Below are 71651 nucleotides of genomic sequence, written 5' to 3'. Positions count from 1 at the left end.
ACTAAAGAGATTCATAGCTTTGCAGAGACAGAGATACATTTTCTTCTAGCATGGGAAGAATCCAGATTTACAAGTCTTCGGTGATGTGACATTTCTGGTTGGGGAGAAGTTACTGCAGATCGTTATTAGCCATTTTAGTAAGTCCTCCTGGCCTCTTCACAGCTCTAGCCTGACTCTGGCCAGGTCTGTGGTAACATAAAGCTGTGGCTTTACTAAGGATAGTAACTAGTAATGAAATAATTTTACACTCTTTAGCGCTTAGGTCAAATAGTTTTTAGGGGCATGCATGAAGCAAGATGTAGTACTGTACAGATTCATCAGCTCTCACTTCCCATGACTTTTAAAATGCATTCTTGGCTTTGTCTTCGTAATTAATGTTTCCATCCCCACTTCTGTCTCGGAAACCTTGGTACTGGCCTATATGACGACTTATTTTTTCTATACAAATCTCATAGTTCAATTCTCACAACAGGCTAAATATTTCGCTTAAGGTAATTACCTGACTTCAAAGGAACTTTCATAGAAAAGTAATAATATCAAAAAGAGTCTATATGCTATAAATAGGGTATAAAATTCCACATTAAAGATGTGTGTATATTACAGGAACCTTTAGAGCAGTGTGAAATATAATTAGGGCCTTCTACTGAGGCATAAAATTCTCAGTAATACGTGCTAATCTTATTTGCTTGGAATGAGGTGGGAATATACCTATCAAGACATCTTTTGAAATATTTGAATTCTTTACATCTGAGTTCCCAGTCATACTTGTCTGACTTGATATTTTCTTCCTCGTCATTTTTCCATCCTGCAAGGTTTATTTGTGAATAAGCTTTCTCCTCTAGACAGGCAAAATCAGAAGCGTGAACTTTCAGTAGGACAATTAGGATTTTAGTGACATGTAAAACACTTTTTAAGAAAAGAGGAAGAGGAAGTAAAATAGATAAGTTCACGTATGATTAAGCTATGTGCTCTTCACAGGGTGTGTTGATTGCCTGAGAGGTCACGTTATAATTGAAGGCAAGTCAGGTCCTTGAAGTAGTGCCATTACTGTTAAGGCCTGTTGTCTGCAGTGTTTCATTCTTCCTACAAATAGAAGTCTGTTGGAAAAGAATATTTTTAATTAACATACAGCTTTTCTGAGGAAAACATGTTCTATTTATGTCCTCGTTTCCCTCTTCTTTCCCCACCCCACAACTAAAGTATTTGTCCAGAGTATATCTGCAGAAATAATGCTTTAATGGAAAGTATTGATTTGGTGCATAAGGGTTAGTATGTTTACCTCATGCATATTGCAGGAATGGTCTGTTCCCAGTGCTGGCCGTGCAAGCAGCTTGAGAATAAGGCAAAGTACTCCTTTTGTCCGGAATGGGAACATTTCTGGTCTTTGATCTCTGGAATTTAAAGCGGTGCTTTTTGCTTGGAAGGTATCGTTACTATTAACATTGTACAGATGGACAAACTGAGACAGAGAGGGCCAGTGACTCATCCAGCAAATGACTGATGTAGCGAGGAAGGGACAGAGCTGGCCTGTCCCTTCAGTTTCCTGCTGGAGCGATTCCTGCCGTGTCCGATTCAGCTGACTGAATGGAAGACGGTTTGGAGCAGCCGCTGCTTTGGGTATGGTTATGTACGAAGCCTTACAAAACGTAGTAACTTGGCAGAATATTGCTTTTGTAAACTTGCTGTTGTTTCAGTGGCAGAGAGAGAAATGGAGTTTGGGAGGAGCTTGTACGTACATGACAATTAAAACCAGAAGTTTACACCTGTCTTGTGATTTATTACAGGACTTGTAGTAACCTAGAGCAAAACCAAGTTACTGGAATTACTGTTTTACATTAGTTCCCAGTTCATTTTCATCTTTATATTGCCGTGCAGGCTTTTGCTGTTCAGGTAGGGTGTAAAAGGTTCTGAAAGGTTTCTCAAGCTGTGCTTGCCACAGCCAGTTGCCATTGATAGTCATCTTTGCATCTCACTGCTAAAATAAAATCAAATAAAGTCAAAATACACACACTGTTTTCCTAATGATATGTTCTGTGTAGGTAGTAGTCCCAGGTGTCAGTAGTGGTACATGCAGGTGATGGGGAGAGTGGCCTCGCTCCAGTGGCATCTCTGTTATGACATGGCAAAGCTCTGTGAAATACTCTTCTGTTGAAAAAAGGATTTGCAATCTAATGGTCTGCCATGTTGACCCTAAAAATTTCTGGAAATCCGGAAGCTGCCAGGAGGAGACGGGGCTGATTTCCTCCCAGCATGCTTGCAGACAGGGCAGTGACCTCTGGGGACCTGCGTTTGCAGGGCTCCCCAGGATCTTACCTGGGCACCTCACCTGGGGGGCTGCATCAGAGCAGGAGGGCTCACAAGCTTGGGGGTCTGCGGCATTTCCAGGGCACCCCAGAAGCGTTGAAGGCTAGCCAAGGGAGGTGATTATGGAAACCCGGCTTCTCCATGCTCTGCCTTCCCTGAAGTCAAGAAAGCCAATTTATTTTGAAAACTCCAAACGGGACCCCTGTCATGAACACCTGTGTTTCCAGAAACCTTCTCCTAGTACCACCAAAGATACAGTTTTTAAAATTTGTGATGACTCGAAGAAGGGGGGTGGTAGTGTTTGTTTTGGGGGGATTTTTTTAAAGATTTTTTTTAATAGAAACTTGGATTCTGGAACTGACTGGAACTGGACTGAATTTTTAGATAAGGAAAGTGTATCCACGCTTATTATGTGGTGCCACGAGATACTATTTTCAGGTTGCCCCTTATTCCAATTGACTAGACATACGAATTTAATACAGGACCGTTATTTTAACTACAAAAACTTTTCCCTAAATCTGGTGCCAGCAAACTTAAGATGCAAATAAATTGGTTTTATTATTTAACTGAAGGAAAGAAGGATGATTAGGACCGTTCAGGACATGCATGTTTTCAAGTTCCTCTTACATTTTTTTCTTCTGACTTAACAAAATCAGGAAAAAAAAAGTAATAGGTTGATATCATACAGACATAATAAATTAGGTCCCATAGCTGTTTTAATTTAGATGGGTTCTTCTATCTCTGCATCACCGTTGCATTGTTTACTCGGGCAAGAAGACACAGTAATAAACAAACACAAAGACTTAGGGCTAGTGACCGCCTGCGTATCACTTAGCAACATCAATATTTTTGTGCACAAATAAAGGTCTCCTGCACAGTGCTGGCTGCAAGTATGTGTGCGTGCGTGTGTGTGCGCGCATGTGTGCCTCTGTACCGCTGACCTTGTACGCAGAGGGATCAGTTTGTCAGTGATTGGTCACTCCTTAATTTGGATGTCTAGACATTTCAGTCCGCGCGAGCAAAAAGACAGACATCTAGAGACGTGAGAAGAGATTCTAAGGGACACCAGGACCTTAAAATAATTCCCCGGCAAACTGCAAATGTATTTTGTTCATTTTAAAAATATAGGCTGTTAAGTGATTGAATGGAACACATGACTGAAGGCTTTATTTTTCATTATCACTATTAATTAATATGCTTCTTGGATGTTTTCATGGCTGTGATATAAATAGGTGAAGCTTCCTTAAAGGTTATCTGCAAGTGTGAGAGTGTTAATATAATGACTGGGCTGCTGGCTTTGTGGGAATGTGTTTTCTTCATTTGCTGAGAACCAGAATCTTTAGAAAATAAATGCACTGTGTTTAAATTAACTACCAAATCTTAATTTATAATGTTAAAACTATAGTCAGGAATGTCATCTCACAGAACGTCCAGATGAATAGAAAATTATTGTCCACCATCTGCGTTTTATTCAAAACCTCTCTGTGTGCAAGCGAATGTGTTTATACCCACACGTAAGAAGGGCTCTGTTCTGCCAAATGCTGCGAGCCCTCAATTCCCACTGATGCCGTTGGGCATCTCAGTGTTTCCAGGGCATTAGCCCTATGTTTGCAAAACAGTGGCATGCACATACATTTACAATGGCCCAAATTTTTAGCTGCCCTTTAAATATATGTGCAAATGGGGCAAATGATCACCCAGTTATCATTTGCGTGGATGGTTGTGTTCGGGATACTGGGTATTTGTATCATGAGTTAGAATTTACTTTTTGGGAAAAATGTTTACATTGAGGAAGCCGTATCTATTACCTTAGGAATATTATTCTGTAATAATAAGATCTGGAATGTGACAGAGCTTGAAGGAGCTATTAATATCCTTTGGAGATCTATTTTAGTTTTCTTTGGTTTTAATCCTTTCAGTCATAAATCCCAGAAAACAGCAACTGGTGCTTGAAGAGCAACCAGCATTCAGAAGCAGGCACTCTGCAGTACTGCAGCAACAAATTCTTTTGAAAACAGTGTGGAAATAGTTTGATTTCGGTACAGGTATACTCTGGCCAGTATCAGAGTATTCCCATGTGGGAACAGCTGTAGCAGCATCACAGAAACTTGCATACCAGTATAGATGTGTCTGTATTACAAGCTGTGCTGGTATAAACTATTTGGGTAAGAATCACACCTATAACTGAGTCAAGTGTACTTGCACAGAAACAACAGACCAAATTTTAGAGCTAGTTTTTACTGGGTGGATTCCCAGTATAGTGTTAGCAGAGTGGTTACCCAGCTGTAGCTGTATTGATGAGACACCCCCCCACACACACCCAAATCTGTGAGAGCAATTACAGCAGCATAAAAGTCAATTTATTTTCAGATAAGCATTTGCTTTCATTCTGGGAGGAAACTGCACATCTAGAATAGCTTCAGATCATCTCTCTTCCAAGATTGCCCTGATCCTTTCAATTTTTCCTTTTCTTGCCTTTCCTAGTGTTTGACTCAAATACTTCTACAAAACTACATTACCTCCTGAAGTCTGTATCAGATGAAGAGTTGCCTTCCCTACGCAAAGATCCCTAGATTTGTTGTGGATGTGGTGGCAGAGTAAGAACCTACACAGACACGTGATGGCAAAGCACTAACACTGACAAGGCTCTTGATGTTATCTGTCCCCTCTGGTAAACCTGTCCCATTTTTAGAGGCAGGCCACAATTACTGTATATTCCTTCCCCTCTCCCTTCAACAAAGTTTGTCTCTATGCAGATATTAAAATACATGAAAATACATCCCCTCTCCCTTCAACAAAGTTTGTCTCTATGCAGGTATTAAAATACATTCAGACCCCAAACCTAGTCTAAGTTGCACTGTTGATGGAGCTTCTCCTGGAGCATCACAAGGGCATGGAAAAACAGGGAAGAAAGTGTGTTTTTTAGAAAAGACTCTTAAAACACTCTCACAGAGCAGACTGTACTTTAAAAATTGGTAACCACGTGAAATGAACAGCAGTGGGGTTCTCTGTAACTGGCTTGCCCTTTTTTATGTACTAGCATGTTAAAATGTTTTATTTGCAGTATTGCCTGCTAGTTCTTGTGATTTTATTGCATATTCTACAGTTTTCTGCAAGTTTCCACTCTGAGGTTCTAGTGATTATCTGAGAATCTCAGCTTTAATCGTAATGCATAGTGACGCGGAAATTAACACAAAAAACCGCCCTCAGTCACACATTATGGAAAGGGAAGGTGATACCTGTTTTAAACAAAACTGATTCCTCCCACGCTCGTTCTCTTATCGATTTCATGCCCACTCTCATAACCCCCACGCTCTTAAGCTCTGAGAGATGTGTGCCCTAGAAGTGATCAGGCCAGGATCAGTTGTGTGCACCTGGAGGACAAGGGACATCATCACCCACCAAGTTCTCACCACATCACTTGACTTCTGCATTTGCGATGCCCCGTTTCTGGGGTAGATCTTCTCTGTCTTTTGGGAGTCAAGCACGTTATTATGGTGTGTCCCTTCGCTTCCAAATCTTGCTTACGTCAGCCTAGGTGAATCTTAGTTTGCTGCCTGCTTCCTGGGTTTCCCCGCTGTGGGTGTCTTCATGGCTACAGTCACCTTCCCTGTTGGGAGAACAGGAAGAGGAATGGATGGTGCAACCTCGCTGCCATCCTCCTTCTGTCACAGCACAGGTCTTCTGCTAATCCACGCCGTGGGCTTCCTAGGGCACAGGCTTCCTGGTCCTGATGCAAACACTACATTCCTCAGTGCTTACCTGTTTGATTGCTGTCAGTCGTGTCCATGGTTATCAAAATGTTTTGGGTTTTTTTTCGTAACTTTGCCTTTCCTGGTGCTTTCACCCACAGACGCTTCTGCTCATACATTCTTCAGACCAATCTTAAGATTTCTGCTACAAATGCTATAGAAACAGCAAAACCAAGATTCTAGTGGGAAGTATTTTAAACTGTGACTTAAAGAAGTATGAATTAAAGTATCAGTTGAAAAATAAATTGTATCTAATGGTTTTGTAATGTCGTGATTTTATATCTGACTGTCATTTGGGTTTGGCATATCCATAATTTGGGTTGCCAGTATTACGGCTAAAACGGGCCAACTAGGACATTTTAAAACATTACATTTTCTTGTAGTCTGAACATATTTTCACAAACAGTCCAGCCATGGCTAAGGGTCTCTGTAGGCCCAACACAATTCAGATGCTGCTACTTTTGGGACAATCTGAGCTCACTGGCCCTGAAAACAATATACGAAGATTACTCATTTATTGGCCATATTGACAAAAGTCAGCGGTTGCTGCCTTGTGCAGTCACTTTGCTCCCATTCCTGTGCTGTTGCCTGTGCTTTGCTGGCGCTCAAAACTTGCTTATCATTTTTCTGATCCAGTTTGCTGTGTGTCTTCTCAAAGGTTTCTACCGCTACAGCAGAATGAGTATGGCAAGACAGGGAATACCTAGAAGCTGTTCATCAGTCTGTCCTGGGATTTTCTTATATATGTCCCTGGGTGCGTTACATCAAGAAAGCAGTACCGAATACGTACCCAGCACCCGTAATGCAGTATCCTAATATTCATAAGCTTCCATTAAGGTCACTTGGTTTTGAATCTTTGGAGGCATATTGCTAGGAATTATCGTGTCCTCTGAGATGCTAGTGCTGAAACATGAACTGATGGAAATTTGAACAAATTGTATTTTTTGAATGCTGTCCATGGTTTTATGTACAATTTGACTAGACATATTATTTAGCTCGGTTAACCTGGGCGTGTAACCGAGCTGTTTTATAACTGGTCAGCTTTTAACATTTGTACGTTCCCGTTTGTTAAAATTAAATTTTATGCTAGCAGACACTTAACTCTTGCATGCATTTAGTAAATATATATGTGTTCTCATATCAGGTCCTTTGACAGGGTATTATCTAAATGAGCTCCACAGAATTGTTTTAATTCCAATTCCTTTTTTTTTTTTTTTTTCTTCTTGTCTGTAGTGTTCCCAGCAGTGCAGTAGCCAGGATTTGATTTCTGTCAGAAATGATACTGCTTCAGTCTCGTCTCTCTAAGTCTCCACAGGGAGGTTAGAGGGTGGTTATCCTCCGGCTGGTCTGGACCTGGTCCAGCATTCAATGAGAATGCAAATCCCCTTGAAAGCAGATACCTTCTCTGCAGTGATAGTGCCTTTATGCTGCATGTGCTTTAGGAAGCTTATGATAAGTTTACATTTGCATCGAAATACTGTTATTTTTTAAAAGTACCCAATCTTCTGCTCTTCTGAAAGCTTAGTAAATGTTCCCAATTCTCTCCTTTTTCCTTTTTAACAAGAAAAAAAAAAAAATTAGTAAATGTAACGTGACTCAGGGCCTCGCCACAGCAGATTGTTACTGCTTTGTCGGAACACAAGTTTGATCGTCAAGGCTTTTGCTGTAGTTCAGCACATTAATTTTTCCAAGGAGGGGATACCGCATCTTCCTTGTTTTCTAAAGTAGGGTGCAGCAGCATGAGCTTAAGCGAGCTGGGCTGTCTCGCGCATCCTCGCCGTCCAGGTACAGAGGCTTTGGCCAGGAGGCCTGATTTGAACGGGCGAAGCAGCCTTCAGAGCGGATGCAGCGCTGAATTTCAGGAGCGAAGCTGGAAAGCCCAAAGCCACTTTCGCGGCCCAAGCTGCCTACCGCCTCCGCTCGCGAGAGGGCCGGCGAGCCGTGCCTGCCACGCAGGGCCAGCGCCTGTGGGAGGGAGCACGGCCCGTGGGGCAACACACGCCAGCTCGGGGGGCGGCAGGGGCTGCTCTGCGGCCGGCATGGCGCGGCGGGAAGCCGGCTCCCGGGCTCTGCCTCTTGCTCTGCCTCAGAAGCTGCACCCGCTGCCTGCTGAGGAGGGCTGGGACTGGCAGGCCGGGCGGCAGGGCCGTGCTGGAGAGGCGCACGCTGGCTGCGTTTCTGGTAGCGGGGGGCCAAGCTCCCTAATTTGCAACGTCCCTGCGCGCGCTAGAACGCCTTTTTCCCTTTCAGTAGCAAAGCAAATTGACCTTAAAGCGGCTGTAAATCAGCTACTCTTCCCCCGATTCAAGTTTTATCTTGCTGGGGCCTTTCAAAAATAACCGTTCGCTGCAGGCCTGCCAACGGATTTATGGCTGCGCGTTTGAAGAGCCCAGCTATTTCCGTGCGCGGCGGCCAGCGCGGCTCGCTGACATCATGAGGCGGCTATAAAAACCCGGGGCATCACACCTCCCCGCGCACCAGCCCCTCTGTTGATCGCACTGTTGTCACTCCCTTAACAACCGTCGCCACGTCGCGCCTTCGCGTCCTGCCGCCCGTCGCCCCCCCGCCCCGGCTCCCCGAGGCCGGCTGTCATGTTTCCAGAAAAAGCCAGCCGCGGCGGGGGCCGGGCCGGGGCCGGGGCCGGGGCCGGGGCCGCGCCCGCCCTGGCGGCCCTTGGCCGGCAGGTGTCCCCGGCGCCGGGGGGCGGCCGCCCCGCTCCCCACGGGCGGGTTTAAGGCCGGGCCCGCCGACCCTGGGGCTTCCCCCCCTGAGGGGAGACCGCCGACCGCCGGCGGCTGCTGCGCGGCCCGCCGCCTCCATCCCTCCCTCCCGCCGGCTGCGCTCGCAAGGGCCGCCTGATAAAGCCGGGAAGAAATAAAGTTGTTTTCTGGGTTCGGGGAAGGAGGTGGGGGCTGAACCATTATGTTTATGGCGATAAACATAGGTCAGGTTGGCTGGGGCTCTGAGCGACCTGCTCTAGTTAAAGCTGTCCCTGCTCACTGCAGGGGGGTTGGGCTGGATGGCCTCTAAAGGTCCCTTCCAACCCAAAGCCCTATACAAAGAAGATGTGGACAGGCTGGAGAAGGTCCAGAGAAGGGCCACAAAGATGATCAAAGGACTGGGAAGCCTGCCATATGAGGAAAGGCTGAGACAACTGGGTGGTTCAGTCTTGGGAAAAGAAGGCTTAGGGGAGACTTTATCACCTTATTCCAGTATTTAAAGGGTGGCTACAAAGAAGACGGAGACTCCCTTTTTACAAGGAGTCACATGGAAAAGACAAGGGGTAATGGGTACAAGTTACTCCTGGGGAGATTCTGATTGGACACAAGAGGAAAGTTCTTCACAATGAGAGAAGTTAGCCATTGGAATAATCTCCCCAGGGAAGTGGTGGATTCCCCAACACTGGACACTTTTAAGATTTGGCTGGACAGGGTGCTGGGCCATCTTGTCTAGACCGTGCTTTTGCCAAGAAAGGTTGGACCAGGTGATCCTTGAGGTCCCTTCCAACCTGGTATTCTATGATTCTATGATAAATGAAGTCCCTTAATGGTTTAATACAGTAATTAATAATTTTATTAAAACGTAGGTATTTCATAACTAAACGTGTTGATTAGTCCCTTTCTCTGTCCCCCCTCCCCCCCCCCCATATCGAAGCCTTCCAACCAGCTCTTCAAAGCTGCCTAAATGTACAGACACCCCCCCCAACCCCCACCCCCATAACTTGAGGAGAAAAAGTAGAGAAGGTCCCCAGGCAGTTGAGCCTGCGGCGAGGATCCCATTTCACCAACCATTTTCCGTGAGCAGGAGACCGACATCCTGTAATCCAAACAGGGGACGCTCAAGAGGAGTGGGCAGCCATCACCTATGTGAAGTGCTGGTGGTATCTATCCTAGCTTGCCAGATTTGCTTCCCTGTTCCTCGTCTGCCAGCACTGCGTTTCACCATTTCTGTCCCTGCTCAGCGAGGGATGTTCCTGCTCACCAGGTTGCCCACGGCACCTTCTCATCCCTCCCAAGAGCTGAGCCTCCTCGTGCAGGAGTCCTCCAGGACCTGCCTTCCCCCTTCTCTTGGTGGTGCCCCAGGTTGCTCCTCTCCAGCCAACAACCACCTCTGCAGCTCCTGCCAACATACACCGGCCTGAGCTGAGCTGGTGGGACGAATGGTGCATTCATAGACTCATAGAATCGTTTAGGTTGGAAAAGACCTTTAAGATCATCCAGTCCAACCATTAACCTACACTACCAAGTCCACACTAAACCAATCAAGGGTAGACTAGACTGAACCATGTCCCAAAGTGCCACATCTACCCGTTTTTTGAACACTTCCAGGGATGGGGACTCCACCACCTCTCTGGGCAGCCTGTTCCAATATTTGACCACCCTTTCCGTAAAGAAATTTTTCCTAATATCCAACCTAAACCTCCCCTGGCACAGCTCGAGCCATTCCTTGTCTTTTATCCCAGTGGCTATTTTCTTCTTGATAAACCCTTCCTAGCTGCAGAACAGATCCTTACCTTCATTGAGACATGCCTCCGTTAGGAAAATAGGCTGTGTTTTAAAATGGGACTGCTAGTATATTAAAATTAGCCAGATTTTTAGGGTTTTCTTCTTTTAATCTTTTTGTGTAGGCAGAGTACCTCATATTTTAATGTTGCGAGCTGTTCTTTCCCTGATCCATTGTTTGGTTTTGGAGGACCTTGACTTTTGTAACTGTGCAGAAGATGTCATCTCAGTGACCGTCAGCTCAGCTCTAAAGTCGTCTATGGCCTAGTTTTCAGAGATGATGAGGATCCACTGTTTCCTGAGTAGTCAACAGGAAACAGAGTGATGAGCATCTTTGAAAAGCAGCCTCATACCATAGAAAAATTGTTATTTTTAAAAAAAAAAGACATGTACATGTGCGAATGCTGGACTGATAGGGTTCATGGCTCTTCTGAGTGTGCCTTGAGCTAGCCAAGAGGCTCAAAAGGTTAGAGCCAGCATAAAAGTCAGTTATACAGAGTCAATGGCATCCCTGCGAGAATTTTACTGGCACTTACTGTGAAGGGGCACTTGTTTGAGTTCCAGGAGAGATTTAGGTTATGGCTTTTAAATTTTAGTTGTTATTAAAAACTAGAACAATATTTTAAGCCTCTTTTTTTCTTTTTTAACAGGAGGGGGAGGGTTTCAACAACTCTTCTTATGGTGTGTATTGATATAACCTCCAGAGAGGTTACTCAGGTTAGATTTTTGAACAAGACAGATCTGTAGGTATGTCATTACGTATTCAAGAAATGCGAAGGCTCAACATTTCTGGATGCTGAGAACTTCTGAAAATGTGGCCTGCTGTATGAAATTATTGTGCGTCATTTAAAAACAAAAAAAAAAAAAGAGATGGCAGTCCAGGTATCTGAGAAGATACTATGGCGTTCTGCATGGCTTGGGGGAAAGGACAGACGAGGAGTGAGTGTTGTATATTGAAGGCAAGGAATGCATCGTGCTTATGGCTTCTCCAGAAGTCAGGCTTTTACAACCATATAGACATGGGCTCAGGTTTTCTTCTTGGCTTTGCCACTTGCCTTCAGCTGGTGCTCAGGACAGTGGGTTCATCTCACTGTGCCTGTTTCTCTGTTTACCCTTTGCCTTTTACATCCACCGAAACATTAATTAGTTACAGTCGCATGATGTGCGTGGGCTGCATGTGGCACCACAGGGACTCGTGGGTGCCATGCTGATATGTGCAGCGGCACTAGTGTGGGGGTTTCCTTACTTTGATGACACTGAATTGGAAAAACTTTTTCAGCTTTGCATGTAGCTGTGTGGGTTCTGTATATGTAGACAGTTATTGTAATAATCACCTTATCTCACAGCTGAAGGACTGCATCAGAAAACTGTTAAGAGGGCTGAGTTATTGGCGATACTGGCACCAGAAATTTTCTGTTGGTTTGCAGTTCTTCAGTCTGAAAACTTAGCAAGTTTCCGTTCTGCTTGATCAGATTTACATCCAAGATGTTTTCACTGTTATTCAGAAGTAATTTTCAGGGGAGAAATCATTCTATCCTTTCCTTTCCCCTTCTCATTTCTGAGGGTGCTGATTTGTTAATGATTCAAGATGATGGGTGATGCCTCTAATATTGAGATGATGGCGCACTTACCAGAAGCTGAACGGGTTCATACTGAGGGACCATGTAACATGGAGAAACTAAGACTGCAAAGCCAGCTCATGTGAAGAATTATTTTTAGGACATAAGAATAAGAAGTTCTTGTACAGAATTTTTTCTACAATTGTCCATAAAGTGCTTTTACAGAGAAGTAACTATCGTGGCCTATCTCATGGCCAGTGGAAAATGGAGGTATGAAGATTGGACTGATTTGTGACAGAGGTACAGAGGAGAATGGAAGAGACTGGATTCCTTCCAAGCCCCTGCAGATTTTCTATCTGTTGCCATACTGTTTGGATCGTGTGGCTTCCCACCTAATGTTTTTGTCCCTGGTAAGCTTTGAGTTGGAACTGGTGATGGCTTGTCATGCCCTAGTGTCACTAGCATGTTTGTTTAAGGGGAGGGAACCCACAAAAATGAATGAAGAAATGTTATCTTGAGCCTTTCTTAAATGTCAGTATTCATTCTTAATTGAGCTTGCTTTAACTTGCCTTAGTTCTTCTTTTGTGTGGTGAAAACAGTATTTAAGTATATTGAATTTTGTGCTGTTTGCTGTAGAGATACACATTAACACATGGTGAGGAGTAAATGTAAGTATACTGTGCCGTTCTGTCTCCCATAACTAATATTATTATCTAGTTTCCACCTTAATCTCTGTTCCTTCCAATTTCTTTGCTTTCAGTTATAGGGAACTCGAAATGTCCATGTCATCCAGCCTGTATTGTAACCAAAAAACCCAGTTTGCCCAATGAGCTGGTAGTATTGGTAATGTTCTTCAATACCAGGGTCAAAAAGACTCAAGCACAAAACTTGGGGGTGGTTTCTTTTTGTGCAGTACATGCTATTTAGATTAGTGCAAAGATTCTGGAAATCTTTCTTTCTTAATTTTGTTAATATACTTGCTTTCGGTGTAATCTCATCTTGCATCCATCTGAAGCACAATACTGACTAATCTTTTCATTTGCTTAACCTGTTTACTAAACCCCAAGTTTCCCAGAGCGCCAAGGATAACACATGAAGGTGACTCAGGTACAGTTTAAGAATATAGAGCAGCCTGGAATAAAGGGCTCAAGGATAGCAAGTAGGAGTTATTTACAGCAATTTAAGCTAATCTGTCTAACTGTGTTTGGAAGCGGAACAAGAGAGCCCTCACATGAGGGGGCAGTGATATTCAGGATGGGAGCAGTGAGTGAGCTCTGCAAGAAGAGATCTAATACGCCTTTCCTCTGGTGGCCTTCCTTTTGAAGCAGATGTCATTAAAATACAAAACACCGACCACGTGAAATTCCCTGAAAGCTTTCACATAGTTTTACACATCATAAAGAGGCAAGGCCTTGCACCTATACTCTTTCTTTGTAGACGATATTAATCTTTTTTTTAATAGCTTTAGATTGCCGCTCGAGATTTATGGTGTTCCAATAATCACATACCTGTATTTTAAGTTATTTACAGTGTCTCAAAATTGGCTTTTGGGGATGAGAATGCTCTTCTCATATCCAGAAATAAATTACTTCTGGAAAGGGAGGTAAACATCTACTTGTGTTTTAATCCATTGAGATTAAATAGTACGTCTTTCCCCTGCAGAATTTTTTTTTTCAATGATTTTTTTGAGCTCAGAATCACTCAGAAACTTAGTTCTCTGAACAACGGGGACCGTGAAGCTTTGGCATTTGTAAAAGATACGGTTTTGAAATAATAAAAACATGGGGTTTTAAAAGACTTTTACTCAGTTATAATTACTGTTCATTTTCCTAGTTTCAGAAACCTCCTGCTTCGTCTCCCATTGCTGCTTTTGTACATATGGATGATTTTATAATGCAGGGTGAAGGCATTAGCAATGTTTATGTACTTTCACATTTTTGTTAGTCTTTTAATTATCATCAGTTTCTCTAATCAGACTGTGCCATTAACATTTATCCTATTCCATGCTTAATGGGAATCAGAGTTGAGGCTCATGTGCAACAACTGTGTTGTTCATTGTTCCTGGTTCTGTATCTGCACGTGTCCTTATTTTCTTTGTAACAGACAACATTAAATTTTTCTGGAAAAATATTAAGAAGGTGAGAGAGAGTCCATGACAAAATGATCAAGGTGCAGCCCACGCAGCTGAATCTCTTGATGAGAACGCCTTTCTTCGAGCAGACACATAGTGTCTATCACAAGTACTATCAGCGCTTGGACGACTCATGTAAATGTTGCATTTCTTTCAAAAACAGTAATACAGCACTGAAAAGTGAACATTTTCAGCTTCGTTTAATTATCAGTAATTGTCTTCTTTCTTTGAATGACTTGGCTTCGGTAGCCCAACAGTACCTTTTCTGTCCCCTTAGAATTTTCTCTACCGTGAGCTGTGGCCTTACAAATGGTTTGAACTTGTGGAAGTGGCAGGGGCAACTTTCGGAAGCATGTAGCTGCCAAGTTTCCTGTGATGTGATCTTAAAATAGACCAGACTGGGAAAAGAGGGGAGGACTGTCACCAAGTGCCGCTCTGCATGTCAGGACTGTTTTTACTTGATCTATATCGGCTGGTGAAGTCCTTTGTGAGCAGAAGAAAGAACCTCACCCCCACCCATTTCCTCTTTTCAGGCTATTTTGAGCTTGCTGTGAAGTTCTCAGTGTACTTTCTCAGCCAGAGCAGCATTGTGAGCTCCTTCTGGTAAATCACAGTTTCGGGTTGGGGGGGGTGGGGAGGACTTGTAAGGGGAAGACAGGAATTTGTCTTTAAACAAGTAGGGTTTTTTTTCCCTTTGTGTGTGCATGAGTGTGTGCAAGAAAATATTCACTATCCCACTAAATGTCATGGGAGTTTCCAGTGCAATTTTTTTGACCAAGTTTACCTAGATAGCTTTCACTTATGCTAGTAGGCGGTATTGACATTTTCTCTTTTCTGTTTTAAGGAGTCATTAAATTTAACGAAGAGCTAGTCCCAGGAAGAGGCATCAGGATCTTAAGGAATTTGTGCAATATGCAAGCTGAGTATTCTTACTAGTGCACGGTTGAAAAATGCCACTGCCTAAACATACATCACTGGTCTATTTCTGTACTGAGGCGATAGCCTAATTCTTTTTTTTTCCCCTGAAATTTCTACCAGAATAACTCAGTTGTTTTCACTGAGATTTTCGTTTACTCCAGCCACTGTGGGAGAAATCAGAATTGGAGTCCAATTTTCCATGTGGACGTAAAGAGTTCTCCTCTCCTTAGTTGTGTCCATATTCCCAGAAAAACATCTAGAGCAGAAAAAAAATCTCTGAAAGAAGATGTCAAAGTGTGGGAGAATACATGCTCACATTTCTCTGCATAGAAAAATCAGGATGGTATGAAACATAAACATGTAAAAGGAGAAAAAGAGACTGGGGGGAGGGTTTGAAGGGTTTTATCACATGTTTGGTTGGGACTTTTTGCTGGTTTTTGCAGAAATGCAGAGTCCTGCAGTTCCTCAAGTCCTCAAGACTGTTACTACTTCAACCTACTGAAGGCTGAGCAGTTTAGAGGAGGAAGGATTTGCACTCACTGCAAAATTTTCTCTGTGATGTTGTGAACACTAGCGTAATCCTAGGGAAGGTTTGGTTGAAGGCTAAACGTAAGCATTTTCCAGAGAACCCATGAAAAAAGTCTTCTGTGGGAATGGAAAAAAGGACTGATTTGATTTTTTTCTGATCTCATTAAGTTTAAAATTCAAGAACAAACCAGGAGATGATTATTCGGATCTTCCTGCATCATAATAAGTTATCATAACAAAAAAAAAAGAGAGACTCGTATTTACTGTCTGAAAATTCTTTGAAGCTTGTCTTTGGGAACAGTGCTCCTTGTGCAGTCACGGTGAGGTCAATTGACAGCTCCTGACTCCTCAGCATGGACTGATACGTTATTTTTTTGTGTTGTAAGTACATCAGCCTTCTGGGTGTGTGAATATCCCAAACAGGTACTTCTGCTACCATTTTAAAAGGGAACGGGTATTGTCCAGAAGAATCAGTTGTCTTTGTTTTGCCCCCAAATTATAGTTTCACCATTGAGAAATAGTCTCAATGCCTCAGATGTCTTTTATGCTTGAGTTAGGCCTGAAGTCCTTGGGGGAGAGTTGAGAAGGAAAGGATTTGGTAATTTTAAATTTCTACATGACTTGTTCTTGGGTTTGTTTGGTCTGTATTAAAATCCTAAGTAAAGTCCATGCTTTACTGTTAACACATGAGATTGTTTTCAGGTGTAGAAACTTGGAGTCAGTCCTGATAGCACTGTGTTCTCCTGGTACTTTTATCTTGTCCCATCTTTTCCCTGAGCTGAGGCACCCTGTCTGCAACATCTTATTATTTTCATGGGAGTGGCAGTTCCTTAAGCTCTCTTGCTGGTTCTTCCATCACCTGATGGGCTAGTGCAGTGCCGATTGCTATTATTTTTCTCAGAAATACATCCTTGAGTCTCACTCACTCGTCTGTGCACCGAAACCAAAGTACATTTTCTTCAGTCATTGCTACCTTTCTCATAAAGGGCCAGGGTACCGACTTCCTAATTTTTTCCCTAAAATTCATAAAGCTTCAGCAAGAGCCCAGAAGGCTGGGAGGAGTGGGCAGAACAGTCCAGCCTAGGTTTCCAAGCCTGACTTCCCCAACGTAACTTGTAGTTTTCCTCTTTGGCTGGCAGGACTAGACCTGGAGTCAAATGTATTATATTTGTCTCAAAACTTGCTGCACTGTTGTTGAGGGGGAGGTTTGTTAGTTTGTTTAACTCCTTGCCACTGAAAATCTCTTCTGCAACCTCCTTCCCCTCACTTCTGGCATCAAAAAATTTAAATAAATGGCATTTTAATTTTGGTATGGTGATAAAATTCGTTAGAGGCCAATCCAGAGACCTTCGTGGGTGTGTTTTGGGGAGCCCAAGCTCAAATTTGGGTAAAAAAAATCATGTGAAATAGCTCCTTGTGAGAATTTCTTTGTAGGCAGCTTGTTTTATGACGGCAGGTCATGGAGAAGGGTGGCTGTCAGGGCTGGGTATGCAGGGGGAAACGCTTGGGGTTCCTTTCTGGGGCTGGGGGAAGCATTTCTGCCCTGGTGAGCCCAGCACCGACAGCCCAGCCCATCTCATCTCATGCTTCTTTATGAGGAAGGTTATTGTAAGCGGCCAAAGCGTAGAGGGTTATAAATTCTGGGATGCATCGACGTCTTAGTCGGTGCCAGTCCACGAGCAGGAACTTTTCTCAGCCAGGCATGGTTCCAGGTGGCCGGGGACAAGACAGGGCTGCATATTTACAGTGCCGGCAGCCTGCTGCTAGAGATTGCTACCACTGCGCAATAGCCCTCGTTTGTAGTAGCTGGGTCGTGACATTGGCATGAGGTACTTTGTGCAGCTGGGCCACACCAGTGCCAGATATGAGTCCCATGGTACGAGCTGATCCAGCTGCACTGAAAGTCGCATTCTTTTCTCTGTCTTTTTTTTTTTAAATCAACAATGCAAAGTGAGGGTTACAGCTAATACGCTCTTGCACCCACGTGCATAAAATACGTAGACATTAAGCAAACACAATTCTCTTCTTTCTTTCCTTTTCTTTAGGCATTGTAAGGGTTTCTTCTTAAACATCTGCAGTTGTCCAAGCTGCATATCTTGCTCTCCTAAAGGCAGAAAGTGTGGTTTAAAAAAAAAAAAAGTGCGTGCGTGTATCTGCATATATATAAATAAAATATATCCCTGTTTTCTGCTTAGGGAAGAGCAGTTTTGAGTATTGAAATAATGCAAGCTGAACATTTTTGTAATGAGCATCATTTTATTTGAGTTAGAAATACTGAAATGGTGCACATCACATAGGTCAGCAACTAAAGTCCAATTACATACTTATCTGTAAACTGTCCAATTGCGAAGGGGCAGCAGTCAGCTTTTCTTTCCCAATCTAGAGTGTCTCATAGGTATATATTTACAATTCCTACACCAGCTTCATAAGCATAAAATGAGATCCAAGTCTCTTAGTTGCCTTGAGGGTTTTCTAGATTGGGAACGGACTTTGTTTCCCAAGTTTGTCTCTAATCCAATAAAGAGGTTTAAAGCATTACTATAAAAGAATAGATATAAAAATATAATTAATGAATATTGGATAATGCTAACAAACAAGCGAAGAAACATTTTCTTTTAATCTTCAGTGATGGCAGGCTGAATCAGGATTTAGCTCAGAGCAAATTGCCATTCTAAAGCATTCAAAAATAATTTGCCAAGACAAAAAAAAAAAAAAAAAAAGCTTAAAATACTGATGTTAAGAAAAATCAACAAATGACATCAAACTAAGAAAAACTTCCAGTTCTTTTTATTTGTTTACTGGCTTTTTATTTCCTCTTGGGAAATTCTGAAGCCAGATTTTCAGGCTATGCTCTGCAATTATGGGAACCCGGAAAGATTAGTTTTTAAATGAAAGCCAAGTTTCTCAAGATGAAACACGACTCCAGGAACTGGGACTTTAAGAAAAAGAGCAAATGCCGCAGTATTTGAGATGGCTGTGTTGACTTTTGACTTTCCCACAGGCCAGAAGAGCCATGGTCCTTGACAAACAAAGATGATGGTGCATGGCTCCCACTAAGATCCGGTTGCGAATGGCCTGATGTTGGCAGTTGTAGGTGCAAAATGCTGCATGTTATCCGTCCCTGGCAGAGCGGTGACAAAGAACTTTGAGGGGCAGCACGTAATAAGGGCGAGAAGGCATGAGAGGCCAGGCGTTGCAGGCTGGGCTCCGTCGTTCCAGTTTGTCCCTGTTTTTTAACTAGTAGAGCATGGAGCGATGTGAGAAACGAAGGGTGGAGCTGAGTACTTGCATGAGTAACATCTGCAGGACTGGGCCTGATCCTCTTCCCACTGAAATCAATAGGCATCTCGCCAGCCCCAGCACTGGGACCAGGATCTGTGCCAGCAAAGAAAAGGGAAACCGATTAGGCTCTTTCTATGGCCTGCTCAAGGAGAAAGTATTTAAAAAAAAAAAAAAAAAAACCCAAAAAGAAACCAAAACACAAAACACAAATAGGTGAAAATAAGTACTACTATTAAAAAAGATGCTTTTGCTAATACCCGTAGGGACATGTTTTGTAAGCAATGTCTTTAGTTCTGCCAGTCTTCCTTCAGATGTGCAGGAAGCTTGGCACGTGGTTGGAGGAGTCAGTCTCTGGGTTTGGAGGTGTGGGACATGAAGAACTGGAAGAAGAGACAGGTGGCCGCTGGCATCTCTGTGGCGGGGTTGCCATGAGGGCAGGGAACATGTTTTTCTCAGCTTGGGAATGTTGCATTGCAGCTTTAAAAAATTTGGAAATACCATCCTTATGACCTGGATCTTTTCCCTAATCTTTTCCTTTCTTTTCTTCTTTTTATTATAGTTAATCTTATTTCTAAATACCAATTTTCTTTCCCCCAAGGAGTTTAATAGGTAATGGCATTTTTACCTCTTTCTCTAGCCCAGTTAAGTTTTTGAGGTGGTTTTTAATTTCTGACGAGGGTTTTTTGGGTTGTGTGTTTAAGTATGGTAAATTAGAGTAGAAATAGATCAACCGATTAGTAACTGCTGGTTTGCCTTTAAAAGCAAATCACATTAAAAATGATTCTTCATATTTCTCAGTGTATGTGCCAGCTATGTGTAATTTTAGCTTGTAGTAGCAGCAATGGGTCATTTGGGGCAAGGGAAAACAAACCCTCTGGAATCAGAAGTGAGAGCAGAGTAAGGAAAATAATGAAAGCACATGTAATTATTTCCTAAAAAAATGTAGTGCTCCAGTGAGGTTTCAGAAATCCTGCATATAGGACGGTTGCAGCTTTGAACCTAGTGTGTTTGGAAAACTGCTTACCTTGGTAGCACAAGCATAACTCTTTGACTGATTTGAGGACTTTTCTGTTTAAATTAAATAAGGAGAAAGTTTTCCTATTCACTGTTTCGTCACTGTCAGCTTGTGGGCCATAAGCAGAGCTGTTACAGTGCTGGCACATCTGAAAACATGCTTTATATTAGCTGGAGAGTTTTTCAGGTGTCAAATCAGCTCGTAGTGATAAGACCCACACTGTGCTAAAGCAAACTCAAGGGTAAAACGTATGTACTTGGCATTCTTCGGACTATAAAGCTGTATGGTTTACTGCTAAAATTTTGTCTCCCTCCTCCAGCACTGTTTGTTTTGAGTAATCTTAAATGTTACAAGGTGCTTTTCCAAAATTGACCACAGTGATTGCGTTGAACCTTTTGAAAGACAGGTCTCATTCGTAAAGGAAAGATTATCAGTGACTTGTTTGCTATACTTCTAAAAACTGCTTGACATGTATTTCTGAACTGGTTGGGGAGCTCCTTTAAACTCATCGTACTCTGAAGTTCTCTTAGTTAATGACTGCAGCTTAGTCTGCACTAGAAAACGGTACGTCAGCGAGGGTTGTGCGTAAATCACTCTCCTAACACATTCAGCTGTGCCAGCAGAAACTGGAGGGTAGACGAAATTATTTAAACAAAAAAAAAAAAAGGATTATTTTGCTGGTGTAGCTTGCTCTTTACAAGAGACAGGTTTAAACTATACTGTCTGAGGGGTTCTTTGTTCATATAGGCTGTGTAGGCGTAAGAGACAGTTAACCTGTGCAACTTTATGAACTCCGTTAAGTGCTCTCATGCTAGGAGAAATATTTCCTGTTGCCAAGATGGCCTGTTTTCAGAAACCCTTGCCAGCCTTACTTAGACCCAAGCAATACTGATTTAATGTCTTTTTAGAAGTGAATTCATTTAAGTTAGTGGAGGTCCCTCCTTGTCTTGATGAGTTAAAGGGCATTTCTTACAGTCAATCTGATCAGCAGAATATAAGTTGCAACCTGATCTGGATTCAGTGCTGACCTGGCTTTGGGCACAGCATCAGATGAGGCACCTCCCAGGGCCCCTCCAGCTTGAAGGGTTCAGTGGCTCTGGGCAGGGCTGTGCCAGTTCATGGCTGATAGTGCAGCATGTGCTGTATGCATAAGAATGACTTATGTAGCCTTCATAGGTGCTGGCAGGGTGATCCAAGAAAATTGCCTGAGTGGACCACAAAAAAGTTCTTTTGTATCATGGGTGCTTTCTGAGTGCCCGGATCTCTCTTCTGCTTCATCTGGTGATCACTACGGTTCCTCTGCACTTTGCCATCCCTGGCAGGTTTCAAAGGTGTGGGGCTAGCAGTAACAGCATTGTTTAAGTGTTGTTACGGTTCCTGTTGTTCTTCTGATGTTGTATCTTTGACACGCAGCAGTGAATGCTGTGTAGAACAGCTGTAGTCCGTCTACCATCCCTCCCTTGCACTCAGTAACCTCAATGAGCTAGCAGCGTGAAGGAAGATGGCACAGATTTTTCCAATTCCTCTTTCAGCGTTCAGAAGATTTATTTTTTTAAGAATCTTTTCCTTCTCTGTGGCACAGAGCTGATTGTCCACATGGATTTGCTGAGTGTGGTCATGGAGGGTTATGGAGGAGATCTCTCATCTCCTGCTTCTTTCTTACTGTGCAGGCACCACTTATGTTCCCAATAGCGTGGTGCCTCTCTGATTTCCTGTCTCTACGTGCCAGTTCATGGGAGCTAGACAGTCAGCAGCGCTGTACTGGGGCCAGAGCCAAAGAAGAGGAGCGAAAGACGTGAGCAAAATTCTTTCCTTGGGTGAAGCTCTGCGCTAGGGGTCTTAGGTTATTGACTTGGAATGACTGACCCAAGTCTTTCGAGCAATTTGAAGGTGGAGCTTGTAACTAGAGGCCCTCCTGTCCCCTCTTTTTTACACTATCCTATTCCAACAGTGTTGCCATTTGAGCCAGGTTTAAATTCTGTGGAGTCTGCAGGGCTGTGAAGAAAATCCTGGAACTCCTGTCTTGCTGTCCCATTGCTCCACCATGCACTCAGATTTCCCATTTTGTTTGCCAACCCATTCTGAGACTAAAACCAACGTAAAGTCCCAGCCTGTTCCACGTGAACACTCAGATCCTGCAGAAGAAGTTCTGCAAAGCAATCTGAATGGTAACAAAAACGGTGGCTGGCTTATTTTTGGACTTCAAAGACACTCAGCAGTAATTTGGAGACTATGAGAGTCAGGAATTGATAGCACCGAACTAGTAGTAGCCATGCAAGGTTCTCTGCAGACTTACGGTTCTGGTCAGCTGGACCCTTGTGTAAGCTGGAAGAACAAACCATGGTGTAGATATTGCTCAAAGTGCCTCACAGTGGCAGAATTTCATTTTTTGTTAATGGAATTGATCTGTTTTCTGATCCAGTGCAACTTGAGAGAGCGAGCCAGTTGTGCTGCCCGCTGTTTTTGAAGCCCCCTTTACAAGATCACGAGCCACTACAGGGGGCTGCTTTCCAGCTAGCATGGCACAGGAAGACTGCCCTGTTTCTGACTCTCATCCTGGAGGTTTTTTCCAGATCCTGCCTATTTCCCGCAGGCCTCCCTTAATTGCTGACATTCTTGCTGGCCCTTTGTCCAATGACTGGCAGACTGTCACCAGATCCCTCATCTCAAATCCATCAGAGGAGTAGTAAAACATAGATGACTTACAGGGACTGTTCCATCCTTTCTTTTGTGACCTGACTTAAACCAGGGTTTTCAGTATTGAAGATTGGTTAGCAATTTTTTTAATGGCATGGGAATGCTTGTCTGAGAACAGGTTCATACTTACACTCTTATGATCCAAACCAGACAGAAACATATGTCTGTGTGCATCTGGTTGGGATAGTAGGCTGTAGGCCTTTTGGTTCATTTGGGTTTGGGTGGTATCGTTGGTTTTGTTTTACTTGGAGTTGTCACTTGAAAAGAGATTTGTCCTAATTTAACAATAATCCATGATTTGGAGGCAAATGTATGTGTGATTATGCCCTAGTGTTTATAGAATGATTAGGTTTTCATTTTTGACAGGTCTTTCATGTGATAGGATCTGTGCTTTGGGGCTGCACTCTTTGCAAAACTGAGAATGAAGCAGCTCTACAGGGTTTAAGATAAATCAGTCTCTTCCTCCTCTTCCCTCCCATGGTGAGTTTGCTCCTGTGGTGGTTGCATAAGGCAACCCAGCTGAGCAAAGCCTCAATAAAAGAGAAGCAGCTTGCTACTTGCTTTCTGTCAACTTGCCACACTCCTTCTATACATGCTGCTCTACACCGGTTGCAGATTACCACAGCAAATAGCTTCCAAAACTCCAGCAGTCTTTTCCCCCATATGCCTTTGCTTGTTAGCATGGCCAAAAGGCTTTTGTGCTACTGCAGCACACCTCGGCCACTGATACTGCATGGTAGAAACCAGTTTGTTACCAGTGTCCATTCTGATACTTTGATAGCCCTGGCTGGTCCTACGTTTCTGCTCTTGGAAGCAGAGTGAATTGGACATCTGGAAGCATGAGCAATCACAAGCTTGGAGTTGGGCAGCCTCATTTGCGGCATTTCCACTGAGGGCCAGACTCAGGACTTGGAAGTCTTTGGGAGGAATCTGGAAATCCTTCGCTGGAAGGGCATGCGGAAATCCAAGGCAGCATTATTTTTCCAGGATGTTGGATCCAAGTAGCCCATCAGAATAAGGAACTTTTGACCAGTCCTCATTTACCTTATGTTCTGAGCGTGTGCCCTGTAGGACTGGCAATCGAGACCATACTTTAACAGGTTGTAAATGAGCAGGTTTCAGGCAATTTGAATCAGGTGGTGTGTGAGGCTCACCACATCAGTGGCATGATCCCTCTTCCAAGTAGAACTGACTTGCAGCTGCCCAGCTCCTCCATTATACAGGGTGAGGGTTTCCTTCTGTCCCACACTGGAGGTAGGAAGCAGGATAGCATGACATGGCTTGCAAAGAGCTACTTTTTTGCTACGTTTCTAGATTGTTTGCTCCATCTAAGTTAGTGAGGTACCTGTTTTATATTGACGGGTACAGCATGAGCCTATACTGGCATGCTCTAGCTACCTTCCTACATACTTGCTTTCAAGTTGTACAATATGAGGAAAGACTTGGCATTGTCTTCCTGACTTACCAAATCTTGTATTAGTCATGTCTTTGGGAGATGGTGGCAGCTCTTCACCTCCCACGCGTAGCCTAGATATAGTCTTTTACCGGGCTCAATATGGATTTAAAAAAATAATAATTCCTTGGCTTCTTTAACTGCAAATGGAAATAATTAATAAATGTTACAGTTCTGTTTGATGAGAACGGTAGCCTATGCTGTCAACGGTATTTTTTGCTTCCCTTCCCCCTCTTGCTGTTGCGGTAGGGTGAATTGCATCATTTTTAATAAGATTAGAGCTATTTGCATTTTAAGGTGTTCAGGGTATTAGCTGGCGGTGTGTCAGTTTAGTCTGTCTGAGCTGGCTTTGGTCACCTCCCATAAAGGTTAGAGAGTTCAAAAATATTGTGCCTTGTTGAACTGAGAGTCTAGACATGTCTGGAGAGATCCTTAGTTTTCAGGGTTTGTCTAAGCTTTGTTTCAATAGGGGTGTGAAAGCTACCAAAAATGACAAGCTAACATAAAGGTTTGAAAGTCATTTGAGTACTGTGTGGGTGAGGAATGCCTGTATCTGTACTCTTAGTCAAGGAACAGTAAAAGGGCACACATTAAAAGAATAAAGAGCACTGTCAAGCAAATAAAAGGCCCTTTATTTGTGTGTAGAAATGGAGAAGGAGTTTGGAGGTGCTCCTGGCTTTACTGTAGAAACTCAGGTGTGCCATTCAGACCTCTGCATGCCAGCCTGTAGTCTTCTGTCTGCGTTCGGCCTGATCCGTACAACCTTTCCTGGATGTGAGCCAGGCGACAGCCTTCCCTAAGGCTTCAGGAATGGAAGAGAAGAGCAATAAATATGCAAAGTATTATTCGTGCAGGACTGCACACTTTGCCACTTCTGGAGGCCCAGGTGGCGGTGGTGGCCCCGTGCTCTGTGCAACCGTGGCCATCCCTCTGTGCTGCTCAGGTACCTTCCCTGTGTGCCACCTTTTGGTTCAAGAGGGCTTTCTCTGAAGACCCCCGGTTCTCTGCCTTGAAAAGGCCCGTTCCCTTTTCTCCTCCTATTCCAGTGAACTTCTTTTCCCCTTCGAGGGGAAAAAAGCATATTGTCCAAGAACATGGTTTTCAGGGGAAGATCTCGAAACAAGAAGCAGTAGCGCTCCTATAACAAAAGCTCTCTTGAATTGTGGAGAGTTTAATGGGTCTTAACAGAAGTTGGACAGTTGCCTGAGCCTTGACAGATGCTGCTGTGTATTGTGTGCTATCTGGAGGAGTCCCTGTATGCTGTGGTCATCTTACCTTGTGTAGGTGCTTTGAAGCAGTGGTTGAAGTAGGAATGCTTAAGGATATGCCACGGAGACCGCTTTTGCAGTTGCTGACAGATGGACAAAACACTGGAGTTACACACTTTTCTTCCCCAAAAAGCTTGCGATTTCTTGATTAGCAGATGAAGTAACCTGGGAAAAGGACAAAGGAACAGTAACATAAGCAAAATATCCCTGTTGAGATTTCCCAGAGAGGAATTAATGTAGAACACGAGCTATTTGCTTCTGCAAGCTTCTGTAGACAGATTATATTCTTGACCACTCTTCAGTTCTCATGATAGTTGGAGTATTTTAAAGCTCTGATTCCTGGAACTGTATAAATAAGAATGTCAAGTTTCATTAAAAAATTGTAGTAAAGCATGTGTCTAGCCTTCCTGACTGCAGCCTAAATCTTTAAGGTATGGCCTTAGTAAACTCAAATGTTTCTAATCAACAGAAAACAATGGAAACATATTTTTTGAGTTTTGGGATTAACTTCAAGTGGGCAATACTGGAATTGCCAAACCTTCATGATCAGTAGTGCTAAAGGCTCTTGAAGGATTTAACCGCCTCAGCAGTTATGTTTAATTGGAAGTGTAGAGAAAGAGAGCAGCCAGTTTATTTCCCTAGTTATTTAGGCACCATTGGTGATATATTTGTGGGTTTGTATATTTAATACAGGCTTTGATGTTTTCCCTTATGCATCTTTTTATTATATAAATAATGTCCTTGTTTCTTAGTGTTTGTTGTTAGTGTGTGCAAATGCATTCATCTTTTGTTTCACCCTTCCCTAGTGACCTGTTACATTTAGTTATAGGATATGCAGAAAGGAAATAATTAGTCTAACTTTGATCTGCCCTTGAAATTGCGCTGTGCTTTTAAACCACTCTAGAAGAGGAACAGTAAGTTTGTTTCTGCTCTCCTCAGCAACAAAACACAGAGTGGATCTACGCATTGTAAATTCTTGTCTTAACGATAGTCTAAAGAGCCACTTTTTAACAACTGAGTTGTAGATGGAGACTTTTCTTCCCAGCGCGGAGATGCTGCAGATAGGGCAGTGGTGTGCTGGGAGCTCCTGAACTGTGAAATCAGAAGAGACCGTTAGATCATTGCTTCTGAGCACCTGCATGGCTGCCTGTTTATCTCACCCGCTTACTTTCATATAGTCCCTCACCTTAATTTAGGGTTTTTTTTCACTTTTTTACACTGAAGCTTAGTTTGTCATTGATTCATTTCTGCATACCTCTATGGCTTTTCCTTTTTTTTTTTTTTTTTTTTTTTTCCTCTTTCTCTTTTCATTTTGGCATTCTGGTTGGCACTGCAGGAGCAAATTATTAAAGGTTCCCTGCTCCAAGGAACTCTGGAAAAAAAAGATATCTGCCAGAAGTTATTTGAAGCGGGCTGTGAAATTTGCAAACTCTTACAGGAAAACCAGGTATAGTTTTCTGTTCCTGGTCTCCATAGTCTGGAAGCAAAGCAGAGTTTGGGTGATGGAACAAAAATTAAACAGCTCTGAGATTTGTTTTTTCCAGCTGCTGGTGGTAAAGGAGAGTCCTGGGTAGAATGGCCACAGCATTTGAACCATGTGTCTGTCCAGTTAATTTGCGTTTACTTAAGTTGAACCTTTCAGATTGCCTTTTTGGTTTTTTAAACCTATAATTATTTCCCAATGTGTGTTGTTTTTTGAGACACCAAAAATACTAAAAGATAGAAAATAGGAAGATAGGAAACATCTTTAGTTCTGCTAGTATCTGGACCTTGATTTCACAGTTTCTTTTACTGCTCAGAAAAAAACAGAGCAGAAAGCATTTGGAATACAGAAAATACAATGAGTGCTAATTTCTCCTGCTACTCCCCTTAGTCCGGCTGTGCGTTTATTGTGTGTGGCTTGGTGGGAGATTGTCCTAGTGCAACAGAAAACTGTCTTGGTGATTCAGTACATGGTCCCTCATATATGGGAAGTAATATTTGCTGTCAGAATCCTAAAAAGGCTTCCTTCAGGGTGGTTTGTTTTTTTTTTTATTTTGGCTAGTAGGCAGCTGTTGAGCTAAGAATACCCAGAATTTTGTACAGTGGATGTGAGCATTTTACTCATTAATCTCACCTCCTGTTTCCTAAGGAATTTGTCTTTTTTATCATAGCTCCAGACCTCAAGATCGTAGAGGTAAGGACTGTCTTTTTTTAATTAGGCAGTGCTCAGGCCACTGCAGTTGTGATTCTTGATTCAAGGATCTTTATGTTCCTGTAATACAAATAAATGGTGAGAATGAACTAATTTTACCAAGATGATGTTTAACAAGCATGGATGAAATGTGAAACCAAGGTCTTTGTAGATCTTCATAATTAAAGATCCCACTGGATAGTTTGTGTTCTCTTTTGATATTATTTTTATTTGGATTATCTGTTATTACTGTTGAGTGATGGTTTCCAGTCCAGTCCATGTATTTTGTTCCTTTTATTTATTAGCTGTGTGTATTTTCTGCTCAGAGCCATCATGTTGTTGCTTTAAGATGATGACATCCCCTGTGCTCTATCCCAGAGCTAGATGCAGTAGTATGTAAAAGTGTCTTTACACACTTCACACTATTATGATGCTAAATTATTTAGGTTTTTCAAATGGCATTTAGTCCTCTGCTGAAAGAGGATTCAAATGTGTACAGCAGTGGTGGTTATTACTCAATGTATGTTTGTCCATAAATGCATATGAAAGGTAGAGATGTTAATTTTAGTTTCACTGAGTCTACCAGGCTGGAAACTGAATGTAAATCTGAGTATGTATCTCTCTGATGTGTTTTGCCTCTAGCAGCTTTTAGAATCACAAATGCACATTTTTAATGACTAAATGTAACATTAACAGAGAGCCATTCTGCCCCAATTGTTTCATCGGAGAATGGACTTGCTAGAGACTGCTTTTAAGTAGCCACGTCTGTCTAATCAAGGTTTCCCCCTTTCCTCTGGAAAAAAAAAAAAAAAGAATATTAAAAAGCAGAGAAAATGAGATTATTCATTTCCGTGCAAGCTTCAGAGTGGCAGCTGGAATGTGAAGGAAAAGAAGGAGGTCATGTTGTACAGCTGCATGAAAGACACTTTCCTCCAGAAGCCGGTATTTTTGTTCAGCCCTACCCCAGGTGGGCAGGAGGCTGTATGGTACCCCCGGGGCTGGGACCCAATGGTGGTGTCATGATAGGTAACCTGCTGCATTCTTCGGGCATGGGTGTGAAAAACACTGGCAGAGGTGGAATACTGTAAAGGGTGAAGGGGCACCATTAGGTTATTATATTTTTCTTCCAGTTTTTAAATAAAACCCTGATGCATTTTAGGAAATAAACAGCGAAACGAAAACATTTTGGAAAGCCACCGTAGCCTTTCTCTCTGTTTTGCATTTCTCCACTCCCTAAGTACAGGGCACCACTTTGCTGGACGTTGGGGCTGGGAGCAGAGGCTTGGAAGCATTGCTGCTGCTTGCTTGCTCTTTGCAGCTGGGATTTGGAGAGGGCCCGTGCCTAAATGGTGGGACCAGCCTTGGGCTGAGGCACCTGGGGGAATGAGCAGCTTCCCCATGTCAATGGACTCACGGTGGTCCAGCGTCCGCTCCTCTCCCCCGACATGCTGCAGTGGGGAGCTTGCGGGGAGCAGGAGAATACTTGGCATTATCCTGCTTATACCTCCAGGCAATTTCTGCAAAGCAGCTATCCTGTGGCATCTTGCTTCTGTGTGAGGAATGGGTATCTGAGTGTTGGACAGTCTTGTGGGCTTGGGGGGACTCTATAAGGGGAAATGGAGCTGGGCCAGGTAGAAGATTCCATGTGGCTTCAGCTCCTGGCACCTTCCCGTTCCCTTTTCTTTCCCAGTAATGTGAAACTGATCATCTTAAATGAAGTGGTTAATGTACACGATTAAAAAAAAAAAAAAAAAAAGAAAAAATACACTGCAAGGTTGATGTGAGAAAAAGTGGAGAAGCTCTTGACTGACCAGAGGACAAGGGTGATTCAGAAAGCCGTGCAGCCAGCTGGTGATGAGATAAAGTGTGAGGGCTTGTCCCTTCTCTGTCCCACCTATGCCAGCAGGTTGGGAGGTCTTTGCCGGGCAAGGCATCCTGCCAGCTCCCTGCAAGGAAGGCTTTCCGGGGAGGTCAGGGCTTTCACACTGCTGCACCCTCTGACCAGGCTCATGTGGGGAAGGGAAGAGACCTGGGGCGAGAGGCAGCACAACTGCTTTTAAGGGTATGACCTTAAAGGAAGAGGAGTTGGAAAAGCCAAAGGTAAGGACGGCCCAGTACATCCTTAAGGCTGCCAAGCCTAAAATTAGACGCAGGCTAGGCTTTGTTTTCCTCAACAGGCTCACATGCCGCACGGGTCTTCCCCCAGCTGGCCTACTCCGCAAGGACGGCGGGTGCTGACGCCGAGGAGCACTTGACTCCCCGGGAATAGGTTTCTTGTGACTTTCTTTCTACACTCGCTGTCGTCACACAGTGGGAGCAGGCGGGCGACACGGCAGAGCTGCTGTCACGTGTGGGCACGCGGGGTGCGGCACTGCTGACGGCAGCTATCCTGGGACTGTTGCTATTGACAGCCGAAGCGTTGTTGACTGTAGGGAGGCTCAAAATTAGTATTGGTAACCAGATGAGGTATTAAGTGCAGAGCTGACGTTAGGAGTCTATATACATGACACAATTCACCGTGTCACTCACACAGTGGTTTAAAATGTGGGCAGTGGATCAGGAACAGGCAGCAGAGGGATGCTGGATACCACATCCCACGTGCGTGTTGTAACCCTTCCCTCAGAGGCTGTCACTTACATTTTGGCAGGGCACCTATTAATAGTTATGCCCAAAAAATCCCCTTTTGCCAGATGAAAAAGAAAAAATGTCTTTGGGCATAGCTTGGCCATTCTCGGTGGGCCGAAACAATGTTGCAAGCTTACCCTTGGGGCTGCACTTCTGTGCAAATACGGTTTGATTCTCATGTCGGCGCATTAAAATGGAGTAGTGTGACCGTATAGTCACTACTGTTTAAGATGGTGTATCTGTTAAGCAGACATGCTGTTAAATCAGACTTACTCTGTCAGCTCTGAAACGGGCTATCTTAATTTTATTCAGAATTCGCTTAGCACTGTTGTTATCCACATTATGCAGCATAAAAGCCTGTTAGATACGTGCTCGCCTGGGAGCCCTGCGACTGAGCAAGAGCCTTTCTGATCTGTTTGCCAGGTTGCTACCAGCTCTGTATGAGACTTGGGTGGTTTTAGAGGGGAGGGGTGCAGGTAAAACAGGCTGCAATGATACTTCTGGCTTCTCTGCGAGCTGCCGTGCAAGGGACTGATCAGCCCAGGACATTTCAAGAATGCAGGATTTGGTTTTTCATTTTGCTTCTCCCTGCCTGTCCTTCTGTTTCCTCTGGCTGCTTAGGGAAAGCAGTGGTTTTACAGCTGCCTTCTTTAATCCCCTTTGACTGGACTGCAATTTAGCTGAGCGGTACCTACATTATAGGGAGGGAGAGGCACCGAGTATAATGCTGCACTAGGGGTTTTACACTTGTCTCCTTGCTTGCTGCGTAGCCAGGATAAGTCATAAGCATTTCTCCAAATCCCTGTGAGTTTTTCTTCAAAATGAAGTGATTAACTTCTGCCGTAAACTTCCCCTTGTCTAGGGCATCCAGGCCTTGTGCCGAGTTTGACAGCATTCAAGATCTCCTGCCCACATAGACTATTAGGTTCTGCTTATCCTTCGTTTCCACTGCCTGGTGAAATATTAGATAACGGGGAAAGAGCTTATCTTACATGCGTCTGAACTGACAAATATGGCAGCCTTTCAGTAAAAAGGCTAATGCAGACGAGGCCTTTTTCCTGGGTAGAATAAGAATGAAGCCGGCGCTTGTCTTCTGCCGCTGACAACGGTCAGATGCGTGCGGCATGATTTCCATAGCATCCAGACAGTTGGAGCACCTAATATCTACCTGTCCAGTCAATACATCAGCTTTGCTAGAGCATAGAGCTGAAGTTTGTCACTGAGGCAGGTTTCTAATGCAGCACAAATGGATCTTTCAGCCATACTCGAGGGTAAACATTGCAAGCCACGCAAATTTATTTACCAGCAGTGACAAATAACTGTGTCAGTCACTTTTGTTTTCTTCCCTAAATAAGACGTTCTCTGTAAATGCCCTTATGGATTTAATTTTTGTAGCTTTAAGCAGGTGGTAAGGGGAAAGGGAGGGGGTTTATTACTGTTTGAACAGGTTATTATTAGTGTTTATTTCCCTCTGTGTTTCTGTACATGAAAAATTAGTTTAAGTTTGGACTTGATGATCTGAAAGGTCTTTTCCAATCTAAACGATTCTATGATTCAAATAATTTTCAGAGGGACCCATTTCAGGATTTAACAATTTGAGGGTAGCACCTGGGAAACCCTGTCCTGGTGTCAGTATTGAGGGGAGTTTGGCTTAGAAGCATAGCTGAGAAACAAGTCTTTGCTGTGCTGGGGCTACCTGGAGTGGGGAGAGGAGCGGAAGGGAAAGGGGGCTGGGTGCTGAGCAAGGCCTGTTACTCATTTCAGAAGTTTCTTGGCTCGTCTCAGGCATAGAGCTGTGCTTGAAGTTCAGCACTTCCATTTTGAGAAAGAATGCTCACCGTTACAATGTGGCATATTTCTGCATTGCATTCATACAGATATTTTGGGAAATTGTTTTCCCAGCCGTAAATCCTAAACTGTACACTCGCCGGCACATTCTCAGCCACCAGCCAGAACCCAAAGTGACTGACAGCCCATAAAGCTGGGGATCTAGTGGGAGAAACTGGTAGCCTTTTTAGAAATGAAGGAATAGAAGTTAATGGGTGGCTTGCTGCAGTACAGCGAAACACAAGTGTGCTGTGAATGGAGGAAGTGGAAAGAGTTGTTAGTTGGGCAAGCCAGACACACCTAGACAGCATCCTGAGCTGCTGCCAACCCACACGGGGTTTTTGGACCTTTTCCAGGCTTTGTTCCTGAAAATAAATTGTTCAAGATGGGAAACTTTGAAGATTGCATTGACCAGTGAGCCGTGCCTCTGGGTGTGAGCTTTAAGGGAGAGAACTCAGGCTTCGGATTTGGGCTAGAGGCTCACAGAGAAAAAGCTGTGATCGAAGTTTAGCTTGCGTTTCATTTGTTTGCAGGAGGTGGTCTGCAATTTTTTTGTTGTTTCTTCCTTATAAGTGGGATTTATTCTGGCCTCGCAAATTGAGGAAGAGCTGTTGATCTGATTATTTAGCTTAGCTATTGACTTGCTTTATAGCTGCAATTCATAGAAAATGATCACCTCTGTATCTGTTTAACAGGAGCAGCACGTGAAGAAACATCTATAAACCATTCAGAATATGTAAAACAATGGATATATGCTAACTATTATGTTATTTATTTAATACTTTGATAGCCATGTTGCAAAACAAATGAGGAGGTGGGGATATCTTTTGGAACAGAATATACTGCAGTGCCTGCCTTGATCTGCATTAGACATCTGCACTGTGAAGTACAAGTGATGCTGAAAGATGCACAGAGAAAACAAATGGGTTACAGTACTGTCGTGTTAGAAATGACAAAATGTGTAGGCAATAGAGAAACTAAAACTACTTCAGTTTCAGGCAGAATTGAAAGTATTAACCGAAGAAATATAGCAGAAAAGATAAAATGCGAACATTGTGGAAACTGGGACTCGGTTCTTTATGTGACAGAAATTCACACTGTGCTAAAAAAAAGCAACTTTTTTTTTTTTAGCAGAAAAACAGACCCTCAAAATTTTGTGATTTAACACTGGGAACCACAAGTCTTACCTCTAAAAGTAAAAAAAAAAAAAAACCCAACCAAAAAAAAACCCAAACAAAAAACCCCAAACAAAAAACACCTTCCTGAAAATTTTTGGAGGTGTTCAGGTTTAAGCTGGCTTTGAGGAAGACATCTACAGTGAACAGAAAGTTCTAGTCTGAGTTTTCAGAGCAAGAAAAATGAGAGGACATGAAGGAAAAATGCCAGAGTCCTTTTAAATTCAAAATGTCTAAGCCGTCTGCCCAAAAAAGGATAGATTCAAGCTGAGAGCCAGTTTGGGTTGTATGACAGATTCATGTTCCTTATATGCACAACCTTGGCTTGAGCAATTCCCTTCTTCCCGTCTTCTGTGTGTAAAACGGAAACCAGATCTATTGACAGCAAGGTAAAGGTATTCGACCTGTCTAAAAAAAACAGGATGAGCACTGGAAAGGGTGTGCCTTTTCTAAATAATTTAGCAAAACTGTGCTAATATGATGACATGCAGCTTCCAAGGCAGGAAATGCGGCAGGTAAAGTACCAGCAACTCAGCCTCGCTGTCCTTAGTGTCGTACACCAACGTTTCTCAGACTTCATCCATGAGCCGTCAGTGATGGGTGCACTGAGATTTCTCCTGTGAGACCCTTTTGTGGACCTACCACAGCCAGGGGATGGGGTCCCTGAGAACAGAGGCGGGCTGGGAAGCTCTTGCTACAGGGTATAAACTTTGTGAGGGAAGTAGTTGCAAGTTTGTGCTACACTTGGTTGAGAGTGCAGAAATAGGAGTGGCGTGGGACGTACGGGGAGTATATACTGCCTTGGCTGTGCATCCAGGTCTTTGCCGCATGCCACAGGGAGTTTGTATGCGTGGTCCTCGTGGTCTGGTGTGCCCGAGCGTTGTGGACAGGAGAGGGGGTGCGCGTGCGCACGTAGGTGTTCGACGAAGTCCGGCGCGCAGCACGTGGGGGAGGCTGAGATGCTGTGTGCAGGTGGCCAGCACACGCCTCCGATGTCAGATGTGTCCCGCACCCCGCACGCTTGCCGAATATGCACCGCAGTGGCAAATTGCACACTCTCACGAGTTGTTTGGGACTTCTGAATGGCAAAAAGCCCGGTCTGAGCTGCTGTGCAGATCAGGATGCTGGGCGTCCTGAAATCCCAGACAAATCCCCTTAGCGCTTTTGGTAAATCTGCAGCTGGGATTTACCGTTGTGACAGCACATCCTAAGTGTGGTAAAAATAGCCTGTCTCCCAGCATTGCAAACCTGACTCACATCCCACAGTTAATGGGTGAGCAGTGAAGGCTGTTTCTTGAATCATTGCACAAATGCATGAAGCAGTCCTGGTGGCAGGGGATCACAAAACCGCGTTGTAAAGCGTTTGCCCGGCTCAGGCCGATTCTCCGCAGCTTTGGCTTAAAACTCAGCAGATCAGAAGCATGGCAGAGACCCCTGATGTCAGGCCGAAAGGGATAATGGAGAGATCTCTCTGCCCTTTGCTTCTCCAGAAGGCCGCGTCTGCCCTGCGCTTGCCTGGCAGTCTGGAAGGTGTGCTGGTTGGGCGGAAAGCACAGCCCTCTCCCTGGAGGCTGCATAACATCTTGGGTTTATTTGGTTTTAACCCTTTAACTTAATCCTAATGAAAACCATGTTTTTTTATTAAAAATTAGGACCGCGCCAGATTTGGAGCATCAGTAGTTTTGCTACCCCAGTGGGGTAACGTGGAGAAGTGAGAGGGAGTGAACGTGCTCTTCCCGCTCTCCGTGTGCACGCACACATGGGAGAGCGCGGTTTCTCTGTAACCCTGAAAACCATTATCTTACTCTTACTTAGCAAAGTTTTTAACTTCCTCTCCAACAAGGAGGTTGACCCAGAAAGTCTCGCCCCACCCAAATGGGGTTTAATGGTATCTCTTTAGTGGGCTACACAAAAATGCTACTGGTGAGTCAGTACAGTATCGGATGTACAGTTGTACAGTTTGAAATGCAGCCTCCGGTCCAAAAATACCCTCCAACCAACTGTAAGATACATTAGCTGTCAGTTCCCAGTGTGTCTGGTGAGACTTCAAGCAAATTTTGGTTTTTGCTGTTGCACACAGGAAAATGCCACTGCAGCCCCTTGGGGCTGACCTTTTGCTCATTGAGAAAGGGCACCCGTCCATTTGCCACTGGGCAGATTTTGAAAATGCACCTTTGTGATGTAGGTGCTCACATGACATCTTCAAAAGTGCAGCCCAAATTTCATATGGTACTGGTATCGGGCATTGTGTGAAGACTGAAGTGAATGAGGCCGTACTTTGTGGGAGTGCTGCGTAGGTACTGCTGTGGTACCGAGAGAAAGAAGAGTGGGGACAGGCAGGGAGAGCTGAAGGGACTTCCCTTCGGTCACTGGCAGGTCTGTGATAGAGCTGGGGAGAGCAGCTGAATCTCAGTCTGATCTCGTAGCTAGTAGACGATGCACCTCCTTTAAACATCTCCTATGCCATATATTTGGGGCAGTCTTGTATGTTCTGTATGCAAGGTCATTTTTCCTTTTCTTTCTCAGTGTCTGAAGCCCTCCTCCGAGACACTTCAAGTTTAATTGTACCTTACCCCATCCAGTATTATGCTGGTATTACAGGAAAAAAAATGGATGGAGAAGCAGTGTTAGAAAACACCCCTCAGCCCTCACTGAGACCCCAGCTCTGTCCTGGAGCCTGTTCAGAAACATCCATCCCTCCTGACTGCCTGGGCTCAGTAACATCAGAGCCCACCAAGCAGTGGGACCCTGCTACTCCACGTATGAAACAGCATTGCATTGCCTGCATCATTAGGCTGCTGGTTTTGTTTCTGGCTCTTGGCTTCCACGCTGAAATGACGGTGTCATTGGAACTGCCTAGAGGTACAAGAGTTACCCTGGCCTTACGCAGGGTACAAGAGGTTGGTGATCTTCATGGTAAATAGTCAAGCCACCTTCCTGTCATACATGCAGTGTCTCAGAAGTGGCTTGAGTTTGTAGATACCTTTAATTCTGCTGAAAACAAGAATACTGTCATTGCATTGGGTGGGATTGGCCTCATTTTATGTAAAGTAGATGTGAATTTAAGCTTCATATCGAGTTGCTAGGGTGCTGTCCATCAAGTGATGTTTGGAAATCTTTTTTTTTAGAAGCTACGCCAGTTTTGACATGCTGCTTTAATATTTTTCTGGCTGCAATAGGGCAAGACATAGGAATCTTATGTTGTCATCACACAGAGCTGTGAAGCGTTCTTTTTTTTTTTTTTTTTTGCTTTCTCTCTCTTGCACTCTGTCATATGGAAACCAGATCAAGATTATGAAATTATTGCCCACAAACTGTGATCTTTTTTCTCTTTTGTGGTGGGAACTGACAAGTCAGTGATGGCTTGGTGCTGTTGGTACTAGCTGTTCATGCTGCATGCATTTGTATGTATCAGGAAGCGCCGAACTTGGCGTGCTTCTCGGTTGGCACACAGGCTGGTGAAACGTCAGATTTTTAATTGTGATAAAGTTCACGAAAGAAAAAATTATGGCAGATGTTTCCTTTTGTCAGAGCCGAACCGAATCATTAAAATGTGATATGATGTACTATGAACGAGTCAGTGTAAACACCATCCCTGTGAACATGTCAAAAGACTGAAGAACATAGACCATTCATGGTAATGTTAAAAACCATGTGGTCTGAATGCTGTATTACCAAGCTTTTCTCTTTAAATGCAGACCATGAATCTTATGAATTTTTATTGCCTCGATACAAAATGAAAAGATAACATATTCTGCTTTGGTAAAAATAACCTGGTAGCTTCTGCAACATGGTTGTCATTTCGCTGGTGGTTTACTCAGAGGTCTGCTTTTCACAAGCAGCAGTGAGGAATCCGATTCCCATTGAGCTCTGAGCTCACTCGCCTAATTCCCGCTTTTCTAGAGGATGTATTTTTGGGAAGTCTGAAGAAAGCGGCAGAAACGCTGCTGCTTGTCGAGGAATGCCTGTGATGATGCGTTAAAACTGGCTCCCGATAAGTGGTTATGGAAAAACTGCAGGAAGCATCCAACGACTGACATTCTCTGTGGACTTTCTCTCCTGTCTCCTCACATCTCCTACGTGAGGATTATTGTCTACACACTCACTTAGGCCATTAGTCAGAAAAGAAGTGCATTAGAAACTTCCTGATGCTTCCCCATAAGCTGAGTACATTATATCTGCAGTTCTCTCTTCTTGCTAGCCTAAGAAGTCTTGACTAGTTTCTGATTCTTATTCCCAGTATTGTCAGTTCTCAAGATTTTACTGTAAATTAAGCGTCTGTCTTAATGCTTCAGATGCTGGAATCAAGGGAGCTGATGAATACCTTCATTTTGATGTAAAGGTCAAAAAAACACTGGAAAGATGTGATCAGTGTATCCCAAAGTGTTGTTTTATGCCACTCTTCTGATTTCTGATTTGAGGGAGCCTGACTTAACAGTTTTGGAATGCTGGGGATTGGGAATAAAATACTCTGTTATATCATAAAGTGGGTTATAAACTGTAGCAAATCCAAACCACTTTGCATGTCAAAAATCTCAGTCCCCATCTTTTTTGGGGGTGCACTGCAAGTGAGGTGAATGTGTTTTGCAGACCCATTTAAATAGACAGTGGGATCGAGTGCACCCTCAGCAAGTTTGCAGATGACACCAAGCTGAGTGGTGCGGTTGACATTCCAGAAGGATGAGATGCCATCCAGAGGGACCTGGACAAGCTGGAGAAATGGGCCCGTGTGAACCTCATGAGGTTCAACAAGGCCAAGTGCAAGGTCCTGCACCTGGAACGGGGCAGCCCCCGATATCAATACAGGCTGGGGGATGAAGGGACTGAGAGCAGCCCTGCGGAGAAGGACTTGGGGACACTGGTGGATGAAAAGCTGGACATGAGCCGGCAATGTGCGCTTGCAGCCCAGAAAGCCAACCGTATCCTGGGCTGCATCAAAAGCAGCGTGGCCAGCAGGTCGAGGGAGGTGATTCTGCCCCTCTGCTCTGCTCTGGTGAGACCTCACCTGGAGCACTGCGTCCAGCTCTGGGGCCCTCAGCACAAGAAGGACATGGACCTGCTGGAGCGGGTCCAGAGGAGGGCCACCAAAATGATCCGAGGGCTGGAGCACCTCTCCTATGAGGCCAGGCTGAGAGAGTTGGGGTTGTTCAGCCTGGAGAAGAGAAGGCTGCGAGGAGACCTTATTGTGGCCTTCCAGTACTTAAAGGGGGCCTACAGAAAAGATGGGGACAATCTTTTTAGCAAGGCCTGTTGTGACAGGACAAGGAGTAATGGTTTTAAACTAAAGGAGGATGGATTTAGACTGGATATAAGGAAGAAATTTTTTACCATGAGGGTGGTGAAGCACTGGAACAGGTTGCCCAGAGAGGTGGCGGAGGCCCCATCCCTGGCAACATTCCAGGTCAGGTTGGCTGGGGCTCTGAGCAACCTGATTGAGTTAAAGCTGTCCCTGCTCCCTGCAGGGGGGTTGGGCTAGATGGCCTCTAAAGGTCCCTTCCAACCCAAAGCATTCTATGATTCTATGATTCTATGAAATACGCTTAAACTGTGGCCCCCTTCTCCAGATCAATTACATTGATTTATTGGGGAAAATTTGTGTTTGTGTGCATGTACATACACAAATTGTATGCAAACAATGTATTTTATTTTAGGCGGGGCTGCAGAAGCCAGAAGTAATGAACTTAGTAAAATAGCCATACAGGATTCAGTGGTAACAGTTGTTAATGGCAAAGCATCTGTAGTTTTTGCACCATGGCAATTTGTGGAAATGCAGTGTGCTTTTTTAAATGAGCCTAAGTTTTACACCTCTGTTGCACCATAGGAACTTAATACATCAGGAATCCTTGTTAGAAGCTGCGCCATTGTATCCTGAGGCAGATGTGAAATTTGTGTGAGTCACTGATTTGCGATCAAGCTGAAGGAAACTGAGTCTACAATTCCTAAGAAAGAAGCCACCCATTTGGGATGCATTTACACAGCTCCTTTTGTATAAATCATTAGTGCTATAAACTATCCATTATTGTTAGGAGAAGAAATTTAACAATGCAAATAAAACAAAATACTGTGGCAGAGCAATTTTATGCTTGATTGTAATGTTTAATGGCATGTTCTCATAAAGAGATTTTCCCATCCTTCAGACCTATCATGTCTGTGACTCACTTGATTTCCGATGGTTTGAACATCCCCCATTTTGTTCCTAGAGTTGTTTTCTCTAGAGCAATTTCTGTAAACGTGCTGCAGCATGGGGTTATCCAGGGTTAATTTCCCTTATGATTACACATCCAGACAGCATGTATGTAAATGCTGCAAGACAAATGGTAAGAAAACTGTAGGATAAAAGAGAAGGAAGAAAATTCCTTTGTTTTGCTAGTAGATCCATTTTTCAGTATCAATGTATTTCCCTTACTTTTAAATGTTAATACTAGCTTATATTGGCATTGTAGTTCTTTAAAAGCATTCTTTTTCTGTCATCACTGACCTCAAATTTTGCATTATGTTGATTCCCTTTCTCCCCTGTATCTCTTTGGATATTTTTTCCAGGTTCCTCTCTTCATCCTTTACTTTCAGGTACTAGACAGCACCATTGGTGAGGCAGAGCTTCATATCTCTAAACCATCTGATTATATTAATGGCAGAAATAAAATACAGCTCTTCACATTCTACTTGTATTTTTAGTACCTTATTGTAATCCTGGTTCTGCTTTCCCTTCTTATCTCCATTCTGTGTCTTGCCCTTAGGTTTCCTTTTTAGAGCAGGGGTGCTGGGTTTTCCTGTGATCTTGAAAGGTTTCTGTACTGTCCAGCTTTTTGAAGTCTTTCGATACACCTTAGTCAGAAAGTACTAAAATATCCTGATAGTCTGTTAATCTGCAGTCAAGTGCCCATTGTTTTCTTTTCCTGGCTGCCAGAGAGTTTGCTGGCAATTGAGATTTATGGAGTGAATAATCCACCTGGCAGGAGACTCTGTAACTCTGAAGAGTGTTCTTCAGTGGAAGAATGAACGTTCCTTTTTGTGTGTAAAATACCACTAATAGCTTATTTAGCAACCTATATTTCTACAACAGGTTTCAGGTTTGTGTCGGAGGTGGATTCTTGCATATGCATAGATTCTAGCACCCATGCTAATTTTGTCTCTCATTTAACTTTCATCTGTTCCTGTGGTAGGATAATGCATGATGCGATCTCTCAGCTTTTTAATGTGGTCCTTAGTGCATCAATTCTAGCTCCTGTTTGAATGGGCTAAAAAAAATATTAATAATGAGGGATGATTCTTCCCTGTACTTGCTGGGAATTGCCTGGAAACCACGGGGAGCTTAGGCAGGGTAGTCATGCTGTAACCACTGAGACTCCACAGAGTCCAGTACCCGGTACTAATTGCAATTACTGCTGGGAGAACTCTGAATAACAACAGAATTAAAAAATATACATTGTGATCCTTTCTTGCCTTTTCTCTTAAATGGCGCGTTTTTACAACCACTGATTAGATTGAGCTCAAAATAAGCCAAAAGCTATATAATATGATCAAAATGAAGGATGGAGGGGGTTGCAGTATTTTCAGCACAGATGATTTTGTTCACGAGTTCTTAATAGAATTAAATGGAGGATTGAATTAGTCAATGATTAAAATAAGTGGAAGCCACTGTATAACAGTGTTCAGCATAATGGGTACCTGTGTGAAATTCTGGTTCTCAGCCACCCAGTTGCTTTGTCCCTTTAGGGATATTTTCATGATCTGAGTATCCTGGGCTGATTATCACCCTCAGATTTACGGCTGCCTTTGCCTGCCCAGAGTCTCTCATTCCTTATGCATCAGCACTAGGAAATTCTGTACCTGTTTTTCAGCAGCAGCAGGGGAGCATCGAAGTTACCAGCAGCGTAATCTCCAGGGTAAACAGGGCCAGCGTATTATTCTCACTGTACCATTTAACCCTGCTGGAGGAGACAACTGTAAATTGCCTGTGTCAAGCCGGCATGTGAGGACTAATAGAACTGCAGTGGGGATAATTCATGAGTAGATTTTCCCACTCGCCAGTGTAAACAGAGCTAGGGCTAGTCAGGTCCGAAACGGTGATTACTTTTAAAACAGCATGTTATAATTCAGTGTCCCAGATTGAACTCTCCTTCCAGCACAGGAAAACAAACCACCGCACGCGTGGCCAGCACATGGACCACTCAGGCCGTGCAACCGACTATGCCTATGAAGGACCGCTTTGTTTTTCTAGGAAACAAGATTTGGAGGGAGCTCTTTAACTGAGGATTGCAAAGGGTGATGTAAAAAAAAAAAAAAAGAGAGAGGGAGAAAGGAATCAATTTCACAATCCTTCCCATTAATGCAGAGTAAAGAACAGCTTTAACAGGGAGTTAATTTAGAGGCCTTAAACACTGTCCTCTTCTGCGTTAAATCCCTCCACCAAACTGGCTGCTTCTTTTGGGTTGTGTCGCTAATCTCTCCACACTGCTCCCAGCTCCCTGTTCCTTGCACCTAATCACATTAAACATGACATAATACATCTAGAGATGCACCAGTGGCAAATAAGTTACCTGAATTTACTGCCAATGAGAAAAGCACTTCTCCTTTCCCTGGGGTGGTGCCATTCCTCAGTATTTTTTTCTGACAAACTTAACCTATAAACTATAGATTTAAATGAAAAGGTGAAAATTTACCCCAGGAGGTGGCAGTTTGAGAGGTGGTGGCATGGGGCATTTGGTGGGTGCATCTCCGGTCACTTGAAGCTCGTCCAGGTGCAGACCCTTACCCAAAAAGGGATGGTCCCGGTCTCCTGCTCTGTCCCTCACTGACCATTTCCCGCCTCCTTTTTTTGTGTTGGCATCAGCATTCACCCAGCAAGCAATTTGACTTTCTCCCCTGTGAGCAGAGACCTGGTCTAGCTTGCCTGTGCCTCAGCTGTGCCACCGTCCGCGTGTGCACGGGGGCCGGCACAAGATGGGCGGCCCAAAGGAGCCAGGGCCGTGCCCCATGGCCGCTAGCTTGACATAGGGCTGGGGCTGTAGCAGGCAGCGATTTTCCGGGTAGTCCCAAAGACCCATGGGACTGCTGTCCGGGCCCTTTTTCCCGCCTGGCTGGCTGGCAGGCTCAAAGCACAGCTCCCCTACGACGGGCACGTGTCACCCCAACATGGCTTTGACCACGAAGCATCGTCCTGGTGCCACCTGGATGAGGCACGTACGGACACGTGGCCCTGCGTGCGGTGTTAATGCTTATAGATTTGTGCCCGTCTCAGATGGTTTTCTGGGATGAAGTTAACACGCGTGGCTCCGAGCCGTATCACAGCGCAGGGAGGGGGAAGCGCTTCCGCACGCTCCCCTGCTGTCCAGGCTCCCCAGGTGAGTGACCCCAAGGGGCCAACTGCAGGCAGGACAGGAGGAAACACCCCCTTATTTTCCAGTTTCAAGGCTGTGGTTTTTCTCTTACGCTTCAGAGTAAGGGCTGGCCAAGAGCCTGCCCACGGTGAGTAATGTCTTTAGAGAAGCAGAGAGAAAAAGGGATAAGTAGCGGAAATGCGAAACTCATACTGAGAAAGCAGCATCTGTCCAGTTTTGGTCACCAAAGCATGACTCTGTTTTCTTACACTTAAGAGATTAACATCTTTACTATTAGTAAAACAAAAACTCAGGTTTTGTTCTTGTGGGTTCCAGAATGAGTTTTTTTGTTTTCCCAGCCAAGACTGAGGAGACAGATCAGTAAACATGTCCTTTATAAAATTTCACCTAAATGTTACCAAGTTTAACTAGCCCTTGGCTTTACAATTAATATGCTAAACTTGTAATGGATCATGGAGGAGCATTACGACTCAGTGTGCCAAAGCCTGCTTAGGGAGCTTCAACCCTGTCTGCAGAGCAGCCATCCTGCTCAGAGGTCACGGTGGAACCTGTTACGGGAGGGGAGTTTTAGAAGGAAGCAGGTCCCCCGTCCCTGTTGACAAAGCAGCTTTTATGGGCTATCTGGCTCTTGCTGCGCAGTTGTTCAGCCCCCTAAAGGGCTTGATTCACATGAAAAACTTGATGATAAATTCTTAATAAATAGGTAATGAGCCCAATACCGTTCTGAGGATGTTCTTGAGGATGCTTATCGGGTGCTTCGCTTATGGATACAGCAGTCTGTAGCAGTTTTGCAGTCATTGTGCCTGCACTTGTACAATAATATTGAACAAATTTTGGTGGGTAGGGAAGTAGTGGGCTAGAGAGGGAGTAAAGTGGGTAAAGTACCAGTCTCTCTATATACCGAATCCCCAGTCTTGCCAAAGCAATTGTTTTACGCTATAGGTTAATGCCCTTCAGGAACTGAAAAGACTCGAAACATCCAGGCTTCAATTGTAGGAGGCCAAAGTAAAGGAGCAGCATTAATACTAATATATTAATTTTATTTTGTGTTCTGCTTATAGTCTTTAAATTACGCTTATCTGAAACCAGCTTCTCATTTTAAACATGAGGTTTGGGAATGATATATGCGGGTCAATCTTTGGCTAAGAAACTTTGTTTTACACTTCAGTCCTTGACAATGGAGAATTTGCAACAGGAAGAGAATCAGCTTCAACAGCAAATCTGTACTCACAAAGCAGGTCATGCCCATACAACAGCCATGTTTAAAAGGCTGGTCTGTTGAGTTAACTGTTTTCAAAGTAGTCTAGAGGCGATAAGATTGTAGTTTTGAAGGTGCTCTACATCTGCTATCTGTACTGAATTATTTCCCTCTGCTGGTAACGGTGCTGTAGTCAGTTAATACTCCACTTGCACAAAAGCATTCCATCGACATACAATTTAAAATCATTCTGCTTTTCTAGGAACTCTCAAAGGATATTTATTTACAGTGCACAATCACTGCCTCCCAGCTTGACTATAGTGTTTAGTTTGGGGCTTTAGACCTTGTGGTATTGAGGTAAACGTCAACAACGATTTAATAAATTCAGGCAGTGGGGAGAGCCTGTAACCAAACAAAAGGGCCCTGCTGTGTGCGGTGGATCTATATCTCGGGATGTGTCTCCCTAATATTTTAAACTCCTTGACTCTTCCTAGTGGAGGCCTGATGGGTGACTGCAAGCTGGCTCACTCCTCTCAGCTTCTTTCCCCTCCTGGCTTTTGCTCCTTGACTTCCAGTCAAGGGATCTTTTGAGACTGGTCCATGGGGTTTGCAGTTCTGAAAGGTGTGGGGAGCAGTGGGTCTATATCAATGGTCAGCCCCTAGAGCATGTCCTGGGGGCTCGGACCGTTGTGGACGTGCTTGAGGGGGAGCAGCGCTGGCGTGGGGCTGTGCTGAGCTAGCCAGCCCGCTGGAGCGGGACGTGGAGCCTCACCAGCGCTGCGGCCCAGCTCCTCTGCCTTCCGCAGCTCCCAAGATCTGGCTATGCGCGGACCAGAGGGTGAACTCTCTTCTCCTGCTCACGTAGACACATGCCGATCTTAGCCGGTGCTTTGGGATGCTACCGTAATCCAGAGAATACTTAACTAGGAATGGGAGGGGGGCTTGGCCGTGCTGGTGAAGCAGGTGTAGGAGGAACATCCTGGGAGTTGAGGGGCACGGTGCTGTGGAGGGACGTGGTGCTCACGGAGTTGGGGGGCACGGTGCTGTGGAGGGACGTGGTGCTCACGGAGTTGAGGGGCACGGTGCTAGGGAGGGACATGGTGCTCATGGAGTTGAGGGGCACGGTGCTGTGGAGGGACGTGGTGCTCACGGAGTTGAGGGGCACGGTGCTGTGGGGGGACGTGGTGCTCACGGAGTTGGGGGGCACGGTGCTGTGGAGGGACGTGGTGCTCACAGGAGTTGAGGGGCACGGTGCTGTGGGGGGACGTGGTGCTCACGGGAGTTGGGGGGCACGGTGCTAGGGAGGGACATGGTGCTCACAGAGTTGGGGGGCACGGTGCTGTGGAGGGACGTGGTGCTCATGGAGTTGAGGGGCACAGTGCTGTGGAGGGACGTGGTGCTCACGGGAGTTGGGGGGCACGGTGCTGTGGAGGGACGTGGTGCTCACGGAGTTGGGGGGCACGGTGCTAGGGAGGGACATGGTGCTCATGGAATTGGGGGGCACGGTGCTGTGGAGGGACATGGTGCTCACGGGGCTTCCCGGTGTGGCAGGGGCTCCCGTGGGGCTGCGAGCAGCGGCGGCGTGGGCAGCCTTCCAGCCCCTCCATTGCGGTGCTTGGCCTGTGAATCCGCGCTGGGGCCGGGCTGGGGAACGGCTCTGCCCAAAAACCGCCCAGCCAGAAGGGCCGGGGCGGCGGCAGGGCTGGGGCAGGCGGAGGGGCCGAAGGGAAGGCAGACGCTGCTGGAGCCGGGGGTTTCGCTGAGGAAACGCACACGCGACTGGAGCCCAAGTCTCAAAATCTCCCGTGTTTTCCTTTCCCCTCCCCCTCTATTTTCCTTTTAACTTGCGAGCGTGGATCGCTCGAGGCCACAGGCATCAGTTCCTCCGGTGGTCATCGTTTCGCAGTTCTGTGCCAGGATGCGTCTCCCCAATATTTTCACCCCCTCCTCCCGACTCTCCCTGCAACGCTGCCTCATCAAACCGCAACCGTGCCGGCTCGCGGGGGGTTTCCGCGGTGGCTTTGGCCGGTTGCGCACCTGCGGCGCGGGAAGGAGCCGAGAAGCGGGGGCTGGGATTCCCTGCGCCGCTGCCTTCCCAGGTCGCTGGAAAGGGGTCGGACGCGGAGCCCGGATCCTTAAAGCACTCGGGAAGGTGCTTTCCTTAGACGCCCCCCACCCCGCGGCTGCTCGCTGGGGCGGGGCGGGGCGGGGCGGGGCGGGGGCAGGCGCGGGGGGCGGGGCGGGGCGGGGGCGCGCGCGGGGGGGCGGGGCCGCGGCGGCGCAGGCGCGGCGGGCCGGGGCAGGCGGAAGAGCCGGGGCGCCCCGAGCGCCCGCCGGGCCGGGCCGGGCTTAAAGAGCGGCGGGGCGGCGGCGCGGGTAAGCTACGACCTTCCTCCCTCCGGCCCTCCCAGGCCCCGCGGCGGGCTCGGGGAGGAGCGGGGCGCCGTGGGGTTTTGTTCCCCCCCCCCCTTTCCTTTTTTTTTTTTTTTTTCCCCCTCTCGCCGGCTAATTTTTTTTTTTTTTTTAAATTATCATTTTGGTGCGGCGGTTTTTTTTTTTTTTTTTTTTAATTCCTTTCGCTCCAGGCGGAGCCCGGCGACAGCCTGCCGTCAGGAGCCCAAAGGCGTCTCTCGTGTCCGTGCTGGGGGGGTGGGGGGGCGAGAGCGGCCTGCCCCGGCCCGGCCTGCCCGCTCCAGGGGCCCGCTACCGGTAGGTGCGGCCTGAGCGCCGCGGCCGGGCCCTGCCGGTGCGCCGGGGAGAGGGACGGACGGACGGACAGGAGGCTGTCAGTCAGTCCCCGCGTAGGGCTGAGCGGGCAGCCCGAGGGCGCTGTCCCCTCGCCGGATGGATCCCGGGGCTGCCGGTGATGCGGTGCCCGCCGGGGGGGCTGGCGGAGCGGCCTGAGCCCCCCGCCCGCCGGAGGCGAGCATGTCCAGTGAGCGGCTTAACAGGACAGCGGTGAAGGATGCGCGGTTAAAAGACCTGTTGTTGGAAAGAGGTACCCCTGTCTGCGTCCCGTCCGCTGTGTCTGCGCGGGTAGGGCTGCTGCGAGCTCCGTCCCCCGGCTACCCGGAGCGAAGCCCCGCTGCGAGCTCCGTCCCCCGGCTACCCGGAGCGAAGCCCCGCTTGCAGCCCAGCCGGCTCGGAGAGAGGGGCTAGCAGAGCCGGGGGGCTGCCCTGGCCTGGGAGAGCTCGGCGGCGGCAGAGGATTTAGGGTGACGGTCCGGACGCTTTTGCTTGCGTGATTGTCGATCGGGTTATCAATTATCTCTTTTTCTTTATACTCTTCTGTGAAGGTGTTTTTGCTCAACATATAGTTGCTTCTCTCTTCTTGTGTGTTTACCATGAAAAATATTCTTAAAAAAAAAAAAAGTTCCTGTGCGTGAAGAAACAGGTATACGTGAGTGTGACAGAGAGACTTGGGGGGTGTAAAAACGTGTCGCTTCTCTTCCTGAAGCTCCCCCCCAAGTCTCTTTCCCCATTACCTTACAGAAAAAGGGGGCCGGAGGCGATGCCCGCCTGGCAGGCAGTGCTGCGGCGGCCAGGGCCCGTTGCGCCCGCAGGTGTGGGGCAGCGGGGCAGGAGGCGAGGCAGGGGCCGGGGTCAGCCGGTGCCTGTCAGCAGCCACCAGAAACTGTTCAAATTGCCTTGAGCAGTGCCGGTAAATCGAAGCTGTTGCTCTTGTGTCTTTGCTTTTTCTTTTTAGTAACCTAATGAGTAGCAGGAGGGCCAGTCAGGAGGAGGAAGAGATTAAAAATCACCTTCCCCTTTCCCTTCACTTTCGAGTGAGGAAATCCTCTTGAACATCAGTCATCAGCAGGGTGTGTTGTTGGGTTTTACTCTTTGCAACGTAAAGCTGGACTTGGAAAATCCCGTGCGCTCACACCCGTGTGCTCTGGTTTTACTTTTTTTTTTTAATTGTATGGCCATGTTTTAGTCAAACATTTCCAAATGATTCCTCCCAAGGGAAATGCTCACAGTCCCGATCCTTTATTTTTAAAGGAGAGGTACCGTCCCCCACCACTGAAGTGCTGGGGCCTTGATAAATTTAGAAGACTCTGCCCTTGGCAGATAGAGAAGTAACATGTCATTCCAGTGATCTTTGCATTCTAGGAAAGCCTAAATCAACACTGCTTGTTTTGCATGTTGCCCTTTAGCAACAGTCTCTCAATTTCCAGTCTGAAGTATTACATGGACCAAAAAAAAAAAGTGTTTTGGGTAAAGAAACCCTTTGATATGTAGTAGCCGCAGAATGTGAATTGCGGCAGTTGTCAACTGTGTCAAGTCTGTATTCTGTGCTTCTGAGCCAAGAAAATTTGACTTTTTACTTCAGCACGGTTTTGGTGTGTTTGGGTTGTTTTTTTTTTTTTAATTAATTCTATGCTTCCTGCTTTTTGATCTTTTGGTGCTAACATTGTTAGCTTCCAATGACTCAAGAGAAGAAAAACAAAAAGATTGCTGCATATGGGATTGATAGCAAAAGCAGAGCAAAGCACAGACTAGTCAAATTTTCTGAAAATGTTGGTGGTCTTAATGATGAGTGGATGGTACTTAACAGCAAAAAGAAATTAAAGGATGGATGTGTTGTTGCCCTTTACTCTTTCCTTAGCCTTAAATGAGTTTAGTTACTCCTACTGAGACGATTGCAGAACCTCAGCAGGTGGTGGTATGCCCGTGGCCACTGGTAACCCGTGACAAACAGCTGGACCTCTGCACCAGCCTCCACTGGACACTAGTGCACTTGCAGCTCCTGTAGTCTGAGGTTTTGTTTGCAAGAGATCTTAGAATAATGAAACAGCCTTCGGTTTCCTTTAGTCCCACCGCAGGTCGTTTTAGATTTTATGTGTGAACAGCATTTTTCTAGCTCAGCTTTGTAGTTGTGTTGTGTTTGTGTAAGCGTACCGCTGTTAGACGGAAGGCTGAGGATGACTACAAATGAAAGATAAGGGGGGGACAGGGGGGAAGCTTGTTTTCTCTGATGTTTACTTTGTCTTTTTATATTCCATTATCTTCCTTTCCTCGTTGGCTTTTTTAAAACAGAAATTTAATATCGGTTCCCCAAAGTTCATGTTTTGGTGCCTGACAGTAGGTGCCATTTTTGGAAAGTGCTGAAACTGAGTAACTGGCACTGCTGCTTTGCTTTTTCTGCCAGCCTAGCAACCAAAGACCTCCTCCCATTAACTGGAGTTGTCTTTCAAGGCAAGAGCATCCCCTGTGAGCAATGCAGTTTCCACAGAAATATCAGCAACTGTGTAACTCCAAAGGGCAATTTCTTACCTTACATTGCTCATCCTTGCTGCTCCAGTATAGCCGAAAGCGTGCAAGAGTGACTCATTTCTAAATATACTTAATATTTGTGGTATAAGCAGGACTTCAGATAAGATGATGGGCGCTGATGGAGTTCATTGTAATTGTATCTCTTGCAACAGTCAAGGTCCCAGTTTCATTTTTAACTATGGTGGAACATACCTTGTTTTAGAGTACCAGATCTCTTTTTAGATTTTTACCTGAATGGGAATGTCCTAGCAAAGTTAATTTTACTCTAGTTGGAGAGAAGTAAGTAATCGAAAAAGACATTGCGTGTAGATTCAAAACGGAAAAAGTTTTCCACTTGATTTAGGTAGCTTTCATGCTATTTAGCTGCTTTTTTTAAAAAAAAAACCAAAAAAAAAAAAAAAAAAAAAAACCAAAAAAAAAGGTTAGTTTACTAGGTACAGGGTCCTGATTCCTCTCTCCATAGCCTCTGCTTTGGAGCACTCTGGACTCTATTGGCATTGCAGGTGGCTATTAAAATAGAGTGGGGTTTGTGTGCTGGTTCCCCCTGCCCCCCCCCCCCCCCCCCCCCCCCCCCCCCCCCCCCCCCCCGTGAAATTGTGTTATCCAAAAGGCTTGCCTGTGGTGTTTATGCTGAAGGAATTTATTACCTATGAAGGCTGCAGAGAAGGATCACAAAGATGTTTCTTAGCTTTGACCTGCAGCCACTTGTACCAGTTGATCAGCACTGCCAAAAAATAAATAACTCTCATATTTTAGAGCACCATTTTCTTCACAAAACTTTGCGACATGGACAAGCAGTGACATCTTACTGCAGATCAATCTTGATGAAATACTGAGGGCTTTTCAGATTATTGTTTTGATGGATAACATTCTCTGTGTGATTGACGTATTTTCCTCTTTTTTTCTTCTTTGCTTTTAGCTGAACTGGAGTTTGTTCAAATCATCATTATAATTGTGGTTATAACTGTTATGGTGGTAGTGATCATCTGCTTGTTGAACCATTACAAACTCTCGACACGCTCCTTTATCAACCGACAGAAGCCAAAGCAGAAGACAGGAGGAAACTTTGCAGAACGGTGAGTATGAGCCCTTTGCACCAAACTGCTTTTCCTTGTGCCGTATGGGTCTGCAGCAAAGCCTCCTGAGAAGCTCCGGTACAGGCAACTGTTAGAAAAATTTCTGATGTCACTTCTAATACTCCCTATAGTTAGGTCTTTTGCTGAGGTTGCATTTGTCAGTAGGGAAAAAAAATCAGAACATAAATTTAAAATACACTTTTGATTATTTTTAGACCGTGCTATGTTTTACATAGCCTATCTTCATTTTGCATTTGGAGGCTCAGATGTGACATACTGTTTGCTGCTGTTGTAATTTGAAGGGGAGTGGAGGGGGAATGAATGGAGATCACCTGGGGTATGAAGACTTGTTCTGACTTTCCATATATTTACTAATATCCTGGAGTTTTATCACTACTAGTGGTTTTGTGAAGCTGCAGTAGTTTTTTTGCTGGATCCAAAACACTGACCCAGCAAGAGCCCAGGAAAACATAATGTTTGTTTCACTCAAACAGCAAGAAAATATTAGGAAAATGATCCCTCCAAGGACCTCCAGTAGTTAAGATGCGTTGTTGCAGAGCCAAAGGCTTAAGACGGCATCTCAGTTGAGACTTGCTAAGGCTGTCTTTAGCCAACCCAGCAGTAAATGGGCACCTAACTTGCCTTGTGAGCCAGGAGTTTGCTGGGTGGGATGCACTGCTCCCTTGTGAAGGTTAACCACAGGGTGTCCCTGACCTTGGGACATCCCCCCAAGCCATGCAGTATTCTCTGGTGTTGCAGGGAGGTCCTTTTTCTTATGTGCTTTTCGATGTCCTTGGAGTGGTGCCCTTGGCGTCTTTGCTGACTGCGATGGCCAAGGGGCCATTTGTGAGGGTAGCCTTTTGATGCACTGAATTCCTGGCAACAGCGTTGGGTTCACAGCTTCGTTTCATTTCGCTGTCAAAAAAATTGTCTGATTGTAACCACAAGGAGTGGTCCCATAATGGTTTACACCAGTCATAAGTCCTCAGTCTCACCTTTTCTTTCCATCCCAGTCCTGTGTTTCTTCCTTCTCTGTGCTCTTTGGGGAGCTGCCAGGGTCATGGCGAGAGGCCTCCGGGGGCTGATCTGGCTGAACACTAACTGCTTCCCCCGCCACACTTAGATTTCAGCCAGATCAGCGAGCGAGGTGCCCGGGCAGGGGAGGGAGTGCTGGCAGGGGAGGAGGCAGGGATGCCGCAGCCAGGGCTGGACGGTGAGCAGCTGCTGTGGAGCTGCCCCCCTGGCAATTGGCAGCTCCCTCCTGAAAGTCAGATGTAAAACGTGACCAATGCAGGGTTCCCAAAACTCTCACTTAGCACATCACCTGCACCCTTTCTCTGGGGTGAATAGCTCTTACCTTGGAGGCTGCATGGGAAGAAAGGAGCTGTCTCCTCAAGGGGAGGTCACCTCATTCCCTAGCACTTCAGTAGCACAGCAGTATTTTAGCTCTAGTTGGTTACAGACAGAACTGGAACTTGTCAAACCTTAACCTTGTGGACTTCAGGGCTGGAAAAATTGTCTAGATTAATTTAAGCGTTGCTTTGAAATGGACGCTGTAATTCAAGAACCACACTTCTGTTAGCTGTAATTGCTACAAGTACCTAAAATGAAATAATTTGAGATAAAGGAAATGCATTTTCATCTTCACAAATCTTTTAAAACTGCAGTAAGCTGTCAAATGTGTGAAGTAACCCATTATTTCCTTTGTATGGTTCGTTAGTATTGTCTGTTATCAGAGTAAGTGGTGCCTTTTCTCTTCCACACGAGGGAAGAAACATCACCTTCTTGTGAAGAAGAACATGCAGTTTGGCAGTGGGGACTTGGGAGCCGCTTTTAGTATTCAGAACTGCTCTTAAATAATTTTTAAAACACTGACTCAGTTTCAGTTTGATGGCACCCTTATAAGTAATGATAAATCATAGCCGAGTGAGCACTTCATAGGAATTGATAATTGGTTGGCAAGAACTGGTTACTAACTGTTCTGAAAACTCTCTGGTATAGGTTTGTCATCACTATTACTCATCAGGCTTTCTGATAAGCTGAAGCTGTTCTTAAAAGAAGGTCATACTTGTGGGGAATGGGACTTTGGAGGTGCCAGGTCAAATGTCAAATATGTTTGAATTTTCCTTTGTCTTAGGTGTTAGAAGGAAGTACTGATAGAAACTGGTTGTGTGCTGCTTGCAGTGCAAACCTTAAAAGCAGTGTGCATGAGTGTCAGGAAACTAAAGCATTTGCTCTGTGATGTGAAATTGGAAACGACCTGTCTGTTCTCTTGTCCACGGCAGAGCGAGTTGCAGAAGGTAAATAGATAGTGTAAGCAGTAAGTTGCAAGTTAGATTATACACTTTTAAAATACATTTCTTTTTTTAAAGAGGGAGGCCTTGTTCTGTGTGCAAATGCTATCAATAAGTGGATTCTCTTCCAAGGGAGTGGTTTTTATAATGGTATGTAGACTCTGAAAACAGATTTAAATGTTTATTAACTACTAATGTCTGAAGAAAATAGTATTCTGACTTGGTCTTCTATTGGTGATTGGTGGAGAAATAGTGAATGGAAACAGAGGAAGTTCATCCGTATTTCTTAAAAGAAAACAGTGAAGCAAATTAATTGACTGTTGGCTAGTTCCTGCAGTGAGCCATGAAGTGGACCCCCCTTCATGTAACTGAGGTAGCAGAGGTGTATCAAGATGCAGAATCATGCCTTTCCTATTCAGATGGGCCTTTTTTTTTGTCCTTTTGTTACCTTCAATTTTCCTTTTCTTCAAGCCTGTCCTATTTCTAGATAATCATGCCTTCCAACAGCTGAGCTGTGGCTGAATTGCACAGATTTCTGGCTCCATAAAGACCAGCTATAGAACAGATGATCTCTCTTATTCTGGTTCTTCTGGAAAGTGTAATAGAAGTGAACAGAAATTATCTACTGCCTTTATTGCCAACCTCACACCTGTAAAACTCATGGGGTCAGGCCTCCAAAATAATGAAACAAAAGGTATTTGTGGGTTTCTTCTTTGTCTGGCTGAACTTCCTTCATGTTAAAAAAAAAAAAAAAAAAAGGCCTGGAAGCTGAAATTCTCATTGTCTTCCAAGTCCAGAAGTTACAGTATTAAAAAGGTGATGAAATATCACTGGAATCACAAGTGTTAGTAACACTTGGAAGGGCAGAAAAGGGACCAATCCCAGGAAAAAAAAAAGTTGCTCTTTGACAAGTACATGCTGAAAAGTAGTTGTTAATATTTCTGTTCTGTAAATATGCTTTCCTCAGTGACCAACAGTACATCCTTATCTTCCACCCCTTCCCCACCCCACCCCCACTTTTCATCCCCTCTGGAGTCTCATCTTCCAGTCTTTCACCTGGTCTTTGTTTTGTTACATTGGTTAGTGTGCTGAGGCCTTGAACAGATCCCAGCAGGACAACCTTTGAGTGCTTAGGAGTACTGGATGCTTCTGCAGCAGTGCTGCCGAGGATGCTGCCTGCCTTCCCGTGGCAAGCCTTGCCCTCTCGTAACATTCAAAGCCTGTTTTAACCTTAGCAGAAATGCACATTTTGGGGTCATAACTGCGAGAGGTGGAATGATGCTGAGTGACAACCATGTTGTTGTGAGCAGCAACCTGAAGTGAGCGTGTACGGTACTGAACGGTGTCAGTATCACGATGGATAAAATATTGAATGTTTCCCCCTGCTGGCTGATCCATCAGCAATGTTTGGCTTCACAGCCGGGAGCGAGCCAAGGTTTGCAGAGCATCTGAGGGGGATGCGCAGGCTGTAGGGTGTGGAGTGTACCAGGAGCATGCCCAGGGCCACTTCACTAGGACAACACAACCTCTCCTGTGGGAGCGACTGATGCTACCGGCAGTGCTGGGGGGTTTTGGGGCAGAGCCATGTGGCCGCCTTGGAAAGGCACGTCTGTGCACAGGGTGTGTGTGTCTGATGTCCCAGGGGAGGTACGTGTTGCGGAGTTGCGAGCTGTGCCTTGGGAGGACTGAAGTATTGGGAGGGCAGCGTTGCTGATAACCAAAACCATCCTGTTGGAATGTAAGTAGCTGCGGCTGCTGTGGCACTCTGGTGTTTGCTGGGATAAAACCAAGATAAATCTTGCTTTCTGATGATTAACTCTTAGTGTCATCATCAGTGATTTCCAGGGGGACGTTGAGGGAAAAGAGATTAACTAAGTGACTAACAGGGAGGTACTTAATGAGCTTCTGATGTTTCTGAATTGATTCTTTCTCCCATCCTGGTGGTTTCTGTCTTTGTGTCTTTTTCTCTTGAAGTGGATGTTGAAGGAGAACTGAACCCTTTGACTGCCCCAGGCCCGCTCCTGGCAGCAAAGTCCCTGCATCCATCACACAAGATGCTTACCCTGACCAGCCCCTGCCAGCTCCGAGGGCAGCATTGCTGCTATAGGGCTAGTGGGCTTGCCTTAGGACCTGCATTGATAATGCCCATCTTGAATGTCAAGCTCTGGGAGCACAGCTGTAAAAATACTGCCCTCCTTCTTGGAACAGCTATTTCAGAATAAAAGGGAAACATCGGGAGGGTGACAGAACATACTCAATAATAGTGACAACTCCAGGGATTTGTTGGTCATTTCAAATGTTAGTCTTGCCTCTTGGCCTTTTAAATTATTCCCCACCGGTGTGAGCATTATTCCTTCTGTTCCCTGCTGGCATCCCTGGCCCACTCATTCTCATTTTCTTACTGATATGTGCAAAAGAAAGTCCCAGTGCAAACAAGAACCCAGTCTATAGCTGGGAGAGAGTGTGAGTGCTGTAGACCATGCCGCTTTGCCAAATCTTTTTCTTTGCACCAGGCATCAGTTGGCAGGAGCCGGACATGTGCCGTGCTCTCCTCCTGCCGCTGTGAGGGACGTGGGCTTGCCTCTCCTCAGGGTGTGCGGCCAGGAGGGACAGTGTGTGCTGGCTGCTGCTCTTTGAAGTCTACCGCAGTGAAATCAGAACATCTTTAATAAGGGCAGGATCATCTAGGATAGCTGCAGGTAGGACTAGAAGGGAGGAGTGACGGCTTTGGGTGGCTCCTGATGCAATGTGTCACCTTGGGCAACTTGCTTCATCTCCAAATAAAGGAGGAAGGGTAATAGTACTTACTTCCTTCACTTGGATGAAATGAAGATTACTTAGAGTGGTAAAGTGCTGTGAAGTGGGGGAAATAAAAGTTTTAAAGCATTAAGTAACAGAAATAATCACTCTAAGTGTAGGGAGGCGGACTACAATTGAGAGGTTTGGCACTCTCCATAATTATCTCTCTAGTACTTCTCCTCCTTGATACTGTGCACAGCTCTGCCAGACGCTGTAACCTTTCCTGCCCTTGGGGAAACACAGCTTTTAAAGAGAAGAGCAATCCTGCTGGAATACTTGTCATTCCGTTGGGGACAACGCAATAGTTCTGCTTTGCTTGTGTTCGGCAGGGACAATGCTGCAATCCGAAGAGCTGCGATGGTCTCTTCTCACTCAGGAAGAGGCAGGGAGGAGCGAACCCCTGTACCTTCCCAGAGCATTTTGAGCAAGCCACTGCTTTAATGTGGATTAATGTATCACTGCCACCTAGGGCCGAAATCAGAAACTACACTGCTATCTGAAACAACTTCACTTGCAAAAGACAGCGCGGGGGGGGGGTGTGTGTATATACACACACACATATTTTAAAAAAAAAACAACTCTGAGTTTAATCGAGGGGGAAAAGAGGGACCTTATTAACACCTGTAATGCATTTCAAAAAGTGAAAAATTGACTTTTGTTTCTCGGGAGATAGTGTCAGGCAGAGTTCTAATTCTCAGAAACTGAAAAGTGGAGAAAAAACCTGAAACTCTCCTTAACAGTCAGTAAAAAAGCAAAGTTGGGATTGTTGTGGTTTAACCCCAGCTGGCAACTAAGTACCACACAGCTGCTTGCTCACTCGCCCCCAGTGGGATGGGAGACAGAATCAGAAGAGTAAAAGTGAGAAAACTCGTGGGTTGAGATAAAGACAGTTTAATAGGTAAAGCAAAAGCCGTGCGTGCAAGCAAAGCAAAACAAGGAATTCATTCACTGCTTCCCATCGGCAGGCAGGTATTCAGCCATCTCCAGGAAAGCAGGGCTCCAGCATGCATAATGGTTACTTGGGAAGACAAACACCATCACTCTGAACTTCCCCCCCTTCCTTCTTCTTCCCCCAGCTTTATATGCTGTGCATGACATCATACGATACAGAATATCCCTTTGATCAGTTGGGGTCAGCTGTCCCACCTTGTGCACCCCCAGCCTGCTCGTTGGTGTGGGGGGGGTGAGAAGCAGAAAAGGCCTTGACTCTGTGTAAGTGCTGCTTAGCAGCAACTAAAACATCCCTGTGTTATCAACACTGTTTTCAGCACAAATCCAAACCATAGCCCCATACCAGTTACTAGGAAGAACATTAACTCTATCCCAGCCAAAACCAGCACAGGGCTGCTTTTGCTTCATTACAATTTGAGGAATTTTTCTTACTGAGTGTGATTTTTTTTTTTTTTTTTTTTTTTTACCTGCAATTTATCCCGAGTTAAAAATGCTTCTTCTGGTAAATTTCTTTCCTGCTGATGCTCAGCCAAGGTAGTTGGATGACACTGTGTGCTCCAGGAAGCACAGTGTTTAAAAATGGCCTCAAAAAGTCATCTTCCTAAACTGTTTAATTCCAGAGGCTGTTAACCTTTGTAAAATACAAATTAGTCAAATTGTCTTAGGTTTATCCAGTCTCCTAAGCTGTAAATACTGAGTTAAATAATCATCACCATAAGATAATTAAGTAATCACCCAGCTGGATTTATTAAATGATGCTGTTATTTCAAAACCTAATCGCAAAATTAGTTTCTGTAAACTATTGTGAAACCTGGGAATGGCTAAGGTCAGCAAAAGACATAGCTGGATCCTTAAGATTTTTCTTGCTTTGGTGCTATTTGTAGGAGCTAGGATTTGCCATGGAGACTCCTCCTTTTTCATTCCAAAACCTAACAATGTTAAAAATTAATACAGTATAGGGCATGAATGCATAAGCTTTCTCTCCCTGCTACTTCTAAATATTGATGCTCACAGCTGAAGACCTTTAGCCTGTTTAAGAAGGAGCAAGTTGAAGTGGCTAGTTGTTGAGAACCTGTAAGAAGCAGGTAAATGATATATTGCCCACAGGAAAAAAAAAAAAAAAAGGGGTGAATTGCATTTGCTCAGGTTTAGCCTTGATTGCACGTACCTGAGAACTACTTGTACAAATGCCTGGGCATTTGGTGTGAGGGTGCATCCAGTGGGACTGCCAGTGCTGGATTTGCTGGCTGGGGAGTGCCTGCCAGCACTGTACTGGGATTGGGAGCTTGCACCAGGCCTAGCGGCTGGTTAGCTGTCGTGCCGAGCTGTAATGCTTGTGCCCAGTATCATCTTGCTCATGGGATAACAAGTCATTGAGTGAAAAGAAGTCGAAAGTAGGGGTTTTTTTTATCATTAGGCCAATCTGCCTTACTATTTTGGATGAGGGAATATAAATACAAATGCTGTCAGTTCTTACCTGATTTTCACTGATCTGAGCACAGGGAAACATTTTAGCTGTCAAATGAAGGCCCGCAAGTAGAAGGACAAGGAGAGAGCAAGAAATAACACTTTTGCTCAGTGTAAGTCACCCCAGGTTGTTTGCAGCAGTCCCAGCATGTTATTTCTTACATCTACATCTTGGGGGGGGGGGGGGGAAGTCATGGGGATATTTTCCTTCTGCAACACTGAGGTTTTTCTTCTCCTCTCAATGCCTTGCCGTCACCCCAAGAACAGTGGGGTAGGTGGGCCCCAACCCTTGAATTAGGTTGTATCTACCAGGTGCAGGGGAGGGAGGATTTCCCTGACATGAAGACTTGAGAAAGGTAGACAGTAAGTCTCCCATGGTGGATGCAGTGATTTCAGGAAGGCAAAATGGTTGAAAAGAGCGGAATTAGGAAGATGGGACAGGCACCTGTTTGGATGCAGTTCTCTTGTTCCAGACGGGTGACACCTTTTGTAGAGGAGATGGGGTTTATCTATAGAAGGCTAAGTACCAAAAACCCCTATAGCATTTTAGGGCAAGATTCAGCAAAGCACTTCGTTGTGTTAAATTTTTATTCATTTCCTGACTTTTCTCTTAGCCTTGGTACGTTAGCAGAAGGGCACATCTAAATAAGTGGTTGCAGGCAGACCGGAGCAAAGTCTGCCTTTGCTCCGAGCTGTCAGTTCTAGGCCAGCCCTGAAGCGGGAGCTGCACAGCTCAGTAGCGAGCTACTGCGCCTGGCTCAGGCACCTAATGAAATATGTGCTATGTGGAAGGATAAGGGGTATCTAGTGTGTGATACTAAGCATAAATAATTTTCCTGTTCTATTGTATCCCTCAAATACTTATAAACCCCATAGAGACATTCATAATTAAGCACTGGCATGTCATCCATTGTATCTTTCTCTCTCTTTTTTCCTTTCTGTAGTGTTCCCAGTTGTTATACTGCTCTCCTCTTAAAGTTTAGGAAGCTCCTCTACATGTTTGTATTTGTCATTGCAGGTCACCGTACAGTAAGTTCATGTCCTAGAAGCATTCAAGGATTCCTCTATAGCTGAGTGCAGGAAACCCAGTTGTCTGTCAGCAACTTCCCTTTCTCCTTGCTTCTCTCGCTGTCCATTTTGAGACTTGTCCGTGCACTAAGTAAGAGTGTAGTGCCTTTTCCTACATTGGGCCAGTTAGTCTGGGCTTATTCTAGTGGTGATGGCAGGATCCTGTACTGTGGCACTGGACCGACCACATATGCGTGGTGAGGTTGGTCTGCACGTGGTGTGTGAGCCTGGTATTTTCCAAGCGTGGGCATGCTGAGCACATGCTACCCAGCCATCTGCTTGGGGAGTCCTGGGATAGAGATCTTGCTGGGGGTTGGCTGCTGCTCTCTGCAGAGGAAGCCATAGGGAAGGGAGTAGGTACAGGTGGGCTGTAAGACACCCTGTCATAGAGGCCATGTTGTTACACATCCTTGCATCCTAAGGATCTCACAGCCTTGGAGTTCAGCTGCATCCCAAGCTGTCTACCTCCTCGAGTAGTTATCCCAGAGTGGGGAGAGCCTTGGGCTCCTTTGGTCTCTTCATCTTGGTCTGACTATCCCAGCACCCTGGTCGCAGTCTGTGGGGTCCCTGTAAGCAGCTGCAGTGCCTCCAGGCAGGGTCTTTTACTGTACTGGGACTCAGGCACCAGCAGTAGAAGTAGTGGGCGACTCTGTTCTTTCAGCAAGTTGTTTCTGTTAGACATTGCTGGTACCAGGCCTGTGTGCCTAGGCTCAGCATGCAGGTCCCGCTCCATCTCAGCGTGAGGCGTTTTTCTCCATATACCATACCAGCTCCCTCGGCTCTTCTTACTCTCCTGCCTTACGGGAGATGGGCTGTAGGATGGGAGTTGTCATTTCCACTTCCACATTGGAAACTCTTTCATAAAGGAGTTTAAGTAATATGAGTGGTAGTGGTAGATTGAACTCCTTGCTGGGCTGGGTCATTGGTTTTGCCTGTTTTCCTCTATTCTGAGCTTGAACACATTAAAGAAGAGACTGAGACAGTTGCACTAAGGATAAAGCTACACACTATTGTATTTTTCAGACCATCACTCAGGAATCTGCTGTTGGGCTGTGTATGGCCTGTAGTTCATGGGTGGTTAATTGAGCACTTTAGCTTTGACTAGTATGTTTTACTTAACAATTGCAACAGGCTTGGAGCCTGCTGGGTCAGCTGCTGCTAACCTGATTGTCTTTAATTTTGCAAATATACCCTCAGATACTTCAAAATGTGGGCATCTGGGTGATGGAGGGGTAGAAAGGAAGGTGGGTACAAGTGTGTACGTGCATGTATATATACAGTTACAGTTTCTTCTATTGACAAAACCTTATATGGGTACTGAAATACAGGAATCTGCTTAAGATTTGCCTTTTGTATCAGGCCTTTGTAAATGGCGATACTTGCAAAGGGAAGTTGTAAATAATTGCAATTGTCAGCCTCCCTCTATCTCTGCTCTCTAAAGCTACAGAAGCGAGGTGATTGACCAGCTTTGTTATTCAAAGCATTTCCCTTAACAGCTGAATCCTGTGGGAGATTCCTCTTTGAGCAGCTTTCCTCTGCCATGGACTCTCCTGACAAGATCACAGACGGCTTTTGGTCTCTTGAGTGTCATGATGAACATCTAGTTAGGTCTATTTTTACATCTGAAATATGTTGAAAGATGCTATGCAGAGAAGAAGCAGTACTGTAAGATGTGAAAGTAGTCTATACAGGCTAATGCTTTTGGGGACAGTATGCATTTTCCTTCCTGTTCCTGAAATTTCTTATGTCTATAAAATCATAAAACTTGAATGAGTACCAAGAAAATAGTCATGACCATACGATGTTTTGATTTTCTCTTTTTGTACCAAGACTGAAATTCTGTGCTTTATAGCTGCTCTGGTGTGTCCTATTCAGCTTCAAAATTTTCCATTAAAATAAATCCATTGCGGTAGTTACTGCTACTCTAAACAATTAATTGGGAAGAAAAAATTATGACACACACATGTTCTTCTTCACCCTTTTATTCTGCCCTGAGTGCTGGTACAGTGTCAGAACAGCCTTTCAAGGGTTGAGAAAGTACTTTGGCCTGAGAAGATGGTGGGGGAAGTGGTTGAAGAGGGGAACTGGTGGCTGAAACCTCAGCTGCTTAATTACTGTTTATTGTGGGAATTGGGCAACTGACAGTTTTGACCAGAATATACCTGGGTTTGGAGTGGCTGTCACTTCACTGAGATTACAGACACCGGATTTCGTTGCAAACTGTTTTGACTCTGGTGTGTAATCGGGGATCTTGGCTGGCAGGTTAGCGTCATTGGACCTGCTGACCATACTGACGTGGCCTTGTCATGGGTTGGGAGGTGAAGGGTACCCGCTCAGCACGCAGGTGCTGAAGTGGTTCCTGTCATCTCTGCATGTTGCCACGTGCTCGTAGCTGCGACTGGCTCACTGCCTCCTCTACAGCCTGTGAGGCTGGGTGCTGTGGCTGGTGTCTCGGCACTTGCAAAATGGACCAACCTTGACTTGCTTGGGTGCAGAGTTGCTGTTTGCTCTAGTTTTGGAAAGCAAGGGGTGGGACATTACTTGCTTATCACCTTTCTCTAGGTGAAGACAACCAGTCCTTAGAAGCTGACTGCTCCTAAAAGTTGTGGTATTTAAGGTAGGATGGTGATGTAATCTGTTAATTTTTCTCCTTTGTTGTGTTTTTCTACATTCCAGGAAGGGTGCTTGTGGCCTTCAGAAAGCTCAGTATCGCGCCAGGGTGCTTCAGAGGTACAGACAGATTTCTTGTTATCCTCACCGATGTGCTTTCCTCTTTCCTGTTATATATGTTTGGCTCCTCTCAAAAACATTTAGTAAATAAAGCTTTTTCAGTGTAGACCAAAAGCCAGGTTCACGTGGACATCGGAGCCTGCCTTAACTCCCATTCCATAAATGCTTAAGAATTTTTTTATTGAAAGAATGAAATTCTACCTACCTGACACCTCATTTCCATCTGCAGCTCCCTATATCATAGTAGGCATTCACAGGTAAGTGGTGGAGGTGTCTCTGTCATGCACTGGCTCAGTAATTTGAGTATTCAGTGGAATGCAAGACCAGTTGCTCTTCTCCCTGTGTTTTTCCTGGGTTTACAACATGTATCCTATCACCAGTGTCTTCTGGCTAGCACAGATCTCTGGTCTGAGTGATAATTTGTGGGTGTGTTGCTCCAAGTGGCCCAGCTCACCTGTTTCAAATGGTGAATCTTCCTGGTGGCTGACCTTACATCTGTGAGGGTCAGGGACTGAAGACCCTGCCATGGACCCAAAAATGAGAAGAGCAGTTTGATAGATCTAGATCTAAGAAGCTGGTGTGTCTCTCTAGATCTGGATAGACCAAGTGAGGAGCAATAGCTTCTCACGGAGTGTCTTGAACTCTTCCTCTTGTAAAGACTGACCTTTTCTAGGGTCATATGCCGGGGATGTTTTTTCTACTCGCAGTGCAGAAGCCTTGCAGGTCCTCCCCGGCGGCTGAGCTCTGGCTGAGAACTGAGGGGGAGGAGGACACCTGATACACTCTGGTAGTGAAGGCGTGAGATACGCCAGGCCTTTACAAAATGTACTAAAATGACCATCTGAATTCTTTGGTGATGCAGAGTTTTACATTAACTCTGAGTAGGAGGGGGAGGCTCAGACTGCAGCTGAAATTCAGTATTGGGACATTTTCCTAGAACTAGTTAATTGTCAAGATTAGCGAGGAAGTGTTTCCTATGTACAGAAACGATTGTTTTCTCTTGGCTCTGCATGTTTTAATGTCAGAGGGAGCTGTGTAAGGTCTTGGTCTTCCTTTGTGAAGCTGTTCTCAAGTATCTTGTGTTAGATCCTTCCTGCAACTCCTACCTCTTCTCTTCACATGCATGTGTGTGGGAGCACGCGTGCACAATACCTGCTGGGTTTACACTTTTAAGATAGGTGGTGAAGAGAAGTATTTTCTGTTCTAGCAGTTCTTTGTAAATACAAAGCACCCATAGTGCTTTTTTCAGACGTGGAGTCACGTGTTTCTCTCTTCCCATTTCAGATCATGTATGCTCCAAGGTCAAGGGACAGGTTTACTGCCCCATCTTTTATGCAGCGGGACCGTTTCAGTCGCTTCCAGCCTACTTACCCTTACATGCAGCATGAGATTGACCTTCCTCCGACCATCTCCCTCTCTGACGGGGAAGAGCCACCACCGTACCAAGGCCCGTGCACCCTGCAGCTCCGGGACCCAGAACAGCAGATGGAGCTCAACCGGGAATCTGTCAGGGCACCACCCAACCGAACCATTTTTGATAGCGACTTGATAGACATCTCAATGTACAATGGGGGCCCCTGCCCACCAAGCAGCAATTCGGGCATAAGTGCAACCAACTATAGCAGTAATGGAAGGATGGAAGGACCACCCCCGACGTACAGCGAGGTCATGGGGCATTACCCAGGCTCCTCTTTTTTCCATCACCAGCACAGCAACGCGCCTCCTTCTTCGCAGAGGGGGAGCAGACTTCAGTTTCAGCAGAACAATTCAGAGAGCACAATAGTCCCCAGCAAAGGCCAAGACCGAAAACCGGGAAACCTGGTCTAAGTTACTCGCCCAGGTGCATTTGAACTGAAGACAAAAGAGATTCAAGCAGAGCGGTGGAGGAAGACCCCCATGCTCCGGTGCACAATGTTGTTACGTTTCACGTGGTACAACTTAGTAAAACCAAACGTGCAAACCAGTTCTTTGTTTCTGATTCCTTTCAGGGGAATTGCATGCAAAGCAGATTGAAAGAAATACAAACTTCCATTCAGTTTGTCTACAAGCAGTGTTTCAGGGGAGAGGGGGGGATATATTATTTTTTTTTAATAAACTATTTCAATTATTTAATTCTAAAAGTTAACTTAGCACAGAAATGAGGCTTGTACAGCCTGTTTTATACTCACTGAATGGCAGAAGGAAGAAGGTGGTTTTGCTAGATAAATGGGGGAAGAATTGGCCAGTTTGCTTTTTTTTTTCTCCCAGGGTGTGGATTTTTTTAATATGAAACAAAATTCCTGTTTTGTGTGCCAAGGTATAAAGTTGAGAACTTAGATGAATGCAAGGAATTAATTTGTGTTGTGATAAATGTGTTTTTAAAAGTTGCACTATCTTAATGTTTTAAAAAAAATATATATGAGGGAACTGTTTTATGTGAAGTTCTTCTATATGTTGTCTTTTCACCTGTGGAATAATGATAGAGCCCCAGAAGTAATCTGGAGGAGTTTGCCCCCCTCCCCCCGGGTTTGCTAGAAAACGGGGACAGGACTTAGCCTAACATCTCTTGACTTTTACAAATCAAGAAATACAGGGACACTTAACTTGTCTTTGCAATAATTTGCATTCAAATAACAGTGCGTCAATGAAGTGTCTTGGAGACTTTTGGATGGAAGAAGGCAAATATGAAATCCCAGCATTTTCCATCACTTAGGGTTTAGCTATTTTGCAGTGTAGACTATTTGTTTTGTAAACGGCAAAACAAAATCCCAGATGAGTTAATTTGTATCGATTCTAACTAAGTGCTGCCATTCTTTTCCTTTTCATAATGCAGTATCGCCAGTACTTATGGTTTTAGAGATTTTTGTCCTCACTGTAGGCTGAAATGTATTTAGTCACATATCATGACATTATGCAATAAATTGTTTAAAAATGCAAGGTGGGTTTTTTCCCCTGCGATGCTGTTAAAATATGTGAGACTCTCTTGTGCTTTTCGCTCTCCATTTCATCCTTTAGATACAGAAGTTCAGTCCCAGAGGTCCGTCCTGTTGAAGTGAAGGGGCCTTTGTAGCTATAACCCCCCCATGCAGTTTCCGCAGCAGTACCGAGAGCGCTGGTGGCAGTGGTGCTGGCTTCTGTGGCGTCTCCGGCAGTGACGTGGGAGCACCAGTTATTCTCACTGCAAACCATTTTGCTCTGGGCCCTGTTGCGGAAACCCTCCTCTGTGCGTGTCATCCGGTTGATGCCAGCAGGACTATGCTCGTGGGTAGAGATGACTTGCGTATTAACTAAGTGTCTGTAAGCCCTAGTTTTGCCGTGCTGGTCTTAAGAGTAGTTGGCAAATGTTACCTGCCTGTATAAACGGCACGTGGGATATTTCTTCCCTGGCTGTTTCTGTGTGGAAGCACCTGCAGCGCTGGAGGGCAGGTGACAAATGGTGATAGTGGCATCACAAGCACATGAAAAAGCACAACTTGCACTTAAAATGCATTTTGGAAATGGACTTAAAGTAAGAACCTTTAGAGTCTTAGCTTGAGTAGTTTCTAATATATATGTGTATGCGTGGGTGTCGTAGACCTTTTCACTTTAAGATCTTTCACTTTTTTTCTATTTTCTTAAGCCTTGTGCTTGGTTACGGGCAGCAGCCACTGAGTGCCCTGAGCACTGTGGAGGAGCACCGTGCCCTAGCGCCTGGTCCCATGGCTGGAGGCTGGATTTCTGCAGGACTTCTGTACACCGGGGGCTCTGATAACTGAAGTGCATCTTTGATCTATGCAGAGTTTTAATGCCAAAACAGTATGTGTGACTGTGTGTGTTTTATGGGCCTCAGTGTAGATTATTTTCTTCATAAGGTAGTTTGGTTTTATTCTAGTTTAGAACATGTTAGTGTAACTGTTAGTCTGAATATGCAGCCTTATTTGTCTCTGTAATTGTTTTTTGGTCTGAGTCATGCTGGTAATGCAGAGTAAAGCTGCCTTTTAATGTATGTGTTATTTGAAGGGAGAGAGAGAGATTGTATGATAGGATTCACTTTTTTTTTTTTTTTCCACTCAGACTCACAGGACAGGTGTTTAGGAGATGACTAGGTGGCTGTCAGTCAGCTAGGGCTCTTGTCATGTCTGGTTCCTGGGAATAAAAGCTGTGAAATCAGATTTTTGCAAACAACATATGAAGATAATTCTTAGTTTAAAAAAAAAAATGAAAAAAAACCAACAAACAAGAAAACTCCAAAAATCCCCAAACAGAAGACAAAACCAGAAAATGTTGGTTTTGGTCTTCAGTGACTTTCGTTGTCCTTCAGAAGTGAGCTTTTAAGTCAGAGAATGTGTGTGCCTACACAGATACTGTGCTGTTGCCTAAATGAGGATTATTGAGCCCAGAAGCCTTTAGGCGAGAACAGCTGGAACTCATTTGTCATGGCAGAGCACACCTGGACTGGGCCCTGCGCTTGGACCGGTTGAGTACCAACTTTTCCCCATGCACAGATCTCAGCAAAGTGAGCCTTGAAGTTGCCTTCAAAGTCACCTCTTGGGAACACACTTTCTTTGAAGACAGCCCTTTGTCATCTTTTGCCATCTCTGCATGCCGGTGGTTTTATGCACTTCCCATTAACATTGTCCAGTATGATGCGTGCACTGTTGTCTCTTAATTTTTCTTGACTGAGGAAATTTTTGTTTGCGTGGAAAGTGTAACCTGTTCTAGTTCTGTAGAAAAGATTTGTTTAAAAAGAACTTAGTATTTGCTCACCTAATTTTTGCATTTCCTCTTGTATTTTCGCCTTCTAATCGTATTCTGCTGTCCAAAGCTAACGTGCAGCCAGTATACCTGTCAGCTCTGAAAGTGTAGTCACCTGTTGCTTGCAATCTTCTACTTTTGTTTTGGGGCCTCTTACAGGAGTCAATATGGTATTTTCTGATGAATATTGTTGATCTCCGATGGGGGTGCTGCCAATCATACAATGTTGCAACAGTGTGTGTTTTCTCTTTCTATTTTTTCTCATTGTGAGAGAGAATATGCACTTTCTAACAACAGAATGGTAAAAGAAGGAATATCAGAATTAGATAGCACTACCAATCTTTACAGGCTTAGAAATTGGCGATCTCTGAAGACAGGTAATTCTATGAAGCATTTATGGAAAACTCCCTTTGAAAATATCCAGAATTAATACACTGTATTCCACAGCCACTCAAATGAAGCTTTGTAAATGATAAAAGATTTCTGCAAACATTGTAGAGTTAATCATGTAGATTATACCTCCATACTGGTGTTCTGGTTTATGTGTATCATGCATAAAACCCACGTAATATGTGTGTAGAGTTTTCTTTGTGATGGATCATATTAGCTTGAATTCTGGTTGCATCTCCTGACATTGCCCAGTAACCCATCTTCCCAAAATTCAGTCCAGTGATGTCCCTGCTTTAAAAATTTTCAAGTTAAAAGATTGTTTTTTTAAATGTACCTTCAAGAAATAAAGCATTATGACCTCTATCCTACTGCAAAGGTTAATTTTTCCCTTATGTGTCTTGGCACGGCTCCCTTTTTGGAGCTAAGTATGCCCCATCTTTGGTGTTTTCCTATGATCTTGCAGGACTAGAAGAGGCAAGGGGGTTAGCAACAGAAAAGAGGTTTCTCTCCCAGTTTCCTGATGGAGCACTTGGCACTTAGCTCTCATTCTGGGTGTGCATGTAGCCTGACTGTGGTTGGGTTCATCTCCGTGCTGTACGAGCAGGCTCTGTGTATGTGGCGCTGCTTAAAAGATGTGAGTGAGGAAAATGAAGACCAGTGCCCAGGCAACGGAGCAGTGTTCAGATCCCTTTCCTGTAGCATGTGGCATGTACAGAATTCATGGTACTTTGCGTAATAGGTTGTTTTTGTCAGGGAGGACCTACTTAAGCTGCTCCTAGTCTTGTCACTGATCTGCACTTAACCCGGTCTCAGTCTGATGTGATTTTATTACAGCATGCTTCTTCCCTGAAGTATAGAAACTCAGATGCATGCCCCATGTACAAGTTCTTGATGGCTAGTGAGGAACGTATTTACGTTCCTGCAGTTGTGGAATCTGCGGGAACCATGGGTCAAGCTGTGCTTCATTTGGCTTTTTATTATTGCTTGCCCACTTCTCCCACCAGTATGTGCCAACTGGAAGCTGCTTCTGTTATTCCAGATCTCTGAATTTTTGTGTTGCAGAAATAAAAAAACCAAAAGTGTCGCTGAGATTTTTTTTCCCCCCCCCCCCTGTGAATGTGGTTCAGGGAAGGGCAGGGAGTGAAATGACATTGTTTCTGAAAGAATGCACTTTCTTTGCAATAGGGAGGAAAGCCTCGTCCTGCTGGAGAGCCCCGTGCGTAGGCTGTCTGGAGCAGCGCAGTCTGAAGCGGTCATTTCTAACCCTGCCAGGTAGTGAGATGTTAGACCTTAGAACTGACACTCTGATCTGTAAGGAATGTTTGAATGGTTTGGAGAAGATTGATTACTAACCTTTCTCTGACTCTGAGTCCTGAACGCTCATGATAGCTAAGGTAACCTGATTTCATAGGGAAAGAAAATAGTATGCTGGTGAAAATAGATATACTCCAAAACTGTTCTGTTCTGTTCTTTTTTTTCTTTTTTCTTTTTTTTTTTTTTTTTGTTCCCCGAAAGATAAAGAATAGGCTTGCTGGTACATTCGAAGGTATTTAGGATTATTCAGAAGTTCTCAATGGTCATTTACCATTAAGTCACGTCTACGCACATATGTGTGTGTATACATACCTGCATGCAAACTTGTGCCTGTATCCTGCCCTTGATTATCTATATATTAGTTACTATTTCATAATCATCTTCCAGAAGTGCTAAATGGCTATATATTGTGGTCTCAGGAACAATGACGGGTCATCTGTCAAGCAGTTGGAGGCATGAGGATTATTTGCTTTTTGGTCCTGTAAATGTCATGGCCCTGTTTTTAGCAGTAGGGGAGTTTCTTGCTGTGCAAATTCTTGCCTGTGACCTGGTGCGCTAGTGCATCTTCCATCCAACAGCTCTCTCCTTTTGGGTGAGCTTTGAAAAATCCTCATGCTTTTGGGACAACCCTAATGTAGACCTCATGTATTGATGTACAGGAAGGAAATGTACTTCATGTACTCGAAATCTCAGAAGCATGATTTTTCAGACGTAGCTGATGCTGAGAACCAAGTGATCCATTTGTACAGTGGGTTCAGATGAAGGCTGGCTTCTGATTACATGTTTGCCTTTTAGATAAAGGCTGTTGCAAATAATTTAGTTATACATATCTGGTCTTTTCCCGCACCGTGTTGCCTGCTTGCCAAGCAGTGTGATTACAGCTCTTCTCCTAAACTAGCCCCGAATGTGTCAATTGTTTAAATCCTTGGAAAGAGGCACTATTACTGAATTGTCTTGAGATCTGTTGAGGCCTTTTAGAGCATGGAAAAGTCCTTGTGAGGACGTGTTGAACTTACAGAGGTCTCCTGACGGAAGACTCTGTTCTGTATGTTTTGTTAGGAAATTGAAGTTTAAAGTTTTGAGAGTGGCCCAGCTGAAAATGTTGGTAGGTAAGATTTTTATTTTTTTAATACTTAATATATTGTTTGCCAGTCTGTGCTCATTAATCAGAGGTGTAAATTACCTTTTGAGCCACCTCCGATTGCCGTTGCTATGGTGGCAAAAGCCCCATTGGGCACACTTGCACCAGCAAAAAAGAGCCATTTTCTTGGTATGGCTCTGCTTGGAGAATTAGCAGAAGCTGCAGCGCTAAGTTGAGCCTCCAAAACCAGTATCAGAGCTGCACTGCCTCTTCCCAGCAAACTCAAGTGTAGGTGATGGCTCAGTTTTGATGAAGTGCTTTACCACAGTAGTAAGTACACAGACACGCAGTGGGGGAGTCTACGGGCGTTTCCTTGAAATCGCAACTATTTGCATTAAATATATTTCGGGGCTGCTAATGCCGTTTTTGTAACCACTCACTACGTTTCCCCTGCTTTCGAAAGGGAAAACCAAGCACGATTTTGTATTGAGAAGTGTTGCAAACTCTCCTGGCTCTTACTTCTGCCTTGCTGTCGTTTCTTCCATTTTTAGACTGAACACAAGCTACCCGGGTATTGCTAGCATCGCTTTCCTGCTGTAAAAGAGCTTACCTTTTTACGTTGGTTAACAATAAAGAAACAAACTCAGAACCTAGATACTTTCCCCTTCCCTCCGACAGCCGTGTGATTTACTGCCAGAGGATGACTCTGTCGTTTCTTTGCTACATTGCTGCTGCTGCTGCTTGCTGCTGTTTTAAATGGTTTGCTGCGTGAGCTTTCTGAAACAACGTGGTGTGAGTAGGATCTTGTGGGTGACGAAGCTGTCTCTTTTATTCTTCCTTTCTCTCCTTGGTTTGTGCTTGTCTGTCCGCTGTGGTAGGTTTATTAATAAATCATATACGTCCGTATTAGATATAATTTTGAGGAGGTTTGCATGTCGGTAGTTTGTAAGCAACTAAGGTGCCTCATGTTCAGGTCTGAGCAGATAGGAATCCCCTTGCACTCGAGAGGGCCTGATCCAAAGCCCGGTGAAGTTGGTAGGAAGACTCTTGCTGACTTCAGGGGGCTTTGGATCAGGCCTTGCGCTCCCACCTTTGTTGTGCCTCACTTAAAATGGTGCTTTTTCAGTTGTCTGTCTTTTTTTCCTGGGTTTGGTGGTTTGTTTTTTTTTTTTTTGTGTATGGTGCTGTGTATAACTTGAATATATTATGCACATATCCTACCCAATGGGTAGAACAAACAAACATACAAAAACAAATAGATGTTGTTAATACTGTAAGATAATGTATAGATGATACCAATTTTAACACAAAAAAGAAAAAAAGGCATAGACTTTGTGTATGCCAACTTCTGTGCTTGGTCCTTTTTTGTAAGAAAATTTGCAAATGAATGCATACAAATGACAAAAAGTCTATGTATTTTATTTTCCTATTAAATATCAATATAATATCATAAGGGAAAAGTTTGAACAAATCCTTTTTGACTAGCCTGTGTATAGCGACTGGTCGTTTGATGCATCTTTGCTGTGAAGATTTGTTCCTTTTTTTTTATTATTTTTAAATGTGTCACTTTAAGGAAAAGGAAAAAACACAAAACAAAACCTCCACAGCTTTAACCTTGCAACTAGATGCTTCTCATATTGGTTGTTGCCTCGCTATTGCTGATTTGGACCAGTATTAGTTACGACTTCTCCGGTAGATATGTTACTTATTATTATCCTTGATTACTTTTTTTTTTTTTACACTTAGGAGTGGGCTAAAACCTTTCGAATCTGTTTATCCACATCCTAGATTTGAAGTGAAGCTCAGACAAGTGGGAACTGACCCAAACCATCCCTGCAAAATCCAAACTAGGCCAATGAGAGTTTTGTGACAACAGCCAGCCCTTGCTCTGTGCCCACTGCTGGTGTGCGATCCTGCCGCTGCAAACTGGCTTCGGGCTTGGTGTGTAGCTGGGACTCGCTGATGACCTGTGTAGCTGCAGGGGTGCAAGCCTTAAGGGTAGACAAGGAAAGCTGCGGTTCGTAGTGAGCTGAATGCAGGGTTTGAGCGTGAGCTTTGAGTCGGCAGCGCTGCTGCTGTGTTGGCCGCTGACAGCAATGGCTTAACCCAGGTTCGTATTTAAGATCATGGAGAATATGCCCAAACCTGTTCAGCCCCAACATGGGAAGCAGTGTGGAAAGTGATCCAACGCTTTAACTTTCTGCCAGGCTCCCTGGGCAGTTTGGTTCTCCCCCAGCGTCTCTGCGCGTTTGGCTGTCCGTCCCCGTGCACCCGTGCGCTCTTGGCACGGGCTCCGCGGTAAAGCAAATACCTCAGGAAAACTCAACATGAAGTTCTAGTGTAGAGACTTGCAGATGCTGTACTTATTTTTCTAAACTGTTTGTTCTAACTATCCCAGGACGGTAGGTGATATAAAAGTTTATCGGTCCGAGGCAGACTAGTCCTCTCGCAGATGGATACCGACTAATCTTTCACAGATACTCATGTCTATATGTAGCTTTTTTATACTTGTCAGGCTTTAACCACAGATGTAAGGTAGCAACGTGTTGGGATACGTCTGAGATGGCATTTTTGTTTGGTTTTTCAGATGACTAGCTAAATGCTATGCTAAAACTCAGGGGGCCTTGTCCGGGGCCCAGTGAAGTCAAGGGTGAGGCTTCCTCTGGTTTGAGTGGGCTTTCAATCCGGTCCGTCGCTCTCGAGGATGGTGCCTTGGAGCACAGTCCTTCACGACTTCTCTGTC

The 71651-nt window shown here is 44.7% G+C and overlaps 1 protein-coding gene across 1 annotated transcript; it reads left to right on the top strand.

The window, feature by feature from the left end:
- The first annotated feature begins 46676 nt into the window (after nt 1-46676).
- On the top strand, nt 46677-63373 carry LDLRAD4 (low density lipoprotein receptor class A domain containing 4). The gene is given in 6 exon segments (XM_075704702.1): nt 46677-46746; nt 49945-50063; nt 50065-50101; nt 52160-52162; nt 61361-61410; nt 62695-63373. Coding segments are annotated over 6 exon segments (822 nt in total). The 3' UTR covers nt 63238-63373.
- The last annotated feature ends 8278 nt before the right edge of the window (nt 63374-71651 follow it).

Source organism: Pelecanus crispus, chromosome 2 (assembly GCF_030463565.1).
Source record: "Pelecanus crispus isolate bPelCri1 chromosome 2, bPelCri1.pri, whole genome shotgun sequence".
NCBI lineage: Eukaryota > Metazoa > Chordata > Aves > Pelecaniformes > Pelecanidae > Pelecanus > Pelecanus crispus.
The sequence above is the reverse complement of the archived record's forward strand: the minus strand, read 5'-3'. Positions and strand labels throughout refer to the sequence as shown.